This window comes from Melanotaenia boesemani, assembly GCF_017639745.1.
Source record: "Melanotaenia boesemani isolate fMelBoe1 chromosome 2 unlocalized genomic scaffold, fMelBoe1.pri SUPER_2_unloc_4, whole genome shotgun sequence".
Classification (NCBI taxonomy): Eukaryota; Metazoa; Chordata; class Actinopteri; order Atheriniformes; family Melanotaeniidae; genus Melanotaenia; species Melanotaenia boesemani.
Window position 1 is genome coordinate 242,821 of NW_024580585.1, and position 67,190 is coordinate 310,010.

General features: G+C 42.0%; 1 protein-coding gene and 5 long non-coding RNA genes across 7 annotated transcripts; 1 reads left to right on the plus strand and 5 right to left on the minus strand.

The window, feature by feature from the left end:
• The first annotated feature begins 12,729 nt into the window (after nucleotides 1-12,729).
• On the plus strand, nucleotides 12,730-19,489 carry LOC121636081. 2 transcript variants are annotated; one of them, XR_006009621.1, is made up of 6 exons: nucleotides 12,730-12,833; nucleotides 13,988-14,181; nucleotides 14,937-15,099; nucleotides 15,581-15,869; nucleotides 17,726-17,769; nucleotides 19,198-19,489. It is a non-coding gene; the product is annotated as an uncharacterized LOC121636081 (long non-coding RNA). The 2 variants fall into 2 exon arrangements; XR_006009622.1 differs by lacking the exon at nucleotides 12,730-12,833 and having other exon boundaries at nucleotides 13,503-14,181; nucleotides 17,726-17,784.
• LOC121636086 lies at nucleotides 14,360-22,927 on the minus strand. The gene is made up of 4 exons (XR_006009627.1): nucleotides 22,468-22,927; nucleotides 17,400-17,407; nucleotides 16,590-16,591; nucleotides 14,360-14,371 (listed from the first exon to the last, which is right to left on the minus strand). It is a non-coding gene; the product is annotated as an uncharacterized LOC121636086 (long non-coding RNA).
• Nucleotides 22,928-24,454: 1,527 nt separating this feature from the next.
• LOC121636076 lies at nucleotides 24,455-25,111 on the minus strand. The gene is made up of 2 exons (XM_041979402.1): nucleotides 24,860-25,111; nucleotides 24,455-24,820 (listed from the first exon to the last, which is right to left on the minus strand). The coding sequence occupies exons 1-2, from the start codon at nucleotides 25,109-25,111 to the stop codon at nucleotides 24,455-24,457; spliced, it is 618 nt and encodes a 205-aa protein (XP_041835336.1).
• Nucleotides 25,112-27,217: 2,106 nt separating this feature from the next.
• LOC121636083 lies at nucleotides 27,218-29,073 on the minus strand. The gene is made up of 6 exons (XR_006009624.1): nucleotides 28,913-29,073; nucleotides 28,291-28,408; nucleotides 28,080-28,171; nucleotides 27,685-27,798; nucleotides 27,474-27,575; nucleotides 27,218-27,393 (listed from the first exon to the last, which is right to left on the minus strand). It is a non-coding gene; the product is annotated as an uncharacterized LOC121636083 (long non-coding RNA).
• Nucleotides 29,074-47,019: 17,946 nt separating this feature from the next.
• Nucleotides 47,020-48,092, minus strand: LOC121636077. Its single transcript, XR_006009616.1, has 3 exons — nucleotides 48,056-48,092; nucleotides 47,236-47,374; nucleotides 47,020-47,095 (listed from the first exon to the last, which is right to left on the minus strand). It is a non-coding gene; the product is annotated as an uncharacterized LOC121636077 (long non-coding RNA).
• Nucleotides 48,093-57,098: 9,006 nt separating this feature from the next.
• LOC121636080 lies at nucleotides 57,099-57,684 on the minus strand. Its single transcript, XR_006009620.1, has 3 exons — nucleotides 57,667-57,684; nucleotides 57,325-57,413; nucleotides 57,099-57,202 (listed from the first exon to the last, which is right to left on the minus strand). It is a non-coding gene; the product is annotated as an uncharacterized LOC121636080 (long non-coding RNA).
• Nucleotides 57,685-67,190: the final 9,506 nt, after the last annotated feature.

The window sequence follows — 67,190 nt, forward strand, 5'->3', positions numbered from 1 at the left end:
TCTCAGCATTTTAACTGCGCTGTGATAAATAAAACCATTTTTGATGCATTGATTCTCATCAGATTCGATGGAGATGAGCTGCGTCTGGCCTGGAAAACAGGCAGCAGCTGCTGATGGAGGCAGGAATCCTAAATAACTGTCAGAGGTAATTCCATCCTCTTTAATCTCATTCTGATCCAATAACATGCTGCTGTTAGTAGATGCTGCTCTGCTGGTATTTTATTGCTAACTTAAATCCTGTTCTGGGTCTGTTCATGACGTGACATGAATTCTTTAAGAGGATGTAACTGCAGACAAGATGTCCAACCATGGGGGACAAGTTTAAAGAGGACATTGTCCTGGTTGACAGGAAATATTACAAGCTGAGTGGACGTTAGTCCCAGTTTCAGAAAATATTTCCGCTTATATTATTGTGTAAGTAAATGCATTGGAAGCATTTTAATAATAATAATAATATTAATAAGAAAAGGTTTTATTTAAAAGTGCCTTTCAAAACACCCAAGGACACTGTACAAAAGAACATTAAAATTGTTTTAAAAAAACACAAGTACAAAACAAACATTAAAACTTTAAAAACAATAAGTACAAGCAAAACGGAATGGAATATACACGTATGTTAATGTAAAAAAAACTCTTAGCTCTTGACAATTTAATCATAATGTGAAATACTGGATTGTTCAGTTCCAGATAGCAGTGAATAAAGGTTTTGTGGTTTTGTAGCTCCATTGTGAAGCTGTAATGTATGGAGAGCTGTTTAATTTAGAATTAAATCTATAAATACTGAAAACAAATATTTCATTCATTAAACAAACGTGCCAATTAAATGCATTCAGAATAAATTAATAATAAAAAAAAAGTTAGTTGTAAATCGTGAAAATGTTTATGGGATAGTAAAAAAAAAGAGAAAAAAAATCAAAGAATCAGGAAATTTTAAAGTATTGATATTATGCATAGCATGGCAAAAAAGTACATTTTTCAGTGGTATTTTTATTTATTGATAGAAATAGAATAGAATAGAAATACTTTATTAATCCCTTCAGAGAGCCATCAGGGAAATTTGGGATACTTCTATATATGTTTTTATGTATTTACATGTTTAATTATCAATGAAAAGACGGATGAATGTGAAGTCGGAGCAGCTCAGCTGGTAAGAGGACAGATTCTCATTGCTGAAGATGTGATCAAAGCTCTGAATTCAGTTCCTGAGTTAAAGAGTCGAACCTGCTCAGAAACCCTGAGGAAGCTGTGACTGGGTAGCTCAGGATGATGTTCAGCTGCAGCTGGAAGCAGAAGCTAAAGCCAAAGATATTTCAGCTTTTATTTATTGTTTGTACGTTTAATACTTTTCCTTAAAATTGTTGATGAAAAGACGCATCATTCTGGCTTTTAGTGCTGTTAATATAAACACTAAGGACACATTTAAGTCTGTTTCTGCTTTATTGATCCATCAGAAATAAAGCAAAGATAAATATGACAACACTGCCCCCCTGTGTTCATGATGTGGAACTGCACTTTGAAATACTTGCAGTGGTTAAACTGGATAATAAACTCATTTCTGCTCCTGCATTTCACGCAGCATCATTAAAGTTGAAGCCAAGTTAGACTGATTAAATATATAAAAGTCCACTGGGTCACAAAAATGAAAAATGTAACAAAAAAAGTTAGAAGGTCAATGAAAATAGAACACATTTAGGAAAAAGCCCCCAAAAAAGAAAATAAATAAATAACAATAATGAAAAGAAATGGCATCTATAACTCACAAGTGGAAGGAATTCTCATGGAAACTTTTTTTTTTATCTCTCCCCATATTAAGAGAAAATACCTCAATTCATATTCTTTCATATACGCCTCAATCTGTCCATCTGATGGCTTTGGACTCATGTTGGAGTGTGTGCATTTTCATTTAGATCTACTAAACGTGAGTCCCGTTCCTGGTTTTAAATGCTGCTATGTTGCTTGGCCCCTGTGCCGTGGTTTGATCCCTGGCTCCTCCACCATGGTGAACCATTTCTCCCTGAAGACCACATCAGTCCGTACTTAACGAGACCAACTTCGGAGTAAACGACCAATATCCGAGAGAGATTCTGGACCGACGGAGAGTCCTGTTTCCCATCAGGAGGAAATCGATCGCCGATGGCGCTCGCGCTGTCATCGCGGTGGATAAACTGTTTATTAATGGACAACTGTACCGCGACCCGGACATCACTCCGTGGCTCTTCTGATCCCAGGTGCTGTAAGTCAATCTCTCCAAATGATCACTCTTAACTCGCCATTATAGATCACTGACAGTAGAACACACTGCTCGTCTCACCACAGCCTCTACACCTAGATGGATGTATTTTTTTCTGTTTCACCACTCTTCTCACTTTTCACTTTTCACTATCTTTCTATTTCACGTCTTCACTGTTAATTGTAATCCAGCTCGTAATATCAGCAGCGCACGCAACACTGTCAGGACGCACAGCCGCACCATACATGATACATATAAACACTCGCGTTTTATGTATGAGAGAACACGCATTAAGGTAGACTACATATACGGACATTTAACATACGGACAAACGCGCGCAATCAGGCTGCATGCAAACACGCGCGAACACGCAAGAGGGGCGCACAAAGACACACGCGTCAGTAACACGCATGAAGCATTAAACCGTTCACAATAACCATGTTAAAAATCGTCTGTTGGAATGTACATGGAGCCGGTTCCAGGGAGAAGAGGTTGAAGATCTTTAATAAATTACAGGAGCTGCAGGCTGACATTGTCTTACTACAAGAGACTCATTTAACAAACTCAACCATAGATCTTCTTAAAACAGCTCAGTTTCCTCATGTTTACTCAGCCTGTTATAATTCTAGGCAGAGAGGAGTAGCTACTCTTATTAATAAGAGACTAAATTTTGACATAGATAGCACAGTAGTGGATCCGGAAGGCAGATTTCTGATAACTTTATTATCTATTTGTAATATCAAATTATGTATTACCAATGTGTACGGCCCCAATGCAGATGATCCCTCCTTTTTCCACTCCCTGTTTGCTACACTCCAGAATTATTCAGATAACAGAATAGTGCTAGCTGGTGATTTTAATGTAGTCTTGACTGAACAAGATCGCTGCAGCACATCAGGTAGTCATCGAGTCTGGCAGTCGTCAGAAACTATCAAACAGTACATGAAGGATTTTGGTCTTTGCGATGCTTGGCGCTCTCACCATCCTAAACTAAGAGAATACACCTTCTTCTCTTCAGTTCACCACTCCTTCTCTAGAATAGATTATATTTTAAATAGTAATTCACTAATGGGCGACATTTCAGAGACTCAGATACATCCAATCAGCATTAGCGATCACGCACCAGTTTCATTCAGTCTGAGAAACAAAAATAATAAACCGATTGGTAAAAGCTGGAGATTTAACACCTCTTTATTGAAAGATCCTGAGTTTATTGATTATTTTAAAATAGAATGGTCAATTTATATAGAAATAAATGACATGCCTGAAACTTCAGCGTGTCTCCTTTGGGAAGCAGGAAAAGCAGTAATGTGAGGGAAAATAATTTCCTTCTCCTCACATAAGAAGAAGAAGGAAACAGCAAGAGTTTTAGAATTAGAACTCAGGATTAAATCATTGGAGGAGGCTTACCGCATTTCCCCCGAAGAGCACACAATGAATAATATAAGGAAAACTAAATTGCAGCTTAAAGAAATTATAGATAAAAAAACACAGTTTTTAGTGCAAAGACTTCGCTTGGAGAACTTTGAACATAGTAACAAATCTGGAAAGTTTTTAGCAAATCAACTAAAAACAAACAAGGAGAAAACAACAATCTCCTCTGTTAAAGTTTAAGACGGAAACATCAGCCATGACCCAGACAAGATAAATGACACGTTTAGAAGCTTCTATAAAACATTATATGAATCACAGATTAATCCAACAGATGAACATATTGAACCATTTTTAAACAACATTAATCTACCAAAACTAAAAAATGAAAATAAAATAACTTTAGATGCACCTATTACTGTAGATGAACTCCACGAAGCTCTCCAACATATGCCCAACAATAAAGCCCCGGGTCCAGATGGTTACTCAGCAGAATTTTACAAGGAATTCTGGACAACGCTAGCTCCTACATTTTATAATATGTTGTTAGAAATACAGGAAAAACAAAAAACACCGCAAAATATGAACTTAGCTAATATAACACTATTGCTAAAACCAGGCAAAGACCCCACACTTCCATCCAGTTACCGTCCCATATCTTTAATAAATGTAGACCTGAAAATAATTAGTAAAGCTCTTGCCAGAAGGATAGAAAAAATAACCCCTCTTATAATACATCCGGACCAGACAGGTTTTATAAAAGGTCGACATTCATCTACTAACACGCGTAGACTAATTAACCTCATAGATTACTCTACTTTACATAATCTAGAATCCACAATCATTTCTCTAGATGCAGAAAAAGCCTTCGACAGGGTAAACTGGAAGTTTCTATTTGCAACACTAGACAAATTTGGGTTTGGACCTGCTTTCATAGAGTGGATTAAAATATTATATAATAACCCAAATGCATGTGTGAAAACCAACGATCAAACTTCTCCAAGCTTCCGCTTACAGAGAGGCACCAGACAGGGCTGTCCACTCTCCCCCTCACTTTTTGCCATTTTCATAGAGCCGTTAGCAGCTGCTATTAGACAAAATATAGAAATTAAAGGAATCCAGGGCAAAAATATAGAACATAAAATAAGTCTTTATGCAGATGATGTATTACTCTTCCTTCAGAACTCACAAACATCACTCTCTGAGACAATCACAGTTATTAATAAGTTCTCATCAATATCTGATTATTCTATTAACTGGTCTAAGACTACAGCCATGTCCATCACCTGTGACCTACAAAACATCCCTAATATCAAAATACAGACAGGAAACATTAGATATTTAGGTATAAATATTTCCCCCAGATTATCAGATTTAACAAAATTAAACTATGTTCAGCTACTAAAAACAATAGAAGATGATCTCTTACGGTGGAGGCGCTTACCCATCTCACTAATGGGGAGAGTTGCCACCATTAAGATGATGATTCTACCTAAAGTTAATTATTTATTTTCAGTGATACCCACTAAACCCTCCACCAGTTGGTTTAAATCTCTGGACTCTTTCATATCCAAGTTTCTTTGGAAAAACAAGCCGTCACGTATCAGTCTTAAAACCTTACAGCAGACTAAAGATAGAGGAGGACTGGATCTACCAAACTTTAATCACTACTTTATAGCTAACAGGCTGCAGTACATCTCAAAGTGGCTCAAACCCAGTTATCTGGATGAGCCGTGGCTAGATGGGGAGCAGGCTTTGTGTGAGGACTTAGTCATCTCTGACCTGCCGTTCATCAGCTCAACCATTAAACCATATAAGTGCTTTAAAAGCCTTAACATCCGTTTTTCCTTAATGGCTTGGTGGGAATTCTGTAAGATAACCAGATCTTCCCTCTTTCCATGTAGACTTACACCCATTTGGAACAACCCTGACATCCTGCAGAACAAAAAGATGATAAACTTCACTCAATGGAAGACTAAAGGAATACAACAGTTAGGACAGATAATAGAAAATGGAAACTTTGTATCTTTCAACACAATTGTCTCACAGTATGGAATCAACAGCAATAAATTCTTAGAGTACCACCAACTAAAATCAATTATATGTAAGACGTATACCCCTGTACAGTTAGACTTGCAGCTTCCTGTCAGAATAGCAGAATTCTTGAATCTTAATACTCCAAAATTATTATCAAAAATATATAGATTACTTGCAAAGCTAGAAGACAGGATATCTCCCAACTTCAAAATGGGAAGATGATTTATCTAATAACTTTGATCAGAAAAGATGGTCACAAATATGTTTAAACACGTTTAAAATGACTCAGAATTCAAATATACAACTAATACAATTCAAAATTCTCCATAGAACTCATTATACAGGACACAGGATGTTCAGGATGGGCCTTTCACCATCAGATATCTGCCCACACTGCTCTGAGAACACTTCTGATAGCTACATCCATGCGCTGTGGTCCTGCACACCTGTCCAAAGGTTCTGGATTAAGGTGTGTGAAGATCTCTCAAAATGGTTTAAAACCAGTTTTTCTGCAAACCCCACACTTTGCCTACTGGGCGACCTGGGTGACACTAACATAGGAATACACTCCATAAACTTGGTCCTCGCAGTCTTATGCATCGCAAAGAAAACTATTCTTGTGAACTGGAAAGATAAGAATAATTTGTCTATCAGGCAGTTTAGAAATCTCCTGTTAGATCACATCAGCATTGAGACAATGTCTGCCTCCTCCAGGAACCAATCAGATGACTTTCATTCCCTCTGGTCCCCTGTGACTGGCTACATCACCTAATGTAGGTGGAGGATTGCGGCTTCGCTGGGATGGGGGTGGATATGGGTGGGGGGTCCCTGGTGGCTTCGGGTCTCCCGTTGTCTCCTGGGTGGGGATCTCGGCTGCTCCGCTGCTGGGTCGGCTGGGGGTTCCGGTCTGGGCGGGCGGCATTGGGTGGGCCCCGGGGTGGGGCTGCCTCGTGGCGGTGGGGGGTGGCTGCCGGGGTGCCTGGGTCGGTGTCCGTCGGCCCCTGGCCGGGTGGCCGGTCGGGCCCGGGGTGGGCCGGGTGGGGGCCCCGGGCTCTGGGGTGTCGGGTCTCCCCCCTCTCCTGGGGGTGGGGGGTCTGCCGCTGCTGGGGGGGGCTGGGCCCTTCCGGATGTGCCGTGCCGGGGGTTGGTCCGTGCCCTGGTGCTTGGTCGCAGCCCCGGAACCTGGGTGGGGGTGTGTTTGTATATAGGTGTGTGTGTGTGTGTGTGTGTGTCCGTAGGTATCCTGGTGTGTGGGTGGGTGTAGAGGGATGTGTGTGCTGTATGTGTGTGTGGGTGTGTATGAAGGTCTAGGTGTGTGCGTGTATGTGTGTGTGAGTGGTGTGCGGGTGTGTGTGTGGAGGTCTATGTGGGATGTGTGTGTGGGTGTGTGTGAAGGTGTGTATATATGAGTGTGTGCACGTGGAGGTCGAGGTGTGTGTGGAGGAGTGAAGGAGTGGGTGGAGGCGTGAGTATGTATGGAGGTGCTTGTGTGTATATGCGGGTATGTATGTGTGTATGGAGGGGTATGAGAGTGTGTGTGTATGTGGGCACCGGTGTGTGTGTTTATAGGTATGTGCGTGAAGTGTGTGTGTGGAGGTATGTGCACGTATTGAGGTGTTGGTGTATAGAGGTGTGTGAGAGGGTGTGTGAGTAGCTGGGGAAAAAAAAAAAAAAAAAAAAAAGAGTGTGTGTGCGTTTGCAGGGGGTTAGGACGTGTCCTCTGGGGGGCGCCCTGGCCGGGTGTTGGGGGCGTGGGCCTGGGGTTCCCTTCCTTTGCCTCGCCCCCCTCCCACTCAGAAAGAGGAAAGTGGCCCCTTGGGCTGGTGGCTGGCCCCTGGGGGGGTTCGTGGCGTGCCTGGGTTGGGGTGCCTGCTCCGGGCCTGTGACGCCCTTCGGGGCCGGCGGGGGACGGGGGCGCCCTAAGCCACTGGCGGGTCGTCTTCCAGGGGGGAGGCTTACTCCCCACTGGACATACATCTCCTGACCCCTCCCCTCCCCCACTCTTCACTACATACACAGGTAGGGCTGTGGGAGGTGTGCTTGTTGCGCTGGGCGGGGCAGGGGGGTCATCATAGTGGCCCCGTTGCTTCGCCGAGCGGCAGCATGCCTCCCAGCTTTTAATTCCACTTAGTCACTGAGCACAAATAACATTTGCAACATACAAACACGTTTTGGGGGGTGGAACATGCGAGGTCAGGTGGGTGGGACTGCTCAGGTGGCCCCGCCCCCTCCTCAATGCAGTTACTGCCCCCCAATTTGATGGTGGTGGGGGGATGGTGTTTGTGTGTGTGTGTGTGTTGGGGGGGGGGGGGGGGTGGTGTGTGGGTGGGAGAGTGGTGTGGGTGTGGGGGGATGGGTGGTGGAGGGATGGTGTGTGGGAGGGTGGGGTGTGTGGAGGTGGATGCGTGGTGTGTGGGAGGGGAGGTGGTGTGGGTGTGGGAGGATGAATGGTGGAGGGATGATGTATGTGTGGGAGGATGGGGTATGTGTGGGAGAATGTATGGTGCAGGGATGGGGGAGTGTGTGGGAGGATGGATGGTGGAAGGATGGTGTGTGTGCGGGAGGATGGATGGTGTATGGGAGGGAGGATGGTGTGTGTGTGGGGGAGTGGTGTATGTTTGGGAGAGTGGGTGATGGAGGGGTGGTGTGTGTGTGTGGGAGGATGGGGTACGTGAAGGTGGATGTTTGGTGTAGGAGAGGGAGGACGGTGTATGTGTAGGAGAATGATGTATGTGTGGGAGGATGGGTAGTGGAAGGATGGTGTGTGTGTGTGTGTGTGGGAGGTGTGAAGGTGGATGAATGGTGTATGAGAGGGAGGATGGTGTATGTGTGGGAGGATGAGTGGTGGAGGGATGATGTGTGTGTGGGAGGATGGGGTAGGTGTGGGAGAGTGTATGGTGGAAGGATGGTGAGTGTGTGGGAGGAAGGATGGTGTGTGTGTGGAAGGATGGATGGTGGAAGGATGGTGTGTGTGTGTGGGAGGACAGAGTATGTGAGGGTTGAATGGTGTATGCGTGGGAGGATGAATGGAGGAGTGGAAGGAGAGTGTGTGTGTTTGTGTGTGTGTGTGTTGGTCTGGGGGGGGGCAGGACTGGTTCTCGGGGTGTGCGGCTGGGCGCTGGGGTGTGTGGCTGGCCTCTGGTGGTGGCCGTCTGGGCGGGCCGGGTTCCCCCGGGTGGCGTGCTGGCCCTTGGCCTGTGGGGGAGGGGGGTGTCCCTGCGCTCCTGGGCCCGGGCCCTCTGCCCCGTCTGTCCCGGGCGGCCGGTGCCCGGGGGGGTCGGGGACTGCTGGCCTCGGCCCGCCGGGGCCGGTGCCCTGTGTCCGCGGGGCGGCTCCTGCTGGGGTCTCCTGCTGCTGCCTTCCTGGGCGGGCGAGTGGTCGTCTCTGTGGACCGGTCGGGATCTGTTGCCTGCGGGGGGGCTGGTGGCCTGGGTCTCGGGACCGCTGGCCTGACTCTGGCCTCTGTTCAAGTGAGGTGGCATCTGCATGATCACTCTGCATGGTCACTCCTTCCTGAACGTCTCCACACAGTCTTTGCGTCGCCGTGTGGCCGAGTTCTCCAACACATCCACACAGGTTTCTCTGCGCGTGTTCTTGAATACAGCAGTTTCACTTATATCTATTATCATATTTTGTTTCTTTTTTTAATTATTTCTGTTCTTATTATTATTATTACTCTTACTCTTATTATTATTATTGTTACTATTATCAACTAGTTGTGTAATGACCTACTGGCTAGGATGATCTTAGCTATATATGTTGTAAGTAGTATGGATTACATGGTCTTCTGTATGATGTTTCAAGTCCCCACCCGCACTCCCCACACCCTTTTTGTCCCTCTCTCTCCCCTCCCTCTTCTCTCTACTTTCTTTTCTCTCTCTCTCTCTGTCCCCTCCGGTCGAGTCCAGCATTAAGAGTCTGATTTAATAAAGTTTTTCATGTCATCAAGAGGGACTTTATACATGTAGTATAAATCCCTGCTTGATAGAGTAAAATTGCCCAGCACCAGACGGCAGCCAGACAATCATTCTGTTTGCAACGATGCTGGACAAGACAGGTTTAAAAAAAAAAAAAAAAAAAAAAAAAAACGAGTCCGTTTGTTGCTCCTGCATCGTTGCCGTTTTAGAAGAATGTTGGAGCAGAAGCATTTTAATGAGGATTTAGCAGAAAAGGCCGTTTTATTCCCAGTGGGGTCCTGCATGACTGCTGAGCTGCAATTGTTCCTCGTCTCCTCCACCAGTTTGAAGCTTCTATTCAAGGAGATTTCCCATTAGTCTGCATTTCATCCATCTGCCCTGTGTAGCTGCAATTTGTAGACATGATGGATTTGGAGCAGATTGACATTTTTTCCTGATCTTTAATTGGAAACCTGTTTTTTAAATGAAACCAGTTTATATCAGTTTAATGTGGATCTGATAGAAATGTTCCAGAACTTGTAAAAATGTCACATATTTTAATCCCAGAGGGAAATTTATGTTGGTTTTTAACGTGAACAATATTAATGGGTTGGAAGATATTAAAGCTTGTTTATTTAACAAAACTTTATTGTCCTCCGTTTTGGGGAACGACACATGTCAAAGTCCACAGACGTGGACTTGAAGCCACTTCAGCACGGACCCTCAGCCTCTGTAAATGGTTCCTAATCAACCAGCTGATTTTCCCAGAAGCCCAGACAGTTTTTATTTCCATGTTTAAACAATGAGAAGTTGTTTTATCGATGCCTTTTTGCTGTAATACAAGTTATTGGCACTACAATGAAAAAGCAGTTGTTCTAAAACTGGGCTCATCAGGACCAGGTGGAATTTATAATCTAAGTTCTTAACAAATAAAAAAGTGCTCCTGTATGACTAAAACTGGAGCTGTGTCTTTGTGTGAATCCACGTTCTGTTTGTCTTGTCTGGACCTCCATGTTCAGCCTTTGTTTGTTGGGGTGTTTGTTTTTTTCTTTTGTGTCTCTGGTTCTGGGAACTCCACATTCTGTCTGAATCCTGAAGCTTCTCCTGCTGGATTCCTTCTCTTTCCTGGAGTTTAATTGGCTCCTTCCTCTATTTTCTAACGATCCTTTAACATTTATTTTATTTAAATTTTATTTCTAATTAGAATAATTCAGCATGTCGAGCTAAAATGAGTGAAACCTGCTTTATGAAAATCTGAGCTTCTTTAAAAAAATGCTGATAGAAGATTTTTTGTTTTACTGTTTTTTGGCTCATCTTGGAAATGTATCATTTCTTTGTAACCTTGACAACAGGAAGCAGAGCCAGTCAGCACTTACCCTGTGAGCTTTTAGAAACCTGCAGGCTTTAAAAGAACAAATGTTCAGCTTTCATGTTTAGAGTGTGAACTCTCTTTATGTGTGATGGAAAGAAACTCTGGGTCGGCCTGATCCATCACATCTACCTGTAACGTCCAGCTGCAGCAGACCCAGAAAGAGTGCTGACACCAAGACCACCAAGAGACCAGGACCACTAGAAGAAGGACCTGTCTGGACAGAACCTGGAGAACATCAGAGAACAGGTTTATTGTGAACAATAGACGTCATCCTTGACTCTCTTGGTGCTGTCCAGGTCAGGTGTTTCTGGTGGCCTCAGGTGCAGCGTTGACTGCACTACAGTAGCTACTTCCACACGGTCTACATGTGGACTGTCTTCTTCTATGGTGCTTTTAAGAGCTTACTTATCCCAAACGCTGCTCCTGCCCCTATCAAACAAAGCCGCTACTGCAGTTTTAAAGCTGAGAGGGTTCTCACTTCACACAGTTTGTCCGTTCAGAGACACCGTAGTAAAAATGGTGGCACAAATGTGGCAGCTGCATGTCTGTGGACGTACGCCACGTAGATATAAACGTCTCATTGTAAAAGAATAAAACATGTTATTTTAGTAAAGTGTTTAGATGCCAATAGAAGCAGTTTCTGATGATATGTGACATTTTCTGTCAGTGACCTTTGTTTATGTTCCACGCTGCACCTTTAAGCTCAGTTTTGAAGCTTCCTTTAAAGAACTCTGACATGTTTTTATATTTCAGGTTGCCTCACTTTAGTCCAGCCACGGTCATGTTTTTCCCAGCATGCATCATTCTGACCAGTAAACAGGGATTATTGCTTATATCCAGGTAGAAGTATGTTTTCAGACGGCCTGTACATGTTTTACTGTTCCCTGTGAAGAAACGCTGAGTGAAAAGTTGATGCTGAAATCAGTGGATCCATTCAGCTCAAAGACGTCATAAAAACTTGTATTTAGACTCAGTTTCAGCTCAGATGAATTAGTTATTAAACTGCATGTTTCTATGTGCAGTTAAAATGTTTCCAGTAAATTCCTGCATGGTGCAAGTTGTCAGTGATGTTTCCAGCTTTGATCCGTCATTATGAGCACGTTCCAGCCTGATGCAAAGCTGCCGTCTCCCTTTCACACTCGCTGCTTTAACACATTTATTACATGTTTATTACAACTGATGAGAGAACGCTGAAAAACCAACAAGACACATTTAACCAGCTTTTATTTTCATTTAGCTTGTGATAAAAATGTGAAGTATTAAATTTTTCTTAAACTCTGGTTTTTGGAGGCCATGTTGAAACAAAGTGTGAACGGGTTAAACATCAGTATTCTGCTTTACAGTCATGGTGGCCTGGAGCTTCCAGCTGCAGTCGGTAAAAACAGTTAAAAAGCAAACATGCCCACATTAAAACATCCAATCTGGAAGCAGCAAACCTACCATGCAGGTTTCTGGACTTTGGGAAGAAAGCAGAGATCCTGGGAAAAGCCCACATGGGCAAAGTGAAGAGGAAACTTCCACATAGCTGAGGTTTGACCACGGGGCCTTCTCTGGGAGACGATAGTACCTGCAGGGGATTTTATATCGGTGGGAATCTTTGACACAGTATTGAGGCCTTGAAGAAAAGTAGACTTGTATTTCCACTAAATAGACTCAGATGTGTGTGTGGGCAGCCTGAAGAAAAACCAACATATTCTCCAATTCAATACGAGCTATTAGGTCGTAAATTCATACACCAAATTACGACACATAAGAACGTTTGCTAAAGCAAAGCCCGAGCGACCCTTCGTCTTACGTCACCCATCGGTAATTTACGGAGGCGAACGCTGTGTCCTTGTTAATTCCAGGTCACTATTTACTTCGCTCAAACATGGCGCCTTGTGTCATCGTGTGGGTTTTTGGAAGCATTTTAGATGAGCAAGAAAAGGTAAGTAGTGACTAAAAAGGAATAAATTTGTGTACCATAGAATATTTTGACAATTTAATGGTGTAGTGATGTTTAACTTAGAATAGCTTAGTACAGTGTATGTAAATTTTGCTTATTTGGAGTATCAGTATATGACATTGTGCTAAAAAGTTTTTGCTAGCTAGTGCGGGTATCTTAGCACCGTAAATTTAGTGTTTATACCCTGCATATTAGACAAAATGGTTTTCCATAAAGATGGGAATTTTACATGACACTAAGACGTCATTTGGTTGCCCAAACAGGAAAGAATAAGGGGTAGACAATGTTTTAAATTCCATGAACCACGATGTTGTCATTTTGCAAATTATCACCTCAATATAACATGACAGATCGAGAAAATGTTGATCATAGAGCTGTACAGAATTAGATAAGTATTCTTATTATTTAAAGTCATATTCCCTAGTAAAATGTATGCTAATTTTGTTTATTTAATGTTTGCCAAGGCGTATTGGTATATGACATTGTGCTAAAACGTTTTTGCTAGCTAGTGCAGGGACGTTTGCACTGCAAATTTAGTTGATACCCTTTAAATTACACGAAATTGTTTTCCATAAAGACGTGTATTTTAGATGACATTAAACGGGTGTGGGGAACACAGACAAAACAGGTGTTTTTAATTTCATGGACCGTGATGTGGTCATTTTGCATATTCTCAATAACGCGATAAAAAATAAATAAATGATTAAAATAAAAATTGCCCGCAGAGCTGAACAGCATTAGGTAAGTACTTTTTGTATTTAAAAATCATGCCAAATGAAGGCATTCTGAGAGCTATAGGAAATATAACAGGTGAGCCTTGTAGGTAAACAAATATGTCTGTCCCCTGTGTAATCCACAATTGTCAGTATGTGATGAAATCTGTAGACAGCACGGTTAATATTAGATGTTACATTTCTTTATGTGATATGACCAAAAGCAGTATGGCTAAAAACAGATGATGCACATAATTTTATATTCACATTTTCAGAATGAATCCATATTTAATGTAATGGTTTCTATTATAAACATTTATTCTCCATTCGAGTCAGCGATATCTAATCAGTTGCAGTTAATACAGCTTTTCTGTATCATGGGTATATGGTAAGAAAATGTGTCACACACGTTTCCTTTTCCAGATGCCTACTCAAAAAAATGTTGGCAGTGCCAGAAGATGATTGGGGTGGCTTCTAAAACATGCCAACACTGTGGCAGCAAACAGCACCACAAAGAGAGGCTGCAAAAACAAAAAGAAAAATTTTCCAAGGAATGGAAAGAGCGTCAAAAGAAGAACAGCAGTATCAATGAAGTCTACGGTTCAACAAGTTTGCTGGTACGTTTTTCTCTACCCAATGGTTATCATAAAATAGTATCTAATAATTCCTGCAGAAGTACAGATTAATTGTTTATGATGAACAGACAAGAGAGAATTGCCTCATTGTAAAAATAGATCTTTTTTAACATCATTGATGCTGAAGTGATGCTGCATTTTTCCTAGAAAACAAACAAACAAAAACTTTATGCTATATTGATCTGAATCACTTGAACAGTGAAGAAAAACATGCTGGCCTGCTCCTCCTTTGGCTTTTTTAATTACTATTTTCAAGATTGTTTAAAAACATCTAAAAACAAAAACAATTAAAACCAAATCACAACAAAGGGAACAGTAACAACAAAGATGGACAGGGTGTAGGTAGAAGTCTACTCCCATATATTCCCATTTTTTTCACAATGTTTTGTTTTCATGTAATATCAGCAGACTGCCTCAACTACTGGTTCAATATTAAACAGGTGGAGTAAATGGCAGATAAATCAGTGATAACAAAATGAATAGTTTTTACAGTATATAAATTTAATGATACTGTGGTATTCACAATAACTAGAAACAAATCTACTTGACCAATAACAGAATTATATTTTTGCATTATTCCCACTCACAACAGTTAAGGCCTTTGCTAAATAAGTGATAGTATAAAGGTTTCTATTAGGCAAAGGTGACAAGCACATTGCAGTTCATAAACTCTTTAAAATACTAGACTTTCACAACTAAACTTTAACTTCTATTTTTTGTGTTAACTTCTTTTTCAGCTTCATAAATGGCAGCTTTTGGAGAGGCATCCCATCCTCTTCCTGGCCAGGAGAAGGGAAGGAGGATTTATGGCAGAGTGCATGTGTCCATGGTTAATTAACACCGAGGACATGAAGGATGCTCTTGATACCACGAAGAAAATTTATGAAAGTCTTCTTGACGGTAATAAGAGAAACATGCATGTCATATTTTTACCTAATCCATAATGAATCTAGGATTAACTCAGAATTAACAAGTATAACATACTTTAGGATGAAAATGCATACATGGACACCTGAGAGGTTTTAATATATTGATGATGTTTAGTCTTAATATGTAAAAATGTCTCACTGTTTTGTTGAATTTTTTTACAACAAACAAGTTTGTGCTCTAATCACATGGTATGCATTGATTTATGGTGTCTGTCCAGAGACAGACCCATGGTCAAAAGCATGACTGGATTTTAGTTTGTAGAGCTGGTTTAAAAAACTCTCTCTTAAATAAACAATGCTGCTTTTGTTCTGTTTATATTATATATGGTTGTACACTCATATATAGGTAAGAGGTGTTATGTGTGAAGACCACTTGCACATTATTTGGACACTAACTCTCCCATTTATTTACTGTTTACTTGTTTGTCAACTGAATTTCTTCTTCCTAAAAGTAACAACAGCAGTCGAAACTACAGCTGAGATGGGGGAGAGGCCAGGACCGGGTACTCTTAGCCAGGACCGAGTCCTGAGGATCCACAGCTCAATGAGGAGAGGGCTGACCAGCCCTAGAGTCCACGCCCTCCATCACTCCTCCTCTGTTGCCCTTTCATGCTTTTTCTGAGTCCTCCTCCCCAACTCCTCTCTTGTCTTCCTGTCCCAAATCTTCCTCCCTGCATGCTCCAGTGTCTGTTGGACTTACCTCACAGAAGAAAAGACGAAGGAGGACAGCAGACACAGTTGGTATGTGTGGATTTGTCCGTCTCTCATCATTTATAATAATCTTTGTTAAAGGTCATGGTGAGAGTTGAAATACAGTTTCCTCCAGTAAACAAGCATAGTGGCTTTTTGGTATAAAAATCATCTAAATAAAATTTATCTGAATCTTACTGAGGTCACTCTCTCCAGGAAATCTATTAATACATTTGGTTTTTAACAGTTAGAAGATTTAAGTGCACAGGGATGCTTTTATTAAAAGGGAACAAAAATTAAACAATTTGTTTTTAAAATTGTGTTTAAAGTTGTCCATTTAATTTTCAATGTTTTTTTAACAATGACCACCATGGCAACATTTTGATGTTTAATCAATAACACATTTATCCCTTTCAGAGTGTCCCATTCATCAAGGCTCATCCACTTTCCCCTACAAAAAAATTTTGAGGCAGAGAGTTGGTTTGAAAAAGTGTTACAAATGTTTCACGGTAAAAAACTAATTATGAAAACATATAAATATCCCAACATAATTATATCTACATGTGTTATTGTGGTCAGGACACAGAGGCAAAGTGATGCCTGCAAACTTTTAAAGTCTATATGAACTGGATGAGGTAATGGCTCGGAGCTTTCAGGCTTATTTGTGAATCTGGCAAGAAAACATGTATGAAAACCATTGCAATATTTTTTTAGCAACATATTTGCTTGTTGACCCAAGAAACAAGCTTCTGATTATAACAGTGGGGCTACTACTTGCATATATTGGCCTATAAATGCACCTTGCTGTGCATCTGCCTGTGTGTCCTTGGCTTAGTGTCCAGATGTCAAGGGGGTGGTGTATGGAGCCAAGGAGTAAGCGAATGGAGAATGATAAAGAACAGTTTATTGAATGTGCTGAAGAGATGCAGGGTTCGCTGGACGGACGGACTGGAGCGGGCAGACTGGACTTTCCGGGATGCAGGTGAAGTGCGGACAGGTTCTTGGGAGAGAGATGTCAACAGGTTAGTCTCAGTTTAACACGACAGAATCAGACAACGTACACGACTGGTTACCACGATGAGTAGTATAATCCAGCGATGACTGGATGTCTGTGTGGTGGTTATATGGAGGTGAGGTGATGATCTGATGTCCTCCAGCTGCGCCGTCCTAATCGCGGTGACAATAGGCAGTCCAAATATGGGCAACAGGAAGCACTGATTGAAGATTCGCACGGGCCGTGACACCAGATTTTACAAACAAGAATCAAATAACACTCAACAGTTGTTTTGGTGATTGCAGCATTTCTACAAAACAATTACATGATTGCAATAAAATGGGCCTCATTCACCAAATGTTCTAAAGAACAAATCGAATTCTGTAATTTTATCTTATCTTATCTTAGTCCAGACTAAACATGGAGAAGCAGCATTTAGCTGTTATGCTGTTATGCTGCAAACAAATGGAACAAACTGCCAGTGGAGATTAAACTTTCCCCAAATGTAGACATTTTTAAATCCAGGTTAAAAACTTTTCTTTTCTCATGCGCCTATGCATGAAATCTGCACGGTAACTTTTTTTAACTTATCTTGCTTTTAATCATTTTAATGTAATTTATTATTTTATTGTGATTATGTGTTGTTTTTTGTGTTGATGCCTTTTACTATTCTAAATATCTGTAATGTCTTTGTTTTATGTAAAGCACTTTGAATTGTCCTGTACATGAAATGTGCTATACAAATAAACTGCCTTGCCTTGCCTTGCCTTATTGACCATACCGGCTGATTGAAAGATAAGACGGCTCTTCTTTGGGGGGGTCTGTTTGATTGTATTTTTTGTGGTTTAGACAAATGAAGGAAAGCTAAAGAAAAGTTCCTTAATTTTATGGTTTGTCTTTATGTCTCTACTAGGGCTGTGTGGAGGTCTTGTTGCAGTGGCATCCTTGCTCTGGATGGTATGTATGTTTAATGTATGCATGAAGTTTTTACCTGTAAATATGTATTGTTGCATTTACCTGTATTGTACAAAACACTCAAAACAACTAAACAAGTTCTTATTTTATATCTAAAGTTGTATATGTAGATGCTTACATCAATAGGTCGTAGTACTGTCTTCTTTTACATAAATCCACATTCTAACATGGATATGATTACACCTGAAGAATTTCAACCCAAATTCACAATTAACTCTTACCTAAATATTGTAAATGATGCTTTACAGTGTAACTACAGAATGATAATTTATTAGATTGTTTTTACTTGAATCCAGGGATGTCCAGATCCGGCTTCCATGACTGGTGTCCTGCAGGCTTTCGATGCTTTCCTGCTTCAACACACCTTATTCTAACCAATGGCTTATTGTACAGAAGCTGATAAGCTTTTGGATCCATGTAATGTAAATCAGGTGTGTTGGAACTGGAGTAATCTAAAACCTGCAGGACACGGGCCTTCGAAGACCGACTTTGGACACGCCCTGCTTTTAATTATGATCCCGTTTATGTTTATATGTTGTTGTTGTCTACTTTTGGAAATTGGGTTTGTACTGGAAAAATAATTTTGTTGCACCTGTTGCAATGACAATAAAGTTTTCATTCTTTCATTAATGCCATATGTTCAGATTTTCATTAGTTACTTTCTACATAACTTAGCTAATTCAGGGTTGCAGGGGGCTGAAGTCTCTCCCAGCAATTAGCAGGCGAGAGGCAGGTACACCCAAGACAGGCGGCCAGTCCATCAAAAGGACAACACAGACAGACAACCACTCATGCTCACACTCACTTAAAGGGAGATTTTAGAGCAGAGGTGACCAAAGTCGGTTTTCAAGGGCCACTGTCCTGTAGGTTTTCAGTGTATAACTGCTTCAACACACCTGACTCAAATTAAATGCATCAAAAAGCTTGTGTAGTTCTGTACAGCGACTTATTAATTGAAGTCTGATGGTTTTGAAGCAGAGACACATTAAAAACCTGTAGGATTGTGGCCCTTGAAGACCGGAGCTGGACACCCTTGATTTAGAGTAACCAATTAACCTAACATGCAGATTCCATACAGAAAAAAACATTCTTCAAATCTCCTTCCAGCTAAGGCTTTAAATGTGCTTTACAAATAAACTTGACTTGACTAAGTATTTGCTAATGGCTATTCAGAACTATTTCGTTTATGGAAAAATCATTCTTTAACAAGTGCTCTGTGTGGATTTAAAAGAAATGTCCTAATATGATGGATGCTGGACTGGGTGTAGGGCTTGTGAACAACAAGAATATATGTATACCAGGATACTCCAAATATTCTTGTAAATGGTATTGTCAGGATGGTACATTATGAAAACAGTTTTAATGAAACAGTAATATTTTGGGCTGCCTGTCTTTCTCTCTGTCTTGCAGTGGAATGAAGTGGAAAAACTCTTGGGAACCAAAGGCAAATATTCAGATATAAAACCCTAAAATGACTGTTATAGTTAATTTCATTGTTCTATGTTTGGATGTTGTATTATACATGGTAATGCAACTGTTGGACCATTATTTGACATTTTCTGTTTCTGTAAATGTTCAATTGGTAAGCTGTAACAGAAGAAGTGACATTAACGAGTAATCTCTTGTAGCATTCAGCTATGAAGTATGGCTTTTACTCAGGTATTGTGAGTAAAATAATGTTAATAAAAATATTTTGTGCAGACTACATTTGCCCTGCTTTTCTTACATGCTGTGCTTTTAGATCACCTTTGTGTGCTATTACATTGATGTACATTCAAACACAATTTAATTTATTATGGATACTTTGGGAGTAAAGAATTAGTCTATCCCAACACATGCTCTGCTGACCTAAAGAAACTGCTGTTATTGTGTTAAAACTGGTATATAAGATGTAAAATTGAATTATTGTATAATTAAAAGGTATTACAGTAAATGCAAGTTATTTCATGTTAAGGAGCCAAATGATTAGTAAGTTGCCAGGTATGAGGTGCCACAAAAATCACAATAGTAGATGAATAAGCTTTTTGGTTTTTCTGCTCTTCACTTCCCTGAGCCTCAGGTTTATTTACCACAAAACTCCTGGTGTCCATCACATACAATTACTTTAACAGATGACCCATTAATCTGTTTTTTTTTTTTTTTTTTTTGTAACAGCCATATTGGCTATGTGGCTATAGTTACTCCAGGTCATCGTATTTACCATGGAGACTGTCATGTTACAAGCAGACATATATCCATACTAAATGGTTAATTTCTGTGCTGTGCAACTGTTTTGGTGCAGTTTGTCACTGCTTTGGTTAGTATGTATTACCCTCATGTTGTTTTTAATATTGATGGCGGTATCCATGTAAAAAGATCCGATTTGGTCGTTATCTCTCCATTAAATGGGCATTATCAGTGGTCATCAGCCCATTCGTAAGGGACCATAAGGCCATACTCTGCCTCCTAGCAGGTAGGTCGTTGTCATATATTCACGCCGCTGATAAGCTGGACTGAGACTCCCGATCCAGTTCGAAAGGTGTCAAGTTTCAAATTCTCGCGATTACGGTGCAATTTCTTGTCGAACAACGTAAATTTAAGGCATTTAAATCGTGACTAAATAATATATGAGTGAAACAACAAAGAAAATGATACCAAATGGACCTTTAATGAGATACCTGAAAGAAAAACTGTCTTTTAGCCATTTCAACCAGTCTTTCATTCTCTCAGGTCTGGCGAAATCGTTGTTGCCGTGGTTGCTATGGACGCTGCTAGGTGTATGGTATGTTCCAATACTTTGATGGACTCTCTGCCATCAGTTGGTTGCGTTCCATTCCAAATTACATTTTTTTTAATCATGTTTATGTATATATCCACTATAATGTTGCAGAGCATACCTAATCTCTAAATTAAAAAAGGGATTTCCTTTTTTTTCAATGTGCATTTATATCCCATAAAGCACTTTTATATATACTTTTACAGGATGTTGACTTGAAATTTAGAAACACACTAACCTACAGGGGTTGTAAAAAGTATGTTTGTATTGTATATAATTCAGCATTTCCATCTTTTAATTGGATGCAAAACGCTTCTATCAATCAATCTATTTTCTACCACTTATCCGGGGGGGAAGCTGCCTAAGTGTGAAAGCCTAAACTTCCCTCTCCCAGTCCACATTTGCCATGTCATCTGGGGGGATCCCAAGGCAGTCCCACAGGCCAGCCAGGAGATGTTGCCCCTCCAGCGTGTCTTGGGCCTTCCCCAGGGTCTCCTCCAGGTGGGACATGCCTGGAACACCTCACAAGGAGGCATCCTGACCCAAGCCACCTCATCTGGTTCCTCTCAATGTGGAGGAGCAGTGACTCTACTCTGAGCCCTTCCCAGATCACAGATCACCCAGAGTGTCCTGGTGCCAAGTGCATATGTGGACGCTCTTATGCCTGAACATAGTGTGCATTATGGACAATCCCTGATGAGCACAGAAGTCCAATAACAAAACACCACCCGGATTCAAATCAGGGGGGCCGTTCCTCCCAATCACACCCCTCCAGGTGTTACATATACATTTTGCCAACGTGAGCATTGAAATCCCCCAGCACCGCAAGGGAGTCCTTGGAAGGATTGCTCTCCAACACCCCATCCAAGGATTCCAAAAAGCCTGGATCCCTACCCTTGGCGCACACCAAGCTCCCACTGCACTATACTTTTATGGCCCCTCCTGCAAGTTGTGAGCCCACAGAAGGAGGGGGACCATGTCCCCCGTTCAGTCTGAGCACAAAGGCGAAGGCCCGGGCCACCAGGCGTTCGCCTTTGTGCCCCACTTCCGGGACTGCAATCATCTTCTTTATTCACCATTGGGGTCTATTTTAGACCCCTATAACATAAGCAAAACATTTAAAAAACACAGTTCCCTGTAGCAGTGCCATGCATCTGAGAACAAATCAGTGTCATTATTGTAATTCTTTAGATTTTCAGAAGCTAGAAAATAGGGTTACAAAAACATATATTACATTAATAAAATAAATAATAAAGCTGAACTGGTGATTACACTACTACTAGATAATATATGTTGATAGAAAGTAAAGATGTTTATTTATTTATGCTTATTTATTTTCCATATTTTATATATTTTTATATTTTTTTTTTTATTTTCTACAATTGTAGATTATAGGATCATACTACATATTTCAAACATATTGTACAGCCAAACTGTCAATTACTTATAAACTAGGTGAGGATGTGGTGTGTAAAAGTAAATATGTGGGTGTAATTAAGATTTTCTAACCACAGTATTCACAGTTTTCATAAATAACAGCTTTTGCCCAAGTTCTATCTGAAATAGAGAGCAGCCAATTGGAAAAGACAAAACGAAGAACCTACAGACACCTGACCGAGTGCATCGGAAGTCACTTTTGTTATCCTTTAGTACCTAATCACAGACAACACAGCAAAAAGTGTGTCCTTTTATGTCACAATAGCCATCTAACAATATGTCTTTCTTTATGAGGGTATTATTAATCTTATATAGGCAACTGTGTGTAAAGAAAACAGTCAAATGGCAGATGTAGCATTTATTAAGCGACTTAATTTATAAGCAGGCTCCATAGACAGGCCAAATTTGAACACATGTCCTTACACACAGCACTTAATATGTGATGGGAAAAACAGAATTAACAATCATATAACAAAATACTTTATGACGACACTGTTGTAGTACCAAATATTTCACATACATGTTACTGTAGCATGACATTAATCCAAAACATTTAACAAGGAACACGTGACTATTTACACATTTTATTACAGTAAAGTTGGAACACGTAAGTATTTTAATAAAAAGTGGTCTAAATATTCTTCCACCAGAGTTTAAATTTTGCTTCATGGTAGCTTGCAGTGTGTGACTGTGTAACACATTAAGCACATGCACACAGCCAGTCTATATGTCTTCCTCCGAAAGATCTGAACTGCTGTCATCCTGTTGCCTTTCCTCTTCATCATCATCTTTGTCTTCCTCCAACACGAATAAAGATGAGTCCACATCAAAACAAGCGTAGGTGCTAGCAGCAGAGCTCAGTTTCTCCAGAAGAAGGTGTCGCTTCTGCAGAAGACAGCAGCGCAGTCCCCCGTGTCCTTCTTCTGTCATACCTGTAGATGAAGCTAAAGTAAAACATAAAAAAAGTTTAAGTAGAAAAAGACAAAAATGAAGTTGAGACATACATTTTTGTGAAAATACCACCACTGGACTGATAAATGATTGTTTATATAACTGGACAATTATTTACTGTGGTTCTTGATGTCCCCTTCAGTTTTGTGAAGGTGGTTGTCCAGTTTGTCGAAAACTCTTCTTAGATACTGATAATGCTGAGTCATCTCCTTCACAGTGATTAATTTCTTCTCTTCCACACGTCTGACGAGCATGACCTGGTCAAACAGTCTCCTCTTCAAACGGAAGCTAGCAACCAAATAAAGAGAACAGAAATAAAAACAAACATTAAATATGCTACAACATTAGAGTTGCTGGTGTTATCTGGCCAAAGAAAAGATTCGCTGCCTGGATTTAACTAAGCAAATAGGTAGGAGCCTCCTATTGAATAATTACTGCATGGACACTTATCTTTCAGCTGAAACAAGTCAGCTGACTACCTGAATATACTGACTGAGCAGGTTATTACATCTTCATGATGGCACGGCCATATTCCAGGATGAAAATGTCAGGATTCATGGGGCTCAGATTGTGAGAGAATGGTCCAAGGAACACAAGATTTTTCACACATGGATCAGCCACCAAAGAGCCCAGACATGAACCTTATATTGGGAATCTTTGTGATGTGCTGGAGGAGGCTTTGTCCAGTGGTTGTGTTACAATCTGTCCTGTCACTCCAGCACTCCCCTGTCCTGCCATTCCATTCACTCCTCACTTCCCTGATCCTCCACACCAGTTCCAGATCCTCATCAGCAATCTAGGTAACCTGCCACACCTGTCTTCCCTTGTTCCCCAGTCCTTTATATACCCCAACAGTTCAGTCACTCATGGTCGGACCTTAAACCACACACCTCAAGGACTCACTCCCGTTCTGTCTCCAGATTCCTCACGTCCCTGTTGGTAACTGTATGTGTATCTGCAATATCCCATCCTGTTAATAAATCTGTTAAACGTCCCCTTGTCTCCCTGGAGTCCATGTGTAACAGAAGGTCCGACCTAAAACCGACGAAATGTGCTGGAGGAAAGCCATTCAGGAGGAATTACTGCCAGACCTGGAGGTTTACCTTTCCCCTAAAGACTTCAGTGCGGTCCACACCGCATGGGACACCTATGTGGACGCACTGGCTGAGCTCCCTGGACCCCTGGTGAGGCTCCGCTCAGCGATGGACCTGGTCACCCAGTTGGAAGCCAGACCAACCCTCCTCCTTGTGTTTCCGGATCTGGCCGAACTGGTAAAGGAGGCGTGGGAGGTTTATATGGAGGCTCAACTGGAGTGTGTGGGTTTGAGAGCACCACCAGCGTCTCCCCCGGCTTCCACGCCAGCGTCTGCAGCGTCTCCCCCGGCTTCCACGCCAGCATCCCCTGTGTCGCCTCCAGCTCCCAGGCTCACGTCCCCTGTGTCGCCTCCAGCTCCCAGGCTCACGTCCCCAGTGTCGCCTCCAGCTCCCAGGCTCACGTCCCCTGTGTCACCTCCAGCTCCCAGGCTCACGTCCCCTGAGCCTGTTCCCCGGTCCTGTCTGGCTCCACAGCGTCCGACGCCCCAGCAACGGTCAGTTCCGGCTCCACAGCGTCCGACGCCACAGCCACGATCAGCCCCGGTCTTACAGACTCCCATGTCTGCTTCCCCGTCCAGTTCTGCTCCGCAGCTTCCGACGCCTGCTCCCCGGTCAGTCCCGGCTCTACAGCGTCCGACGCCACAGCAACGGTCAGTCCCGGCTCTACAGCGTCCGATGCCACAGCCACGATCAGCCCCGGTACTACAGACTCCCATGTCTGCTTCCCAGTCCTGTTCTGCTCTGCAGTCTCCGACGCCTGCTCCCCGGTCAGCCCCGGCTCTACAGTGTCCGACGCCACAGCAACGGTCAGTCCCGGCTCTACAGCGTCCTACACCACAGCCCCGGTCTGCACCAGCCCTGCAGCCTTCTCCGCCTGCTTCCCAGTCCGGTCTGGCTCTACAGTGCCAGACGCCACAGCAACGGTCAGTCCCGGCTCTTCTGCGTCTGACACCACAGCCCCGGTCTGTTCCTGTCCTGCAGCCTCCCGTGCCTGCTCCCCGGTCTTCACCGGATCTCCCACGTCATACACCGATGCCACGGATTGTTCCTGCTCGGTCTCCGACGTCTGCTCCACGGGCTGCACCATTATTACCTCCGACACCAGCGCAACGGTCCTGTCCGGCGCTCACCAGTCCGAGGTCAGCTCAAGTCTCCGAGGAGGTCGACGGATTCGACGCTCCTCTCCCGCCAGTGGGTCCAGTCTCCGAGGGGGTCTCAGGGCGAGACGCTCCTCTCCAGCCCCTGGTTCTGTCAAACCTGTCAGTTCCTGTCTCCGAGGAGGTAGATGGTTTCTGCGCTCCTCGCCCGCCAGTGGCTCCGGTCTCCGAGGGGGTCTCCAAGTGGGACGCTCCTCTCCAGCCTCTGGGTCCTTCCTGTTTCCCGCTCCTGTCTGTGCGACCTCCCGGTCGCCCGCCAGAGACTCAGCTCCTGTCTGTGCGACCGGGAGGTCGCCCACCAGAATTATCATTAACATGTCTCTGTCTTCCAGAGCTCCTGTCTGCACCCCTCTCTGCGCTCCAGCTTCAGTCTGTGTGCCTCCCAGAGCTCCAGTCAGCGCGCCTGCCAGAGATCCTGCTCCAGTCGGCGCGCCTGCCAGAGATCCTGCTCCAGTCGGCGCGCCTGCCAGAGATCCTGCTCCAGTCGGCGCGCCTGCCAGAGATCCTGCTCCAGTCGGCGCGCCTGCCAGAGATCCTGCTCCAGCCGGCGCATGCCTCAGGCCGTCCGCCTGAGCACCAGCTCCAGCCGGCGCATGCCTCAGGCCGTCCGCCTGAGCTCCAGCCTGCACAGCCCTCAGGCCGTCCGCCTGAGCGCCAGCCTGCACAGCCCTCAGGCCGTCCGCCTGAGCGCCAGCCTGCACAGCCCTCAGGCCGTCCGCCTGAGCTCCAGCCTGCACAACCCTCAGGCCGTCCGCCAGAGGCCCAGTCTGCCCGTCAGCCGCCAGGGATCCAGTCTGCTCGTCTGCCGGTGCTCTGGTCCATGCCTGCTCAGCGTCCGGTGATCCGGTCCATGCCTGCTCAGCGTCCGGTGATCCAGCTGACCTGTTCTCCGGAGCTCCGGTCCGAGCATGCCCGTCCGCCAGGGGTTAGCCCCAGGCCTACTCGTCCTCCGGGTCGTCCTCCCTCCATGACCCGGGCCCTGGTCTGCTCGTCCTCCGGGTCGTCCTCCTTCCATGACCCGGCCCTGGTCAGTCCGGCCTCCCGGTCGTCCTCCTTCCAGGTCCAGGACCTGGCCTGCTCATCCTCCGGGGCGTCCTCCAAGGATCCGATCCAGGTTTTCCCATCCTCCTGGACGCCCGCCGAAGTTTTGGGTGTTGTCTCCCCCTTGTGGTCATCCGCCAGGGCTCCAGCTCCTGTCCTCACCGCCCTCCTGTCGTCCTCCCGGGCCGTCTGGAATCCGGCCTTCTGGAGGGGGGGGTACTGTTACAATCTGTCCTGTCACTCCAGCACTCCCCTGTCCTGCCACTCCATTCACTCCTCACTTCCCTGATCCTCCACACCAGTTCCAGATCCTCATCAGCAATCTAGGTAACCTGCCACACCTGTCTTCCCTTGTTCCCCAGTCCTTTATATACCCCAACAGTTCAGTCACTCATGGTCGGACCTTAAACCACACACCTCAAGGACTCACTCCCGTTCTGTCTCCAGATTCCTCACGTCCCTGTTGGTAACTGTATGTGTATCTGCAATATCCCATCCTGTTAATAAATCTGTTAAACGTCCCCTTGTCTCCCTGGAGTCCATGTGTAACAGGTTGGACCCTCTCATCATCAATACATGGTCTTGGTGAAAAATTAATGCAACTCTGGATGAAAATTAATCTTGCAATGCAGAAAGTTATCAAGACAATTACACAGAGAATGCTGCTGGAATCAAAGCTTAAGGTGATCCCAAAAAATATTAGTTTGACCATTTGTATTGGCGGCGCCGTTTCGTTTTTGTTTTTTTGTTTTTTTTTTACTGAGAACTATGCTTTTAATTTCTCTCATAGTGAAAGACAGGGTGTGGAGACAGTGAACCACAAGGTGAAAATCTTATTTTAGTTGACATCAACAAGATAGCTTTGCAAATAATATGAAATAAATAAAATGACACATAAAAGTAAGTAGAAAATAAATTAATGGCATCAAAATCGCCCAGTCATGATGGAAATGATGTATACGCAGCCACAACTGACTGCTGTAAAAACACTCAACTTACCATCTCCTTGCACATCCCATGGCAGAATGACATCATCAGAGACTGCATGCTGCTTCTGTGTCAGTTGTTTGACCTGATGCACAAACAGTGTTGTAGTGCAGGATCCTCTCCTTTAGTTTCTTCTTGAGATTACACAGATTCCTCCGTTTGCGCAGCCTTGCTTGGTTGCTGTCTGTTAAGATAAAAAGAAAAAAATCTTAGCATAAACCGTAAACAACACCTTGAGTTGCTGACCAACACAATAGTAAATACCATTCTGTTGACAGAGATCATGCTTCCTTCTTCGGAGGGAATAAATGATCTCATCAATCTCTCTCTGGAGGTCTTCCTGGCTGCTATTAGCGTCATGTCTCTCTTATAGAGAAAAAAGAGAAATCCAGGAATAAAAAAGGCAGGCTGAAAAATGAAGCCAAACGTATGATAGGATACTTTCAAATTAATTCACAAGGGACCTTCTGCTTACCAGTGGTTGCCCAGTGTTTGGCATCCTCCACCCACTGTTGTGTGTCCTCCAGAGAGATGTTCAGGTCTTGCTTGAGTGAAGATTCGCTACTTCAATTTCTGCTCGCTTTGTAATCTATTTGGATTGTTTAAAAAAACACATATTATTGCCAATTAATTTCTAAGACTCATTCTAACAGTTTACACTTTAGTGAAATATGTTCTTTGCATGCAACCATTTCCTCTAGTTTTAAGATACTACATCAGCATTGGCAGAACAATGTAGCGTACATGTACTGTTGGAAATAAATTGTACTCAATAAATTTCATTAAACAACATTTGTCAAATCCCAGTATTGAAAATTGCACAATGTAAACATTAAATTAAAACATATTTACAAACTGCAGACTACTTACCTTCATAAACCTCTTTGCCAGTGCCTTGTGGAGAAGCTCCACCTTCCGATGGTTCCATCCCACGGCAAAGATGGTTAACATGTCTGTTCGACCTATAAAATAATTTAAAATAAATTTTAAGTTATATGTAATTATATGGATTATATACAAATATATTAGAATCTATTTTGTAATCTGATGATGTATTAAAAGCATACATTTTTCAACCTACCTGATTTGGCCATGTACTTTGTGGTCAAAGCTGCCCTGGAGAGAAAACTATTAACCTGTTCCACCTCCTCACCAATTGTATTTCCTGCACCTTCCTGGTTTCTGCCCCCCCACGTCGCCTGTTCCAAAACAAATATGTTTCTGAGCTTTACAATCATGCTCCTGACCCACGTCACTGTAGTTTATCAGAAGTATGTGTTTCTGTATTTATGTTCTTATATGTAGACACAGCTAATATTTCAAAGTCTGCTCAAGAACTACTTTAAACTCATGTTTGGACTGTATTTAGATCAATGTCATATTGGAAGTCCATCTTTCAGAATGCCAAGCGGCATGTATAAACTTGCTTTTTACCACATTAGATAACATTTCTTACACAACTATGTGGATGCTGATTACATGCACACACAACTGTGTGGTTTAAAGCAAGTGTATCTCTAGACAAGGTCTTAGTAGGACTGCATGTAATGAACTAAATGATTTTACTAACATGGACTACGGTTTACGTCCCAATGAAGAAATGTGCCTAAAAAAATGAATATGGTGCTATGTGTCATGTGTAAGAGAAGGTAGCAATGTGTTTGAAAAACAGTGTGAATCAAACATTTAACTTGCATCTGTACCTCACATTTGCCAGTGTGAGCCTTAGCATGCATTACAGAGAGAAAAGGCTTCATCTCTGTAAGAGGTTGAAGCTCAGGGAACTTTTCAGACATCTTCTGCAAATATGGTCAATACCTGTAATGAGAAAGTAACAGGTATTAGTATTGTTGTAAGATATACTAGGACCGGGGATGTCACCAGTATGACCACTGTAACCAATCAAAGGAAAAAAATGTAGTGAAATAAATGACAATATATGCTTGATGTGCAAGTATTAACACTTTAGCCATCTCACCTACAGCTACAACATCTGAAACATGAATGTAAGCGTTGAAGGATGAGGAGTGGGATGATTTGGTTTTCACCTCGTCAATCTGAACTAATTCTGATCAGACAATATGGGTGTGGTCCAACCAATGAATTCTAAGTAATCATGTATGGATGCCCATTAATGTCTCATTAATGACTACTTCTGTTTACCATCCCAATATGGTCTTTAGTTTTAAGCTAGTTCTTTTAATTTTGCATTTCATCATGGTTATGATTACTTGCAAGCGATGTCCATACAAAAGAATTTTGCATTTGTAATGTCAGCCAGCTCCTTCTGTAGGAAGAGTTAAGGCATAAATTTCACCACGGTAGTGGTTCAAGCCTTGCAGCAGGACGCCATGTCTGCACACAGCTACTTCCAGGCCCTCCTCATCCACCTTGGCCCGGGACTTCTGTGACGTTTCCCGTCCTGCAGTAAATGTTGCCAGCCCGCAGACATCATGACCAGTCCTCTGAAAGAAGATATAATGTGTTACATACATCCCTGACACAAATAAATTTTTTTAGAATAAACTGAATAGATCCTTACAATTTTCATCTGACTTCTTATCTGATCAACAAAGGCAGACACTTCTGCATCCTGTCCATCGAAAAGTGATGGTTCATCTGTCCTGTTAAAAGAATTTTTTGACAACATAATCAAACTAACCATCACTCAAAACTTTGTACTATCTCTCCAACATGTGTGTTAAGTTATATTGTTATAAAGCATAAAAGTTCAAATATATACAATATCTTTAAATTACTGGCCATGGAACGAGCTGTTCCTAAACAGGCCAATCCTATTAAAAATATAAAGATTACTTAAGGTACCAACAATATGAAAATGTTGCTGTCATTCATTTAAAATATTATGTTAACTCATAACTCATGAATCCTAACTGCAGTTACTGCTAATCATATGTAACTACAAACTGTTTGGGATCATCTTCATTCAACATTTTCAAATTGACGACACATTTTTGAGATTCCCAGAACAATTACAGTTGTTTGTTCATGGTAAGTTTCAGTATAGCTAATATATCAATTATTAAAAATAAAAAAAACTATTGGACTGACCCTTTGGACTTTCTGAAACGATAATGTTTTCTATTGCCATCCACAGATATAGCAGCATATCTGGAGTACAAGCTGGACACTTGAATGGCTCCACCAGGCACAGATCTTCTTTTTTGTAATTGCAGAAGATAAATTCTCGAAAGACTCTGTGGAATGTGTCACTGCAGATGCTGCCTTTCTGGAAACAAGAATAGTAGCATTTTGGTCAGTTTAAGACGTGGACGTTTGGAATTAAAAACATCTGAATGTCAGAGCACCTACCCGTCCTGTACTAAGGGCTCCATGTTCAAGCATTCTGATAAACGCTTGCTGTGATAAAGCTGGGCTGTCTAACTTCATATGCTGAAATGATGTGAACACATCAAATGTGAACAGCAACTGGAAGCTTGGGGTTGCAGGCCAATATTTGAGGCCAAGGAAATCACTCATCCCTGGGGTCCACACAGCAGTCAGAGGCTGTATGGACCTGAAAAAAATTACACTTTCAGTCAGTCAGTATCAGAATTAAATAAGATCTTCATTATAATATGTTAAGAAATGTTAAGAAATATGTTCTCATTTTGTTTGTTTTGACATCATGAATGATACCCCTGTATTTGATTTCTGACACGGCTAATGAGGGAATCCTCCACACGTGCAACAATCAATAAAACAGGGTGTGTCCACAGGTGCGGGCTCCCACTCTAACTCATGCGCGTGACGGAGTCCTGTGTTTTTTCATCACGTTGAACACTGCGCTATAATTAGATTCTGCTAACATAATATATCATCATAATAATAATTCACTGTTAGGCTTGACCTAAAACTTAATCTTCTTATGGGTTAAAAACAGTCACAGAAAGTGACAACATGTTTCTGGTGGACTGCTGAATCGCATGCTGGACAGAGATACTGAGTTCCTGAAGCAACGCAGCCCAGGCACTGGATAACTGCACCAGCTGTTTTGCATAAATGACAGCAATGCTCTATTACTGTCTCAGCGGCAAATTTGCTTTCCAACAGCTCTGGCACTGCAGTTCGGAACTTTTTTTCAACAGCGGACTGTCTTTTAGTCCATGTAGACATGGCAGGTGTCTCCTCCACTTGGACTGATGCAGGGACAATGACAGAGTTCACGAGATCCCTGAGTTCCTGAAGATGTTGCTCTAAAGAAAAATATTTAAAGAAATATGATAATGTAAAATACAGAGACAGCAATGTATTTTAACAAAGAAAAATGATCTCTTAGATGGCTTTGTCACTGAGTATGCATCATAATAGTAGGCAGCAAGATTGATATTCATAGTTTAATGGTAATTTTAAAGATACAAGCTTATTTAAACTATCAGAGTTTAATATGCATACCAAGATTTGGGTGCTCTGGAAGATCATCATCAGTCTGTGACACCTCAGCTTCTGAAAACTGACTAGTGTGGCCAGATTTAACTGTAAACAGATTAATGTTCTGGATTAAGAGAAATAACTGTGACTGGACATCATAAGACTATATCAGACATGTCTTACCAGATTGAGTTTTTCTCATACATTGAGGTATAATCGTCCCATCCTGTTCCCGCTTCCTCCAGGTAACATTTGAGCCCCCTGCTGTCTTGCGCTTTTTTTTCGTTGGGGGCTAAAAAACAACAACAACAGAAACAAAAAAAACAAAACAAAGATCATTAATTTACCTTTGCTTGGTACATACTTTCTTTTCAGGAACAGAAGTTCAGTTAAATAAAACAAGAGAATGATATACATAAAAAATAATAGAATAAATGAAAACTTACTACTTTTGATGACAACGCGTCTGCCAGGTCTTTCCCTGCCTCCAACCACTGTTTAAAGGACTCAGCCATCTCAAGACAACGAGTCTTGAGTAATTATAAATTGAAATTAAAGTGCTAGAAAAAAAAAAAGAAAAAACAGATGACCTTAAATTAGTTTTGAAACTGTGTCTTTTATTTTTATCTTACAACCATAAAGAAAGTTGTGTACTTCATCTAGGTACAATTTGAAATTAGCAATAAAAGGAAAATTTCTGTTTTGATTGGTAAATCTCGCCAATGGTGCACAAAGCTTGCAGAATTTATTTTATTTATTTATTTTTGGTCAGTTTTCATTGAGGGGTGATGGGTACAAAATATTAAAGCTGAATTTAAGGAGTATTGATGCATCAAATGAATTTTGATGGTGTAAGGGAAAAAACATATTTAATCATACTTTAAGTAATATTTTAACCCTTTTCTAAATTTTTTGTTAGCACTGGAAAGAATTACTAAAATGTGCTTTCAGGTATCTGTTTACACTAGTGGTCACCATTCAAAGTGCAAACAGGTGACACTCGTGTCTGGTTGAGGTATTGTTTATTGTGCGGACATATTTTGCAGTTAGATTATTTATCTTTTTCATTTTTATTTTTTTAGCTTCATACTTGTAAGCTAGCAAAGCGCCTGTTAAAGTTGCATGCCTTAGGACAGCATTCACAAATGATCCTGGCAAAGTTGTAGTTAAAACCTTACAATTAACTAGCTTGTGGACGTCCGAAATGCAACCTCTTCAATAACAACAACAGCAATAGTAATAATAATAACACAGACAAACATGCTAGTCTAACCTGTATCACGAAGTTCAGCAATGAAATTACGTCAAACCTTTTCCGGGTCAAACGAGGGCACCGTTATCTTGCGTCCCTCGGAATCATAGACATAATAAAGACATAGAAATAAATAAATCATTTATTATGTCTATGCTCGGAATGCGTTACCCAAAGGTATTTTGGCAAGAAATGACGAAGCGACCTTTAACTGGTAGGTTTTAGAAGATCCCGACATTCCAGATTCAGAGACAGGAGGCCTGGTTCCGCCTGTAGTCCATTGTTGTCTTTATTGGTTTTCTTTCTAATAGGCTATGTTTTGTTTTTAATAAGTTTGTAGTGTAAATATCACAGAGTTGTTGATAATATTGTTGATAAATTTGTTGTTAAGATGGAATTGTTTGTGAAATATTGAGGTTAAATATGAGTGGTTAATTAATCATTATCATCCAAATTTGCTTGAGTTCTTGGGGTACACAATATTTATTTATTTAAATATATTTGTTATTTTCTAGCTGTGACATACTTGTACATACTCAGAATTGGCTACTTTGGATATATACATATATAGCTGTTGTAAAATGCCTGGTAAAGATGTCACCTATTCTGAGGTGGTTGGAATTATGAGACAGCTGGAACGCACCATTACTGCCGTGCTGACAGTCATTTTTTACATGATCGGTAGGGGGCGCTTAACTTTGAAACGTCTCTATAAGCTGTAATTTAGTGCTTGAAAAATCGACCTCATTATACGTTTATAAGGGGAGGACAGGCTGTGTTATATACATGGCTGCCCTTGATATTTTTATTATTTTTATTGTAATCTTATTTTGTTTAGTCTTATATGTCAGTGCCGAACCTGACAGGGAGATAGAGGAAGAGAGAGAGAGAGAGAGAGAGAGAGAGAAAAAAAAAAAAAAAAAAAGGGAGAAAAGGACAGGATTAAAATGTGGAAATAACAGTTGTCTATGCTGCCCAGCACATATCACAAAAAAAAAAACAACATAAACTACCACAGTACTACATGATACCAAAAGAAAGATAGAATGATGATAATATAAAAAATTACAATAGTCATCAAACGTACCTGCAGATGAACGTACCAACACACAAACATCAGCTACATCTAGTGAGAAGCGGATGGAGAGACGAGCACGTTTGTGAGCATGCACGTGTTAATATGCATGTGTGGCCATCCAACAGGGAGGAAATTTGTACCCGCAAGGGGGCCGCGATCACGCCGCACCCCGAAGCGTCAGCGGGGGACGGGGGGAGCCCGAGGCCCCAAAGGCCAAGCAGATCCACAGAGTACCAAGCACGGGACAGCCAAAGCACACAGAGCAGCGGCCCACCCGGACCAGAGCAGAGGGGTCCCCAGACCGGAACCCCCGGCGCGACGGGGCAGGGGCACCGGGCAGCCCAGGGCGATGGCGAGCAGGCCCAGCGGGCGCCGGGCACTGCGGAGCGGGCCGCATGGAGGGCAGGCGCCCCACAGGCCCAAGGGCCACCCTTTCCCCCCAGCAAAGCCCCACCCAGGAACCCGACGGGGCCTGACCGCCCCAGGCAAAACCACCGTGGGCCACGCCAACCCAACACCAAGGCTAGGCACCCCAGGGACAAGAACATGTCCGCAGGTCCCCCCCCCCCCCCAAAAAAAAAAACCCTCTTTACCCCAACCCTTACCCCAACCCCCCCGCCCCCACCAGGGGCACCCCAGGGAGTCTAGGGCCTGGTGGGCCCCAGACCCGACCCTCTCCACATACACACACCCACACAACCACATACATTCTCCCCAGGGTCTCACCAGCCCCCCGATGCGGCACCGAGGGCAGCCCCCAGGGCAGATGGTGCCCAGCAGCACCCCACACAGGACTCCAGGCAGGCACCGAACCTCCACCCCCCGCAGCCCCGAGTGCATCCCGGGACACGAGGGCGTAGGAAGACCCCGGCCCCCCTGCCCCCCTGCCTGAGTTGTGTGTGCATGAGTATGGGCTATTTATAATGCAATTAAAAACTGGAAGGAGCCATGAGATGGTGATGGGTCCCACTGCTGCCAGGCAGCAGGACCCCCTCAGGACTCCCTCAGTGTGTGTGAGTGTGTGTTATGTGTGTAGTGCAGTACTGTTAAATGTGGTAGTGTCTAACATGTAAATAAAATCGGGGGGAGAGAGGTCACAAAGGGAGGGGATGGAGGAAGGGCCACCTCGGTGGCTCCTTTCCGCCCACCCACAGCCCATGTGCCTATCCCCCCGAGGCCCTAAATGTATATTGATGTCTAGGTTGTGATTAAATCTAGTGGGGCGGGCAGTCACAGGGGTCCATCGGGGGATCCAGCAATGGGGACCCCCCAGCCAAACCCACCGCCTCCACCCGCCCCACAGTGCCCTATGTGTAGTGTGTGTGATGTGGGGTGGCGGGGGAGGAGAGGGGCTCGGGGAGGGGCACAACCGGGAGGGAGATCCCCATCCCAGCCGGGCCTGAGGAGGGGCACAACTGGGAGAGAGATCCCCGTCCCAGGCAGCCAACTCCCCAGCTGGCCGCTGTAGGCGCCCCCGCCCCCCCAAGACCACCCAAGGGAAGAGGGGCAAAGGCCCGGCCCCGCCAAGAGCCCAGCGCATGAGCGCCCAGGACGCCCACCCACCCCCAGCAGCCCACGCCACCACACCAGGGGACCAGAGAGCCCCAGGCCGCACACACGCATCCTGGTCGGGTCCAAGGCACAGTGCCCCCATCCTCCCCAAAGGAGCCCCCGGCGGGAGGGGAGAGAGTGAGAAGGAGAGCAGACTCCATCCCCACTGCCCACCAGGACTCCCGCCGCCCCCCTTCCCCCTACCCCTCCCTTAGACCCAACGGACACATTGTAATCCCAAGGGTACCTGTCCGGCATCGGATCAGCCCGACCCCGATGGCATGCCCAGGGTGACCAAGCCGCCCCGAGGCCCAGGAAGGGCCCACCGAGCTGGAGGGAGGCAGCCCCCAGACCCCGGGGCACCCGCCCCCCGCCCGGCCCCCACCCCAGCAACCCGGCCGCCCAGCCCCAGGCCAGCCCCCCAACCGCCCCGGACCCCCAGTCGCCCCCCCCGGCCCGCCCCCAGTGAGCACCAGCCCCCAGGTCCCCAAGGCCCTGGAGCCAGTCAGCCACACTGTCCCCTACTCAATGGCCCCCCCGACCACCGACCCAGAGAAACGGCCAGGGCCGATGGACCCCCAAGGCCCCCCAGCCAGCCCAACCCCTGACCCCCACAGAACGACTAGACCCCAGCACCCCTTCCCACTACGTGATGTGACTAATCAGCGGGGTCCAGGAAGACTGAGAGTTAACTGATTGGTGTTTAATGGATGCCGATACAGACTCTAGACTGATGTGATCCAACAGGAGATTTCTGTACTGGTTAATATTTAGATTGTTTTTAGACTTCCAGTTCACTAGAATAGTTTTCTTTGCGATACATAAGGCCGTGAGGACCATATGTGCTTTGTTAGTGTCTATATTAATGTCACTTAGGTCACCCAGTAAACAAAGTTTTGGACATGCAGGAATGTTACATCTAACCCATGTTGATAAATCCACAGACCTTATTCCAGAACTTCTGGACAGGTGCACAAAGCCATAAACTTTTAGCCAAAAAATTAACATAATTAGGCAAAATATTAATTCTACATGTGGCGTCAGGGGGTCATGCAAGGGTTAGACAACGCCACCCCGGGGCTTCCACCCGAGGAAATGAACCCCGGTGGTAATTCTTACAACCAAGTACCCAGGTTCAAAATGCACAAGGCAGAGACAGCACTTCCAATAAACCAATGAATTTATTAAACAAAGCAATATCCATTAAAATAACCAATAAGGCTAAAAGGGTAAATCAGGGCTGAGACCCACTTGGTTGGGAAGGGTCCAAAACAAACGAAAAGGGGGATCCAAGGGACACCACAAGTGAGGGTGAACAAACCACACCAACTCAAATCCACACAACACATAGGGGGAAACCACCACTAGGGACACCGATCCACCACCAAGAGGCTCAGCACCTGATAAAAAGAAAGAAAAACAGGATTATAAACACTCTGGATAAGACAAACAAATACAAACTTGATAAAAGAACATAAAGAGAATGACGTCTATTCTAAAACCGGCACGCGCACACCAGCACTAATAGCAGTCAATATGAATGGCTCCTTCTCGCTAAACAGCTGACGGCATCCGCGCACACAGAGCAGCAGTTAGTCCTGGAAAAAAAAAAAAAAAAAAAAAAAAGCAAAACTTAGCCAACACGTCCTGATGAAGATCCTCTTCAGTGACCGTGCCCGAGCAAAGAGCAGCAACACCAGCACAGCAAAGCAAAGCAAAACAAAGCTGAACAAAACAAAGCTAAGCAAAGCAGCAGCGGTCCCAGCAGACGTGATCCAGCGCTGCACGGTCACTCCACAGCTTGAATCAGACGATCTCGTATCACGGAGCTTTCACCGATCCGCCTTTATCCTCTGCAGCTTGGGGTCAGGCAGCAGGTTAACACACCGCTGTGTATAACCTACAGTTCTGGGGCTGTGCGTGAGGCGAAGGAATCCCCAACTAGTTATGCCGCCTGCAGCATCAGCCTAACGGATCTGGGAGCTCAATGAAGAGTGCACCCTGCAGCAATACCCGGTGAGTCTCTGCAACAATAACCAGAGTGAGCAGCACTGGAGGGACAAACAACCAATTTGCAGCAGCGGCTCTAGCCTACCTGCACCATCCAAGAGGCGGAAATTTCGGATGCCAGGAACTGACGTAAACCCAGCCACCTGGAAGCGAGAGGCAGCCTGCATGCCCTGCTTGCCTTTTATATCATCGACCCGCTCCGTAATTGGCAGACCAACACCTACGGCAATCAATGAAACACGTAACACCCGTGTGTCCTGCCACACACCGTCACACAAGAAAACTAGTCTGTGTCTAAAACCCGGAAATAATTCTGATGTTATGTCGCAATTTAAAACGGTTGATCTAAAAATCCTACAAGAAACAGTTTGGTATTTGAAATCAACAACATGCACTCTGGACATGATACCATCCGACTTTTTAAAAACAGTTTTTACCTCAGTAGAAAGTGATCTCCTACTGATAGTTAACAGCTCACTGGCATCAGGCATTTTTCCCAAGTCACTAAAGATAGCTGCTATTAAACATCCTAAAGAAAAGGACTCTAGACGCCTCTATAATGAACAACTATAGACTGTCTCTAACCTCTCTTTTATTTCCAAGATTATTGAGAAAGTTGTATTTCACTTTTTAAATGAAAGTGGAAATTTTGATAAATTTCAGTCCGGCTTCCGATCTCATCACAGCCCTGAAACAGCTCTGGTCAAAGTGTTAAATGACATTAGGTTGAATACTGATTCTGGTCAAGTATCAGTCCTGGTTCTGTTGGATCTCAGTGCTGCGTTTGATACTGTAGATCACAGAATCCTGTTGCACAGGCTGGAAAACTGGGTTGGGCTCTTAAAATCACTGACCAAGTTCGTAACCTTGGAGTGTTGATAGACTCAGACCTGACTTTCAGCAGCCACATCAAAGCTTCACTAAGAAGCTTTTTACCAGCTCAGAAACATTAACAGAATTAAAAGTTTAGTCTCCCAGACAGACCAAGAAAAACTTATCCATCCATTCATCTCCAGTAGGCTGGATTACTGTAATGGTCTTTTAACAGGACTTCCTAAAAAGAGCAATAAACATCTGCAGCTCATCCAGAACGCTGCTGCTAGAGTTTTAACCAGGACTAAGAGATCTGAACACATCACACCAGTTTTGAAATCTTTACACTGGCTTCCAGTCAGTCACAGAATAGATTTTAAAACCCTTCTGATTGTTTACAAATCCCAGAATGGTTTAGGCCCAGAATACATCTGTGATATGTTCAGAGAATATAAACCTAGCAGAGCTCTTAGATCCAAAGACTCTGGTCAACTAGTCCAGACCAGAGTCCAGACTAAACATGGAGAAGCAGCATTTAGCTGTTATGCTGCAAACAAGTGGAACAAACTGCCAGTGGAGATTAAACTTTCACCAAATGTAGACATTTTTAAATCCAGGTTAAAAACATTTCTTTTCTTATGCGCCTATGCATGAAATCTGCACGGTAACTTTTTTAACTTATCTTGCTTTTAATCATTTTAATGTTATTTATTATTTTATTGTGATTATGTGTTGATGCATTTTACTATTCTAAATATCTGTAATGTCTTTGTTTTGTGTAAAGATCTTTGAATTGTCCTGTACATGAAATGTGCTATACAAATAAACTGCCTTGCCTTGCCTTAATACACACACACACACACACACACACATACCTACTTAGGCCACTTTTGGGGTCATATGACAGAACTCCCTACTTTTGGGGACACCACTTTCTGAATGGTTTAGAGAGAAGCTGCCACCATTTTCAGATGTGCAAGGATGCCCTCATTACCAAAATCACTTGATATTTTGGATTAAAGCAAGTTTTTTCCCCATCTGACTTTTAACCTGACCTTTGGGGACAAATCTCCTTTAGGAAAACTTTGGGGACGTGGGCTAAACACAGATTCTGACAGAAGTAATCTTTGGGGTCTTTTGCAAGCCAGGGTGTTTGAGCTATTTATATATTATTAGAATTTGGTATTGTTTAGTTAGTATTTGGATTAGATTATTCTGAATTGATTTATTTGAATTATATATATGCAATTTCCTCCTGGGATGCAAGTTCCCATGGGGATCAATAAAGTATTATTCTATTCTATTCTATACGATTACATTACATTAGAGCATTGGTAATGGACCAGAATACACCTGGATAGGCTGTTTTTTAACCACAGAAGGAGAGGCACAGATTAATTTCTTTTGTTTGTTAACATTTTTTGTTAGAACTTAACACTAAATGGACATTACGTTTTCTTTGACATGAGCACACGCAGAGAAGGACATTTGTTGCAGCCTCACTGATCTTTAATTAATTTTCATTTCATATTGAAGCTGAGGACAACATTGAGCTTCCAGAACTTCCAGAACTGTTTCTACCAACATATTTCTTTCTTCTTATGTTTAGTACATAAAAAATGACTTGGTTAGTCAAATCTATAAAAATGAGGCAATGAAAAATAAAAATTAATAATAAAACCTACCGAACCTACCACAACTTCCAAACTGAACATTGTCTAGCTTACCTTACCTTAACATGGTAGATAGAAGACATGTAGTATTATTTAAGTGCTTGTCTGCTTCTTCAGTGCAGTGATTCTATTTCTCACATAGTTTTTACATCTGTCCATGTTCGTCCCTTCAGTGTCTCTGGTTCATTTTGTAGGCATAGCATGCAGTCGCGCTTGGCAGGAACTGTGAATGTTCTGATGAATTTCATCAGATGTTTCTCCACAGAACAAACTTCTCCTGCTTCCCATTTGCGTCTGCCAACGTTTTCTGCTGGTTCTGTGAAGAGAAAGAATAAATTCAGTTCTCTTTCATAATATTCCGCTTGATGTCTCACTATGGGATGCAAGCCTCTCTGCAGCCCTCAGAAGCATTAATCTCATTACGCCAACCCTGATTGGCTGATGAACGTGTGAACGTATCCGCCCGCATCACGTAGTGCCATCTGCCTTAAATAGCTCATGCGGACGGACCAACTCATTCAAAAACCTTTTCTCACTCGGAGCATATCTTGCGTCCATGGCTAGTTAGCTCAACTGCTCACAGGCTGATCCTTTGGCTTCGGTCGCCGAGCGCTACCTAGCTTGGACTCTTGGCTCTTTGGTCACACCATACCATAGTGCTTCCTTGCCCCTCCACGGTTCGGGTCGCACTATCCTTGTCGCTCCCACCAACGGCGTCTCGAGCACCGAGTGTTAGCACACCAGCTAATTTCTCGGCCCTCCCCACGGTTAGCACACCAGCTAGCTGCCTCTGCTCCCTGCCTGCACACCAGCTCGCGAGGAATGGAGGCTAAAACCCCACACAGACCGAGAGGGCTCGGAGACTCTGGGGGCTCGTCCCTGTTGCTGCGGGAACAAGATATCGAGCAGAGACCCACACCAGGTCTGCTCGAGTTGCCTGCGGCGTACAGCATGCCCGACTGGCCATCAATGTTCCCAGCTCGTGTCAACACTGCTTGGTGTTCGCCACCAAGAGTCTCCGCAGGCGGCTAGCCCGCCAGGTTAGCCTGTCTGTGCAGGACCCATATCTTCCCTCCGCCGGTGCTGAGGTCGAAGAGGAGGAGGAGGGAGAAGGGAGCTGCCGCGGTGGTGGTAACCGCAGGCTGGCCCAGCTGGGGCTCCCAGCTCAACGTAGCCGCGGATTCCCCGCCGGAGGAAGACGTCCTGGACTTGGACTATGGGGAAGACGAAGACGTCGCCTCAAACCTCCTCATTTACGAGGATGAAGAGGAGGACGACGTCTTCATCACTCCTACCCATGCTGGCACAACATGCGGCCGTCCGTATCTTCTCGGGATGAAGATGAGAGTGGCACACCAGCTTCTCCCCTCCCCAGCTCGGACATGAGCTCGAACGTGTGTAAACGTGCGGCCCGCCCGACCGGCCGTCACATGGCCCGCGGTTGTAGCTGAGACCACCAGATCCCGCTACGAAGGGAAGAGATTGCCCTTGGCCAAAAATGCAATGAAGCAACTTCTCCCCGTCTTCCAGAGCTGCTGGGATGAAGTGGCACGTTCATGGAAGGACCGTCCTTACAGCAGCAGGAGCCGATTCCCGGGGCCTCGTCCCTCGATTGTGAGGCGATGGAGAGCCTGAGCTTGCTCCGTATGCCTCCGATGGAGCCACTTGTTGCAGCCCACCTCCACCCACGGGCTGTCTGCAGTGTCCTCCAGGAGTCCCAGCCTGCGGTCTAAATCTGACCGTTTTCAGTCGGCCCTGACTGAGAAGGCTTATAAGGCAGCAGCGCTTTCGGCCCGGGGCGCTTAATGTCCTCGTCCCTGCTCACTGCTTACCAAGCCGAATTGTGCGAGGATTTTGGACAAACACAGGACCCAGCAACGTGGGAGGAGATTCCGGTCATCACTGACCCATGTCTCCGCGTCCAACGCTGTGTGGTTCAGGCCACGGGCAGAGCGTTGGGAACTATGGTGCCGCAGGAACGGGCGCGGTGGGCTGAACCTTTGCCAACCTGTCGGATAGGGAGAAGGATGACATGCTGGACATGCCCATTGTCCCGGAGGGGATTTTTGGCTCTGCATTGGCTTCGATGCAACGGCGTTGTGAAGCCAAGAAGAAGGAGGATGAAAGCTCTCCAGCTCTGCCTCCCTCGGAAACCTCCTACTCCCTCTCCGCCTGTGCAGCGCAAAACCTTCACGCCGGCTGTTTTTCAGGTTTCACATTTCAAAATACCCAAACAGCCAAGGCCCCAGCCCGCCCAGCCTCCTCCACCCGGTCGGGGCCGGCTGGGTCTAAGAAGCCCTCGGCCTCTGTTGCAGCCCCGCCGGCTCCGCCCGCGCAAGCTGCTAACTTCCAGGCCAGGAAGAAGAAACGGGCGGCCTGACAGCCCAGCATCTCGCCAGTGCAGCTAGATGTTCCTTGTTCTCTAGCTCCACCTGTTTGGCTTCCAAGCGTGCTCCCGGGGATATCTCTCGCCCCCGTCTCCCAGCTGCCACTGACCGTGCCAGAGCATGGGGGAGAGGAACGGACATTTGTCAGCAGAGGTTTTGGCGGTTGCCCTTCTCAAATGTCCACAAGCATGCACACACACATTAAGTTTGAAAAAAATTAAAATGTGTCCCCCGCTGCAGCATCCAGGCCAAAGGCCGAGGGCGCAGCTAATAAAAAAAGCCAAAATCATGAACAGCGCGGTGGCGGTGCCTGCCGTTTCCCGGTGGAGGGCGGTTGCCCCTCCCGGGACAGCGGCAGCGGTGCACCCGTCACTGAGCTGTCATCTCGGACATGGATGCACGGCGCAGTCCCGGAACCATTTTGCTGTTTCAGCGAGGGAGGGCGCTACCGCATCATGGATCACATGCTATGGTGGATGGGCTGCAGGGTGTGCCTCCTCCCTCCCTCAGGTGGGAGAGGTGGGCCGCACACGCAGACCCACCCTAGGTGTTAAGGATGATTTCGAGGAGATACAGGTTGCAGTTCGCCACCGTTCCCTCTCGTTTCGCTCTGTTTTATTTTCTGCGCAGCATGGATGCTCCCCTGGGCATTCCCTCCCCTGGCGTTGATACCCCCCACTCTGGCCAAAGTGAGGGAGTATGGCCACACACTGATATTGGCCTGCCATGCATTTATGGCGGAGATATATCAGTTGCTGCGTGCTCAGCCTTGGCAACTCCCGCTACGCAGGGACCTGTTACTTCAGGGGAGGGGGACTGTCTTCCACCCACACCCAGAACGCCTGGCACTGTGGGCTTGGCCCTGAGTGGCTCAGGCTGTCAGCTGTGAGACTCCCACAGCGGGTGATTTCCACTATACAGAGTGCTCGAGCCCCTCCACTAGATCTCTGTATGGTTCTAAGTGGGGGGGTCTTCGTGGAGTGTTGCAATAGACACGGCCACGTTCCTCTTCAGTGCCCGGTGGGGTGATTTTGTCATTCTTGCAGGACCTGATTGACAGGAAGAAAGCCTTCTCCACAGTAAAAGTGTATTTGGCAGCTATTGCTGCCTGTCACGTGGGGTTTGAGAAGCACACGGCGAATCAGCACCCATTGGTCTGCCGCTTTATGAAGGGCGCATGCAAGCTCCTTCCTGTGTCCAGACCGCTGGTACCACCGTGGGATCTGGCTGTGGTTCTGGAGGGGCTTAAGGGCCCTCCCTCTGAGCCACTGGAGGGGGCAGATTTAAAACATGTCTCCCTCAAGAGGGTGTTGTTGCTAGCTCTGGCGTCAGCTAAGCGGGTCAGCAACATCCATGCGCTTTCGGTGCACTGGACATGCGCCCAGTTGTTCCCTGGGCGGTGTGAGAATGATTTTGAGGCCCAACCCGGCTTTTGTGCCTAAGGTGGTGGGCTCATGTTCTCCTATTGATCTTGTGGCTTTCCCTGCCTTGTCAGGGGAATCGCGGTCACATGCCTTGTGTCCAGTGCACGCCGTGCGCACTTACATAGATAGAACTGGGGGTTTCAGGACCGCGGGTTTATATCTTCACCAAAAATACAACAACATCTGATGCACAACTCAACACAGACGATCACTATTTGGGCAAGAGAAAGCACACTGAAGTATACAGCTCTCATATAGGCCACTGATCAAGTGGTTATTTAGGTGACTATGCGGATTAGGGACCAGATTTGTGGACAATGATACTGTTCATCCTCATACACTAGTGCAGAATCAGTTGAACTGCGTTTGTCTGTCTTGCTGCAAAGTAACATACCATACTGACGTTGGAAGACGAGTGTTCCACATGTTCGGGCAGGAACCAGCGACTGATGACTGGTGTCTGAGTGGTCACCTGGTGATGGGGTGGCCACAAGAAGAGGTGGAAAACTGCAGTTGGACAAAGGGAGAAACACCATGAGTGTTGTTGTGCTGGAAATTAATGATGGTGACATGTTGTTCTGAGATGAAACCCTGCTGAGACTCTGTTATCTACGTCTTACCTACAATTGGGGACACTTGACACACTTACACTTTCTAACTGAACCAAATTGGGGACACTCATGTATTTTTATGTCTTCGCCAAAAATACAACAACATCTGATGCAACAGCTCAACACAGACGATCACTATTTGGGCAAAGAGAAGCACACTGAAGTATACAGCTCTCATATAGCCACTGATCAAGTGGTTATTTAGGTGACTATGTGGATTAGGACCAGATTTGTGGACAATGATACTGTTCATCCTCATACACTAGTGCAGAATCAGTTGAACTGCGTTTGTCTGTCTTGCTGCAAAGTAACATACCATATTGACGTTGGAAGAAGAGTGTTCCACATGTTCGGCAGGAACCAGCGACTGATGACTGGTGTCTGAGTGGTCACCTGGTGATGGGGGTGGCCACAGAAGAGGTGGAAAACTGCAGCTGACAAAGGGAGAAACACCATGAGTGTTTGTTGTGCAGGAAATTAATGATGGTGACATGTTGTTCTGAGATGAAACCTGCTGAGACTCTGTTATCTACGTCTTACCTACAATTGGGGACACTTGACACACTTACACTTTCTAACTGAACCAAATTGGGGACACTCATGTATTTTTATGTCTTCACCAAAAATACAACATCTGATTCAACAACTCAACACAGACGATCACTATTTGGGCAAGAGAAGCACACTGAAGTATACAGCTCTCATATAGCCACTGATCAAGTGGTTATTTAGGTGACTATGTGGATTAGGACCAGATTTGTGGACAATGATACTGTTCATCCTCATACACTAGTGCAAAATCAGTTGAACTGCGTTTGTCTGTCTTGCTGCAAAGTAACATACCATATTGACGTTGGAAGAAGAGTGTTCCACATGTTCGGCAGGAACCAGCGACTGATGACTGGTGTCTGAGTGGTCACCTGGTGATGGGGTGGCCACAGAAGAGGTGGAAAACTGCAGCTGGACAAAGGGAGAAACACCATGAGTGTTGTTGTGCAGGAAATTAATGATGGTGACATGTTGTTCTGAGATGAAACCTGCTGAGACTCTGTTATCTACGTCTTACCTACAATTGGGGACACTTGACACACTTACACTTTCTAACTGAACCAAATCGGGGACACTCATGTATTTTTATGTCTTCGCCAAAAATACAACAACATCTGATGCAACAGCTCAACACAGACGATCACTATTTGGGCAAGAGAAGCACACTGAAGTATACAGCTCTCATATAGCCACTGATCAAGTGGTTATTTAGGTGACTATGTGGATTAGGACCAGATTTGTGGACAATGATACTGTTCATACCTCATACACTAGTGCAAAATCAGTTGAACTGCGTTTGTCTGTCTTGCTGCAAAGTAACATACCATATTGGACGTGGAAGACGAGTGTTCCACATGTTCGGCAGGAAACCAGCGACTGATGACTGGTGTCTGAGTGGTCACCTGGTGATGGGGTGGCCACAAGAAGAGGTGGAAAACTGCAGCTGGGACAAAGGGGAGAACACCATGAGTGGTGTTGTGTGCAGGAAATTAATGATGGTGACATGTTGTTCTGAGATGAAACCTGCTGAGACTCTGTTATCTACGTCTTACCTACAATTGGGGACACTTGACACACTTACACTTTCTAACTGAACCAAATTGGGGGACACTGTTCTAATAAAGCAAAATCTACAGTCCGAAAAAAAAATTATTTAAGCCCCATTATTCAGTTTTGCACAATAGGTTGTTGGATGTCCAGTGAATAATGTTTGTGTAAGATGCATGCATATTTTAAGTACCCAACATCAGAAGAATAAAAGAGATCATTTACAGACATCTGTTGCATTTCTTTGTACATTTTAAATTAGAAGATGGGTAACCACTTGTCATACCTGTTTGCGCCAAGGCCAATCTGATTCTCCATAATTGCAGGTAATCTCTTCCCCTGGCAGAATGTCTCTGATTGCAAAGAGACAAAGGTGCGGCATGCCATCCACTTGAATTTGTCGCATTTTACAATTTGGGGTTTTGTGCTCATCATTCACCAGACTTCCAAGTGACTGGTCCTCCAGAGATGCATCAATACTATTTAGAAATAAATGGATTAATGCACAACAAAAACATTTCCTATTTAATTGAATAGTGTCATTCTACGTAAAGTATGAAAAATTCTAACAAATCAAAATACAAACACAAAGTCTTAACGGATATAGTTTTCTGAGCTCACCACAGTAATTACTAGAGCAAGTTTTTACTCTTATTAAAACTGTACAATAAAAACACTAAACACGAACAAGACAATGCATCATAAGCATACAGAAAACAGAGTCATAGTGACAGTGACTGATATAATCAAATTAAAATGATTAATTAATTGGTTGTGATATCTTAAAATACTTAATGTATTAACTATCAAACTGTAAAAAATAGGGAATATGTACTACTGGACCAAGAGTTGATAGTAGCAGATACTCAATATTATATTACTTAGAGACAACCCTAATTGGGACTTGGACTGGAAAATTGAATATTCAGCCTTACTTACCACCAAGATTTCCCTTTCCATTGAAAATCAAAGAAATATGTTGCTTCAGTTTCACTGTATGTTTCGATGACAGGAGGATTGTCTGGAGAATGTAGTTTCCCTCTGTACTCTAGCACAAAATCTCCTTTGCTGAAAGGTTTTGAAGCAAAGATGCCTCGCCCTTTATGAGAAAATGAAAACAAGTAGGCTAATGCTATCCTTGTATCAACCAGGCCAGTAGTAGATCTCTTACACTGAAGCTCATATTTAAGCACAATTAATACATGTAGGGAAAATAATACAAGGGAAATAAAGACTGACCTTTGTAAGAGTTCACATACACCTGTCTAAGACCCGCCTTGTCAGCTTTCAGTCTTATGTGTTTTTCTGCATCATTCTGCGGTTTCATCCGCACCCTCCTGGAAGGATTATCTTTACAAAGTCCATCAGCCATCATTATCTGTTAAGAAAATGTTCAGAAACAGTTTTATGTGGGCCACTGACCACCCAATAAAAGTGTTAATTCAACAGTAAATAACAAAACTCCATCTACTTTTATTAATGGGCCTCATCAAAATCAGAACCACAAACAAACTAACTATTCACATTCACCTGGGTAACATACAATATATAGTTGTCACAATTTGTTCAGGAGTAGGATCTAAACGTTCAAATGTTTAAACATGCTTAACAAATCCATAAAATACCCCCATAATGCTCATTTCGAGTAATCAAAGTCTCTTACAGCGTCTACATGCCAACATTTAAAGTAATGGGTTCATACATGCTAAAGAGGCTACATCTGCACAGCCCACATGCAGGAACACATGCTTCCCAGGCAATGAGAACCCTCCCAACTCGCCGACATTTTCTTACCGGCAGCAACACTTACAGAGTAGACCAGTTCCGCGGGAAAACCGCGGACCTGGCAATCATGAGGGTGCTACACATTTAAAGTTCAGCTAACTCTAGCTAGCAAAACAGATGGCTAGTTAAGCTATCCAGATGAGCAACATGAGGAATAATTATTGTTTTTGGCCGGTAAATATTATGAATAACTCGCTAATTTTAATTTGACTACGTTATACAAAGGCGCTACAGGTCTACAGTCACTTCAGTCAAACATAACTTAGTTAATTACCTGTCATTGTCGTGTTGACTCCGACTGCACGAAGGAAGCCACGAGAGGCTCTGCTGCGTACCATTTGGATCAAACCAAGTATGGACGACAGGGAGGGGTGATTCCGAGATATGTTATAGCTATCGATAGATAGATCGATAGATAGATCGATCGATCGATAGATAGATAGACAGAGAGAGAGAGAGAGTATGTAGTAGTAGAAGAAGAAGATAAAGCGAGTTGTTGTTGTCCAGACTGCTGCAGTAGTTAAACCATGAGAAGCTAGGCTTGCATACCATTTGGATCAAACCAAGTAGTAACCAAGACATGATCGCCTTTAAGAGGAAAATGCAGATAAAACACTATGCTGTACTATATTATGTATAGTAGTATAGTAGAAAATATAATTATTAGTGCTGGGCACGTTAACACGTTAATCGCGCGTTAAGGCAACGCTTAATTAACGCCGTTAAGTTTTTAATCGTGCGTTAATTTTATTTATTTATTTATTTATTTATTTTTTTTTTTCTGGCCGCTGGCTTTGATGACAGAAACACAGCATCCATGTCTCTCTTCCCTGCTGCAGCGGTGCGTCTGACGTGATCAGGAGCGGGTTTATTAAAATAAAGATGTTTTCTGTCTGGAAGAAGAAGAAGAAAAAAAGAACCGACGTTTCTCTTTGTCAAAATACATGCAGATGGACAGAACATCGTAATTTTTGGACGGAAAACTTTTTTTTATTATTATTTAAAATAATGCTGGTTTTAAATTTATGCAAGACAGCAAAGCTAAGACATGCTTTTCTGACTTTTACAAACGTGCAGCATAAATCGGGTCTTCTTCTGCCTCTGGTTCGGTGAATCTTGGTCGTAGCGAGATGAAACTTCCAGCTGTGGAATCTGCGAGATGTGAGCTTTCAGTAGAGGAGCCGTTTGTTCGTGTTCATGGGGAAACATCATCTGTGTTTATGTATTTTTCAGACTTTATGTAGCTGCTCTTTGAATTATTTGTTGTCTTAACTGTGTTTGTTGGTGATAGAAATGGTTTTACTGAGCTGGTAGCTGAGATTCTGGACTTTCTGTGGATATCACACATGTTTATATTTACATCTACAGACCTGACGTTACACCCGGAAAACGAGATGTTAACCCTTAACTCCCCGGTAGCGGAGCTGCAGGTGCAGTCAAGCTAAAAATGAAAGTTTAGAGAATTTATATCCAGAAATCTAGATAATGAAACACAATGATCACAATAACTGCAATCAATGCACCTTCATGAAGGTGCATGGATGGAAGTTATTGTGCAATATTGTGAATAGTTCTCTTCTCACCATCTAGAAGCTGTGAGATTCTCATCCTGCTTTCTGTCTGTTCACCTGATGCTGATATTCATCACATATTGTTCCTTCTGTGTTTAGAAGGAAGCAGCTTCACAGCTTTAAATTCATCCTGCTGACTTTTTACCTTTTAGTTAGTAATCCTGAACATTTCATCCTTCTTTCTCATAATATGTGATTTTATAAATATTTATGAGAAATATTTTAACTGTTGCTGTTTAAAGAGAAAACTGCTGCTAAACCTGTTTATGTGTTTAGTGCAGGGGTCTGCAGCCTTTCCAATCCAAAGAGACATTTTTCCCTCAGCCAGCTAAATAAAACTCCTTTAGAGACGCAGATGTTACCAGACCTTTCAAAAAGGCAACTTAATATATATTTTTAATGAAGAGCCACCATAGGATATTTGTTATTTTTGAAGAACCACATTTTTATTTCCATTTTTAAGGTTTTAAAATAAAGAAAAACATAAAACCTTTATTTAAAAAAAAGAGGATAGACAGACTTTTTGCCAAGGAATGTAGATATTTGTGGAAAATGATGTAAAAGAAAGGAAAAAAAGTCCATGGTTTCCAACCTAATGACAAGAAAGAAAGATTTAAAAAAATATTTTAGCCACGTACTTAGAAGCATTGTGGAAGGTCCAGAGAGACACTTACAGCTCCAGAGTTGCAGGTTGTAGACCCCTGATGTTGTGTTTGTAAACCAAAGCTTACTGCATTTTCTTTATATAGCTGTAGGCCTTTTTTTAAAGGAAAGAGACATTTTGCACGTAACAATGCGATTAATCACGATTAAAAATTTTAATCGTTGCCCAGCACTAATAATTATGTTAATGTTTAATTGTATGATTTTGAATATGGATCTGGAAATTGGCTCATAACAGGCAGGCTGGAGTCTGCCTCTCTCAAGTGCACATCTGGAAGTAAGGGACAATACTGTTATGTGATATCTTTTGTAATGTATGTGACTAAAGGAAGGGATGGCTTTGAGAGTACCATAGGGGCCACTGCTGGGGGTGCCATTTCTGTCAGCATGGGAATCAAACCTACAAGCTTAAAGTCAAAACAGAGCTTATCATATAGACCTTAGCTCAAATGAACTTGGAATGAGAAGTGATGAGCTTTTGTGATGACTTATGTAGGGATGTAACAATATCAAATCCTCATATCACAAGACCTCAGTAGTCCCCAGTATGATATGTACTGTGGTATTGCATATCATCTGCTACCACAAATGTAAGCTGGACTAAAAGCTCCTTTCCCAGCCCACAAACAGGAGAGAACAGATGAAAGAGAGTCCCATCTGGACTATGCACATGGTATGATGCTCTTAACCTGTTTACGTTTACTTATCACATCTACTTCATCTGTTGTATCCCTCATGCACAGCTGTCATGGTCTGGGAATCATGGTTATGGCCTTAATGTCCTGGGGCCCGTTTCATGAAGCAGGTTATGTGGAAACCCTGTGTAAGCCTGAAATGAGTTAAACCCTGAGTTATCCTTTTCAATAAGGGCGGTAAGTTAACCCCGAGATAGGGGTAAGTTAAGGAGTAAGCTGAGCCTATTTTATAAAGTGAGGTTACTCATACTCGGAGTCTGTTACCGCGGTAACTTAGTCTGTGAACATAACCTGGTCGGGAGAAGGTTTTATTGAGAAACCCCGAGTTTGTCTGTGACTCATCCCCTTTCCAGAGCAGACACGCTGCTTCACTTCCTCATTCATTCTGTGGGGGCCCCACAGGCATGTTGGGCATATTGAGATGAGTGGTGGACTGTGGACTGTGAGCATTTAGCATTCACTTCCCCCTCTTTGTTCTAAAAATGTGTTTTTGTTAAATTGTTCATCTTCTGGGTATGTTAAATTTGATTATATTTACTTAGATCTAGTAGACAATGTGTATACTCAAAGTAATAGCAGTAGTTTTCTGGGAGGTAAATTAAAATAGTGAGCAATTTCACACAGGCACCTTGGGCAGCTTAGGGGTCCTTGAGGCTGAAAAACGGGGGAGTGTCATTCAGTAAGCCCAGTAGTCTGCAGTGTGCAGCCACATGTTCATGTGCTTGTGTTTCTGTGTTGCAGGTAAGCTAAAGCAATGGGAAAACAGGAAAAGGGTAGAATTACAGGTGTTTCATAGGTTTGCTAAAAGTGTCAGACTTAAAAGAACACATTTATGACGTTTATGTGAAAGTTTGCAAGTTAAAATGCTGAATGTTGAACTTGACAGTGCTTTACCCGGCTAGTAGCTCACCAGAAAAACTGGGTTGTAATCACTGTGGCCTGCCAGAGTACTATGGTTGTGTGAGTGTATATAATATTGTTGTGTGAATGTGATGATTAGGTTAAAATGTGGATGTGTATTCAGTAAGCCCCAGTAGTCTGCAGTGTGCAGCCACATGTTCATGTGCCTGTGTTTCTGTGTTGCAGAAATAAAAGAATAAGGATGTTTTTCACACGCACGCTTGGGAGTAAATTTCTTTGTCCAAGTGCGCAACAATTCTATCAGTTCTTATCAGACATGTTTCGGACTCACTGTCTGATTTAATAATGATCAGCTGTCTGTTCTTTTATCGAGGATCAGACAACAGGAGGCTGAATCACTTCACAGGGACATTTATGTCGCGGACGGTTTGAGACAGACCAGATTTTTAAATTGAGATTATGATGACTCTTCATTATATTACACCATACGGTCTATGTATAAGAGCAGTCAAATAAATGAACTACAAATTATTCACACTGCATTTGTTCTTTATTTCTTACAGGAACAAAAAAAAAAAAAACATTTTATTCCATTCGTTTTTCATATTGATCCAATAATAGATAGGATCCATTTTATAACCACACACTATAATAAAGGATGTGAGGGCATTTATTGGTGATATTCAGCTACTTTAGTATGTCAAATGTTATTAAAATGAAGTACTACCATAATGTTATTTTTAATTATATATTTCGTTTTATATATATCTGTATGAAAATACATTTTAAGTTCAATGTTTTACCAGTTTTCACGTGTACGTAGCCTAGTATTATTCAGAGTAATTAAATAATAAAGCTCTGCTCTGTGTGGAACAGAAATGTGCTCCCACCTCCTACTCCTCACCTTTCTGTCCTCATCCTGCAGCTGTTTGACTTTTTTGTATCTCAGCTGTAAACCTGTAGTTCAAACTCACTATTTGACGGCATTTTAAGAGAAAAGTAGGTGGAGCCTCTTTGTTTCAGCGTCTGTTGCCATGGTGATTCATGGAATCGGGGCTCGATTGATGATGGCTTGAGTGAACATACTCAGAGTCGACAGAACTAAAGCTAATCAGCTGTGTTCAAACAGGAAACTCAGAGTTTTTAATCTCAGGGTTTTTCAACTCAGAGTTAACATACATACTCAGAGTTTGTTGAACCTCCTTCATGAAATGGACCCCTGGACACTTGTCTTTTTTTTCCTTTTGCCAATTAGCTCTGTGCCTGCCCACCTCTCTGTGGTATCGTTCAAAGAAGCAGCCGTGACTTACTTTACTCATTTTATTCAGGTAAAAGTAAAAGCAGGGAGGACGCTGCGTGTAGCACACCAGACTTGACTGATTCAAGCAACTGATGTCAGTCTTCAGACAGCTGATTGGTCAAACTGTGTACTCTTGGCTGATTGGAACAAAAACCTGCAGCCACACCGGCCCTTTGTGGTATAGGTTGCCCATGCCAGGTGTAGCAAAACATCAGGTGGTAACTTCTTCTCTCTCTGTACCTTTCCTCTATACACTTGCTCTCTCTATTTTTTACTCATAGCTAGTCTTCCAGCCTATACTGATAAACAATAAAGCTTTCTATTCTATTCTATTCCAACAGATAAGTTATATTCCACAAGGAAAAGTGACACACTTTTATCAGATTGTTTATAGGGAAATCGGGGACATAATGACGTAGTTCCATACACATCCACTAGGGGCAGAATTATACACAGATTGAGGGGGGGGGTGGGGGGCAGCTCACACACTCACACACTAAAACTGAAAAAAGTCATTTTGGGGGACTGCAGCCATTTTTAGACAGAAATGCATGTTAGAGCCTGTAGAACATGATTATAATGAAAACCAAATGGGGACGGTGAATTTTGTCCCCAATTGAAAAGCCGTCCCCAGTCTACTGGTGTGTATTCTGGAAAATGTCCCCAATTTTGGGGTAAGTACACCCACACACACACACACACACACACACACACACACACACACACACACATAATGTTTCCCATGAATTATGTATTTTTTTACCGTGAGTTTATTGTGGATTTGTTGTTTTACTATTTCAGGGAAAAAAACTAACATTTTTATCACAATTTCGAATGTGAATCTGTTCAATTATTGTTCAGAATGTTTTCATCTTTTGTATAAAACTTTACCAATGTTATTTTCACAATCATTCAGAGTCACTGTGTTCATATTGTTGGTGCAGTTTTATTTGGAATTCTAGTGTTTTGAAATGGCGAGTTTGTCAGATTGTGTTTTATGTAGAGAACCTGTTTAGTGTTTATAAAAATGTGTCATTTTGAATTGTGTTGTTGTGTTATTGTTATTCATTGTTCACATGTGTTCAGTAAATGTTCAATGAAATGTTCAAATGTTCAATAAAAACATATTAAAATATCCATTCAGTTCTGTTCACTCATCAGTAGGTGGCAATATTGAGTCAAATGTTGGTAATTGTGTCACTCAACTGTAGAAGAGAATCAACTGATGTTTCAAGCTGTTTGCAAACACTGCAGCTGCAACATTACAATGTTTGACAAAATGAACAATGTTATAAATGCATAAATTTTTAATTTAAACATATGCCATAAATGATAAAGATTTCTTTTGAGACATGAGATGCAGAATTGGAGAACTGCTGGTGTGAAACGGTAGGTTGAAGTGCAGTTTAGTCCGTTATTTACCTGATAATAGCAGTTATCTTTTATAATAGATTTAAGCCAAATGTATTAAGCAACAGGATGACAGCACAGAATAGTTAATAATAAACTGCAACCTGTAAGTTGATGATAACATGTTGATGAGATTCTGCAGCTGATGCAACGTCATAATCAGTGACAAAACCTCCTTTATCCATTTTACATCAGCAAGAAACCTTCTAACTCCATGTAAGCTTGATTTGGGTAAAATATTAATAAAGTAATGACACAATCAAATATATGACGATAATGTAAAACACAATACCAAGTCTGATGGTATTATGTCCAATTATTACAAAAACCAGACAGTTTTAATCATTTCTTGAAAAATAACAGTTTTGGACACAGGTGGTTTGCGCCCGACAGCAGCGATATGACGATTCTAAGAAACAGCATGTTTGATGACACAAATATTGAGATATTTGTCAGGAAGAAGACATTTTTATTGTTCCATAGTTTTGTGAAGAGATGAAGTGAATGAAGTAAAACCTACAGTCATGAATTCCATGTTGCTTTGTAGTGATGGAAGAGAGAGTAGTTTATTTAAAGAATGGGTTTATATTTAATCTGGTGAAGAATAGAATGGATTCTTTTTTATTTATGTTGCACTATATGAGAGATAAATTGAAATATTGTCCATGTTTTTGATTGACTGATTAATTTTTATTTCGAACAAAAATAACACAAATTATTCAGAGTAAATAAAAAAGTAATAGTTGCTATAGAGTCTGAAAAGGAGCAGGATGAAGTTTAAAAACTTATTTATTCCTGCCCCCCTTTTATAATCATAATTTTATTTTAATTTTTTTTTGGAAAAAATAGATAGAGAATAAATATAAACATGTATATGGGGGTATTTTCTTTAATCAAGAGCATACTTGTTTGCTTTGACAGCAATCAATGACTGTTCATTCATTACAAGAGTTCTCTGCAACCCTTAAATATACAACTCCACATATACTCCACAAACAATGTCCAAACAATCTGATTTGTGTTCACCAACCATCACATACTGTTGCCTTTTAGTGAAATAGCTCTGAATCCATTTCAGCACAACCCCTCGTATCCCATACCGCTCCAATTTATTAATGAAAATACCATGGACAAAATAACCCTGCTGCTAATAGTTTCTGATCTATACAGTTAGTAATTTCCTCTATTAGAATGGATTATTTTTTATTTATTTCCCACTATATGAGAAATAAACTGAAATATTGTCCATACTTTTGATTGATTTTTTTTTTCGAACAAAAAAATAACACAAATTTATCAGAGTCAATAAAAAAGTAACAGTTGCTATAGAGTCTGAAAAGGAGCAGGATGAAGTTTGTTCTGCTCCAACTCAGAAGTTTCCCCTCTATTTTCTGTCATCTCCTCCACCACCACCCGGGCATATGACCGGGGTTTTATGATCAGCCCAGTAACAATTATATAATTTATTCTACACTGGACGAAAAGTACCAAGATACGGAGCGATCTGATACCGCTATCTGTCCGTAACTGTCGCAAATACGGACAAGATACGGGGAAATCCCCGCCGCATCCCTCACCGATCCTATTTTTAGATCCCTCCGGATCCGGACCACTAAAGATCCAAAAACCCCGGATTTTCACCCGCGAGGTATCCACAAGATGCGTGTTCATGTGATCCCTCGCGGATCCAATTTTAGATCGCCTTGGATACTGACCGCATCATTGGCGGATCATGTTCACAGATCACGGGAAATACGTCGAACATCCGTGACAGATGCCTGCGGGATATTCGAGGATTTTTCATTTATGCAATATGTCTGATTTAATGGTTCTCTTCATTAATTATATGGTTTGGCATGTAAAAGTACTAACCTAGTTCTTATCTTTTAAGATCTTAGCAGGCATTAAAATCACCCAGTCAGTTTCAAACATCACAATCAAAGTTATAATGTGACAGTCTTTAATCTTGGTTTGTGTACCATCATCATGTTGTACAAATCATTTGACCAAATTACACATTACTATTTCAGCAAGCATTTATAAAATGACATTGTCAGATTAAACTGTATAAAAAATATCAGCATTATTAACTGAACAGTGGGAACAGAACAGAATGAAGCAGTCTAATAAATCAGGTGCATCTACAAAACTGCATAGCTGAATGAAAACATGTCAGACATGAAAAACAGACCAATGTTTTTCTTTTTTTCTTAATTAAAGCACACAGTTTTATTTCAAATAAATGGATCTGATTCCTCTCAGCGGCTGCCTCTGGCTATATACACCACTGGGCACTCTCCGGTGCACCATCCTGGAGGACATCTTTTGTAGGTCAACGAGGTGGTGCTGACACCTTTCTAACATATCCGTGAGTCTTGTTGCCCTCCATTCAGGTGGATATGCTTTCCACACGTCTTTGTCTTCAGTGTCCGTCTCCTCGTCGCTCATCATGCATGCAGGCGCCCGTTCCAGGTATCTGTACTCCTCATTGGTTAAGATGAGCGAGCAGCAGATCGGCGTGAATTGAAAAGCTTTAACAGAAAACATTAGATATTACTCTCAATGGAGAATGACATTTATAGGTCAATGAGAACACTTTAAATGTATACATTAAAAAGAACATAATAAAACATTTTACTGCCTCTGCACTGCCAGAGAGTTCATCTTTATGCACAGTTCATACAACACATTTCAGCTGTTGTATCCAGAGATAAAACTGCTGACTACAACAATGTAATGTGATACAAAAGCAAATCACAAATCCGATGCATTCTAAAGGATCTTAAAAATAAACAAATCTATAAGTGATTCAACTCTGTCTATGTCTTCGGTTGTTGAGAGCTTTGGCCCTCCGATCCTCTTCCACTTTGTCTTCTGACAACTTAGATTCCCTCCTGATGTTCTCAAAGTATCTGTTGCTCCTACAAACACAAAAAGTGACACATTAATATGTGAAAGATCTTTTCAACGAATTGTCTTTCTTTGGAGAGATAAGCATTATTTTTAGAAGTAACCTTAAACAAGTTTTAGAGTCATAACTTACTTCTGATCAAAGAGGTGTCACATTCCTCTTCATCTGCAATTGTCCACAACATTGAATTTGTGCCACCGGAGTTGTGCTCAGACGTGAATCTGCAGATTACATCATAGAAAACACAACAAAGCAACATGAAACATGACAAATACTAAATCTACTCTGAAAATTCGTTAGTGGCTATGTAAAATCAAAGTGCCATTATTTTTTTTATCTGAGTCAATTTAAGATGGACTAAAGCATCATTAGTCTGTGATCTGATGAATATGTAACCACTCAAGGTGATGCTGCATAGAAAATACATGTCTTGTAATCAACTTACAGACTACTAAATGGTATTAGATGTCTTACCTCTCATTTCCTCTGTATTTGTGCCCATCCTCCAAACTCCTGTGGATCCTTTTTACCTCACGCTAAAACAGCCAATATCACAAACAGATAAAATTTAGATCATGTGAGAAAAATATTTTGACAAACTTTTGAAACACCTCATTACAGCGGCTTGTACAGCTGTTTTTTGTTTGTGCCTGTGTTTGCAGACATATTTTGACTAAGGCAGTGGCTCCATAAAGTTTAACATACAGCCTTATCATTTTTTCTAAAATAGGGACAATGTGTGGATATTTATCACAGTGGTTCTGAATGTTGAAAGCCTCCAGGTGGTGGTGGTGGATCCCAGGTTGTAACAGTAGTAACAGTGTATGAAGATGCACATTAGATCTGTTTTACTCAAATCTATGAAAACAACAATAAAGGCTTAGTGAATAACTTACAGATGGGTTGTAGGAATCTGCTGCAGAGTTGCTGATGTTACTGCTCCTGCAGCCAATCTGTTCTCCACAGCTTCAGTCAGTTCAACCAGTTTCTCCATCACCTTGCCAACTTTCAGGTGTGCACTGCACAGTGCCCTGAAACATTTGTGTGTTTTCCTACATGTCAGTTTTTGATTGTAAACATTGGAACATCATTGCAGAAATCAAAGCATATGAATCCCATCTTTCTAAGTCACTGAAGGGAACAATGAAGGGAACAAGGATTGTTTCTATTGATTTTTTTTTTTTTTGCATATTAATATACATTTATAATGTAATTATGAATGACTTTAGCAAAGCTAATTTCCATCTTTAGTCCCTTATTGTTTAAACCACTTCAGAAAAACATTTTCTTTGCATGAACATTAATTTCACTCCTGTCAACAAAAGACAAAAAAGGACAAGATGGTGTTGATCAAACAATTAAGAGAACTTGGGAAAGCACGTCATCCCATGTGGTGTATTGTGGGACATAGCCGTCATACTTGCATTCGTACTGTAATAATTCTGTACTACCTGTAAGCTATATATTTACACACACACACTTAGATACATACTGCTCATTGCACAACATACAGAAAACATTTTACCAAGTAACAGTTTTCTCTACTAAGCATAGTTGTACTGAGCTGCTTAAATTAGTGTTTTTGATGTGTACATATCCAACCACCTCAGGGTGTACAGTCATTCTGGTCTCCTCGCGATCCTCATCATGCTTACAGTTCTAGAAACTTTCTGTAAAAAGAGGAAGAAGATCAATAAATAAATCTACACCTCATTACAGGGGTTAATAATTCTAAAATAAGTTGTTTCTGTGTGGTTGTGGACACATTTTATCTAAGGGAACTTCAGACTGATAACTCACCAGTAACATGTAATATTTTACCATATATATTCCCCATGAGCAACAACAACAACAAAAGGTTTAGTAAACAGCTTACAGATTGGCTGTAGGAAAGTGCTGTGAAGTGTGTGGTTCCACAGCTCCTCTGTTACTGCTACCACCACCAGTTGACCTCCAGGTCTCCAGCGCTTCAGTCACATCCAGTTTCGCCATCATCTTGTCCATGTCTTGGTGTACACTGCACAATGCCCTGAAACATGTTCAGATATGTTGTGCAACATTTTAGGTATTGATTGTGAAAATTAGAACAAAGCCCTTACAGAAACCAAAGCATGTAAATCCTATTTCTCCACTGACCTGCAGCCTTAGCATGGGATCGGGAACATTTGTTTCTACATTTGATTTTGAGTTTATTTTTCTTAAAAAGGCACAGCGTATATTAATATACATTTATAATGTAAATATGCAGGATTTGAACAAAGCTTAATTCCATCATTAGTCTCTTCTAGTTACAAACGCAGGTCTCAGTCTGTGATCGTGTTAGTTTTTGTTGTTTGGTGTTTTAAAATGACGATGGTTATCAAAATACTGAGTAAAATCTACATTCTGTGCCATTTTTATCTACATTATAATAAAAAATATGGATGTTTTGATGTACAACAAATTAGGCTTTACTACTTTATATAGGGACACCTTTTAAACCAGAGAATTATAATATAAATATCTATTGTGTTACACAGGAAAAAAAAAAACGAACAAAGAAAAAAAAAAAAAAAAAAAGAACCCACCCGAATTTACTTTACTTTTGACAGTAATTTTGTCCACCCATTATGTTTTTAACTTACTTTAATCCCAATAAGCACTCGATTGTCTGTCAGTGGTTATTGAACAATTAAGAAACAGTTTTAACTGATTCAACCATAAAATAAATATTAAAACACACACACAAAAATTGTACAACGTTTTATATTTAATCCTGTTTAAATGAAACAACCGTTCACTTGAATTCATTTAATGAGGAGCTTACTTGCCAGGACCAAGATGGCATCACGTGGACGTGTCGCAACAATGGCCGATGGGCCTTACGTCTATGAATGAACCCATAAAAGCTAGCGAAACATCTTAGTTTCAAATAAAGTTACTGCAGTTTCACAGACATGGGTATAACAGTAAGTTTGTCTGCAAAGCTAAACTTAAGTAACTCACTATCTATAACAACTGAAACAATTTAAAGGCCTAAAAAAGTGAGTATCAACTTACTTCTGCTCTGCTACTAGCTCCAGCTGGGCGCCAAATATGAGAATTAAATTATTAATCGTCCATTGGCATCGACACTTATCTCCGTGTCCTCTGAGTCTGGGTGAAGAGGAGTCGTTTGCTTTGTCCGAAGAATACTTTTACAACTTATTGACGTGAACTGTAATTGAAAACACGACAATAAAGAGAAGCGCAGCGCAGAACTACATTGGCGCTGATCGATGACGTCATACGATGTGCATCAGTTGAGCAGGATCCCACAGGAGAGTGAGCAGCGACCTGCTGTTAGCAGTTGCTCAGGGAAATTTCACATTCATAAAAGGAAAAGGGCTGACGGCAAGCCGAACTTCACAGTGTTCCTACAAGATCTTTTTCAACACAGCTCCAACCTCAGTGGTCTTGAGAACTCAAAAGCCTTAAAAACTAAGTTTACTTTGGAAAAATTCTTATTTCATTGAGATGACTCTTTCCTCACTTTACTTTAACTGATGGTTAAATGTATATGCATATACACACCTGGATTTTTCATATATGTTTATGTATGTCTCCTAGATTTAATTTACTTACTGGTCTCATTGAATATCACTTAATACTTGATCCCCTTGCTATACAGATTATGTTCTGTATATTTTATTTTCAATTGTTTAAGCAGGAGATTATTATCTTCTAACAAACAAAGCTGATTACTTGGTTGTTGACTGGATACTTATTTTTATTCAGCATCTCAGCGAATAAACTGTTTCAGAATAAGAATGTGTCTTTATTGCCAAACAAGTTTGCACAAAAAATTAATTTGTTTTGGGGTGATGGTGTAAAAACAATGAATTATAAAAAAAATAAATAAACAGAACATAAACAACACTATGGGTTACACGCAGAGAACAAACTTCCCAGCTAGGACTAATAACTTAACATACCTCCACTGAAAAGAATCTTTGGCCGTTGTGATACCAAGACTAAGGTTAAGTTTTCAAGAATTAGGGAGGAAACTAAGCATTGTTGTTCCACTGTCATCACAGAGATGCATTTAAGGTCAAGGATATGTTTAGTCTAAAACAGTATTAATCACTTAAAGATTACATTTTTTTTTGGCATTTTTTAAATGATTTTGGAATAAGATTTCTTTTTCTCCAAAAATATGTAACAAACCATATTTTCAATTTTTCTTAACTAACATACGTTCTATACCTAATGCCCGACGACGTATCCAGGCGGAGGCGTTCGCGTTGAAGGGAATTATCCCACTTATACCATGGTCACATACAAAATAAATTAAATAATAATATTAAATAAATTATTAATGTGTTATTGTTGTTTTTTACCGTTAAAATCGTAAGTTTTTCACAAGAAGCAGATGAGTGGACTATTTAATATCGCTTGTTGTGACGCGTTGCCAAGACAACCGGCTCTGACACGGAACCTTCAGCTTGGTCGGCCGCAGTTGCGTGACACAAACATAACATTTCAGAGGGCAGGTGCAGCTCTTACAGCTTGTGTGTGTCCAGAGGATGATGCAACAACCTGTTTCAAACAGTCAAAGTCCAAAGATAGTTTCCTACATCGTTACATAAGCCTGCAGGCTGCTTTCATAGCGACGCCCCGTCACAGACGTGATCTGGCGTGTCTCGGCTCTAACACAGAACCTGCAGCCTGGTCGGCAGCAGCTTTTGTATTAGACCTGATCAGTGGAGAGAAGGGAGATGATTGCTTAACTATGTTACGTGACACAAACATTTCAGAGAGCGGGTGCAGCTCTTACAGTTTGTGTGTGTCCAGAGGATGATGCATCATTTTGTTTATAATATATATATATATACATATATATAATATTTTGTTTATAATAGGATCTGTTACACACCAATCTTCCCGTATATACCCGGAAACAGTCCGGATGTGCCGCGGATACGGAGACTTGTATTCTCTTGGATCTCTCCAGATCTTAGGTGTTTTTATCCAGTGCTGTGGTCCCTCATCAAATGTGAGATCTACAGGGAGGGAAAACAGTACACCTCTCTGAACAGTGTCTGGGAGGCTGTGGTTGCTGCTGCACGCAATGTTGATCGTGAACGGATCAAGACAACGACAGAATCTATGGATGGCAGGCCTTTGAGTGTCCACGCAAAGAAAGGTGGTTATATTGCTCACTGATTTCTTTTTGTTTTGTTTTTGAATGCCAGAAATGTATATTTGTAAATTTTGAGTTGTTATATTGGTTTCCCTGGTGAAAATAAATAAGTGAAATGGGTATATATTTGGTTTTTGTTAAGTTGCCTAATAATTATGCACAGTAATAGTCACCTGCACACAGATATATCCTCCTAAGATACTAAAACTAAAAAAGTGCCACTCCAACTTCCAAAAATATTCAGCTTTGATATTTATGAGTCTTTTGTGTTCATTGTGAACATAGTTGTTGTTCAATAATAAAATTAATCCTCAAAAATACAACTTGCCTAATAATTCTGCACACCCTGTAAAAACACTCAATAAAATCTTTCGCACATTCACACGCACACACATATACACACACACGCCAAGCCCAATAGCCCCTGCCCATCCAGCTAAAAATGATTTAATGAATAAATAAATGAATAAATCAGTAAATAAGAAGTAGTACAGTTGAATAAAATGAAAATAAAATAAATAACATAAAAAAATAACTATATAAAGAAAGGGAAATAAAGCTTACCTCTGATGTTGAAGGCACCGTCCGCTCCGCCCTTCTCTCACACTCCAACAGCCACCTGGCCCAGGATCCATCTGCAGCTAAAAGCCAACATTTGGGAATAAAATGGCTAAAATCCCATAACTTTAAAAATAAATGTCAACACCTGTAAGTTTATGAGTTATCTTGATGTTTGCAAAATCATTCTACAACTTTTTCCATCAATTTAACTTGATCCCAAGTAACACTTTGGCTTTTTTCATAATCTTGTATCCAAATCTTATATAATCTTGAATCTATAGTTAATGTTTGTTTAAAGACTTGTTATACTGCCCACATGAGGCTTGACCTTGTTAAAGCACATTTGATGAGACACTACATATTCAGTCCATTGATTATGCCTTCAAGCCAATTACACAAATTCCTCCTTGCTGTTTTAGAGCAATAATTAATGTTTAAACTCGTATTCCTCTACTAGGAAAGGATGCATAGAAAGTGCTGGTAGTGTGAGTTACTGCAGCCTCTGCTGCATGCATGCTCCTGTAAAAATAGCATAATTAAAATAATCTGGTATTTGTATACATAAGAATTTTTGTTTTAGTTAAATGAGTAAAAATATTTCCCATGATGGATTTATTTAAAATTATGCTATGCTGCTATGTCTTGACCTGATGTGCTGGCTCTCGTGTGCTGAACCGTGTGCTTGTGGAACAGTTGGCTGGTCAACCTTATATAGGTCTGTGCCCTCCTCACCCCTCTGAGTCCATCTGCAACATTGTTCAGATCGTGCTTGGGTCTTTTGTCTTAAGGTTGAACCAACTTTCAACACATTTACATGGCATTCAAAGTCAGTGAACATGTAAATTATTAGATATGTTAATATGCACATGTTAGCACTTCTAAGCACATCTAAATAGAGCACTGTTTTAACATGTTTGCCAAAATAAAGAAAGATAACTATAAGGCGCCATTAATCTCAGCTCCAGTGATCAACAATATACCCTGGCTAATGTCAGTTGTCCCTAGGTTGGAAAATGTATTGCTAGTAGGGATGGGAAGATTAACCGATATGAATCGATACGCGGCCGTGCGCGTGCACGATGCGAGTGCATCGGTAGAGCAGCAGAGGATGAATGAAACTTTTGAAGCAAATCTAGATGCATCGGTTTTTGCGAGATGCATCGGTTTTTCTGAGATACGGCTTATTCTTTTAATACAGAATGTGTTTATTTATTAACAAGTGTTGTCAACCTGTTTTAGCGCATAATTTAAACGACCTACATAAAGTAGGCCTAAGCAACGGACTTGCGGATGTTTACACTACAACTCATGGGGGCTGCGCGGATGAAGCCAGTGATGCGCCCACAGGTAGTTGTCAGAAAGCGCGAATTAGCAAAACAAACATGTCGGACGCCAAGATCATTTATCCTCCACTTAGTTTCAAGTCCAAAGTTTGGGAACACTATGGATTTTACAAGAAAGAAGGACGACTTGACAAGACAGCTGCAATTTGTAAAATGTGCCGCGCATCTGTAAAATACACGGGCAGTACGACTAATCTGATATCTCACTTGAAGCGGCGCCACGGTGTTGTTGTGGAAGCGTCTGCCAGTGTCCCTGCATCCCCTTCCTCCAGCTCGGATCCCCCTGTAGCTACGAGCTCCAGAAGCGGTGAGAAAAGTATTGAAAATTTTTTCCATGCCCCGCTTGCCACCAGTTCCGCGCGCTCTATGGCAATAACTGATGCTATTGCATTGTTCATCTGCAAAGATATTCAACCTTATAGTGTCACGGAGAACGAAGGTTTTACTGCAAATACATATATATTTTAGTATATATTGCACTCATACATTGTTTTTCTTGGAAATACTTAAATATGTGCCATGTGTTTTAAAATGGCCTAAGTAGTATGTGCCATGTGTTTTAAAATGGCCTAAGTATGTGCCATGTGTTTTAAAATGGCCTAAGTAGTATGTGCCATGTGTTTTAAAATGGCCTAAGTAGTATGTGCCATGTGTTTTAAAATGGCCTAAGTAGTATGTGCCATGTGTTTTAAAATGGCCTAAGTATGTGCCATGTGTTTTAAAATGGCCTTACTGTAAACCAACACTCAAGCTCTGAGAGAAAAAACAGTTTGTAAAAATGTCTTGGCTTTACTTGGTTAATAAAAAATCAAACTAATTCATTGGCACTGCATCCTCTTTCACATTACTACATGAAATTGATCTATTTAAATAGTACTGAATTATTGCATCATATCGTGATATGGGTGTAAATCGTATCATACCGCATCGCAAAATGCCACACATGTATCGTTAATATATCGCATCGGATACTTAGTATCGAGATGCGTATTGGATCGGCATTATACCTTAGATGCCCAACCCTAATTGCTAGTACTTTAGAACATAATAAGCCTTTGTACTTTTCCATGTTATTTTATCTCTATTCATTAACCATGTTTGTAAACTTCTTTGTCTAAAAAGTAGCCTTTTGAGGCAGGTGTGAAATGGCTGGAAATGAGAAGAAGAATGCTGGTCATAATAAAAACAACAAGGATGAGGGGAAGATTCTGTAGGGAAAACACATTTGAGGAATAAGTGTGGAATATTAGTTTAGAAAATAGCAGTTTAAGTGAAAAGGCCAGCAAGTGAAAGATGGAAAGGGGGGTGGCATTAGTAGAGGGGAGAAAGGGGTGGAAGGGGGGGGCTAGAGTGGCGTTAATATTCTGGTATGTAGCTTCTTCTCTGACCAGATTTTCACTGCATCATTTTGATTGAATTGGTCATTTTTAATTTGATTTAATATTACATGCTTGTCAGTGTTACATGCATTCAGCAGGGCACTGCAGGGAATTGGGTGTTTTTTTTTCGTCTTTTAGACGCTCCTATCTTAAGTACCCTGTCACCGGCATATTAACCTCAGACTACAGACGACTAACGTTTCTCTACTACAGAAAAACTAATGGATATGAATTGTGGGGGAAGGGGCTTAATATCCAAAATATATAAATGCTTGGTAGGTGAATGTACAGAAACATCTGCAGAGCGACTGGAGGCGTGGAAACGTGACCTGAATGAGGACACTTCAATGGAAGAATGGGAGGAGGCATGTACTAAGTCACAATTAAGAACTACTAATACCCGTCTGAAATTACTGCAGTATAACTGGCTCATGTGAAAGTATATTACCCCTGACAAACTTAATAGATATAATAGAGCCATACCCGACACCTGCACTAAGTGTGGGAAAGAAAAAGGTACTTTTTTCCATTGTATTTGGCAGTGCACAGAAAAACAGAAATTCAGGCAAGAGGTGAAATAAAACATTCAAAATATCTTACACATTCAACTACCTTTAATCCCTTGGCTATTTATTTTGGGCTTATATCCAGATAATTTGAAGGTGAAAAAGAATCAACGGATATTTGTAGATTTAAGTATATTATTGACCAAAAGAGTAATAGCCCGAACATGGAACGATGACAAAAGACCAACAGTGGACAGATGGATATCTGCGTGATCAACAACACTTCCTCTGGAGAAAATTACTTACACAATAAAACATCGGCAACACAATTTTCATCAGATCTGGGACCCATTTATTAACTATGTAATAGGAACAGACTTGGCAGGTATGTTGGAGGAGACTGAGATGTATCAACAGTGGCCCTCTGCAGTGCTCAATGTATGAAAACATTTTTTTTCTTTTTAAATATGTACTATGTATTTTTAATTGACTAAGATGGAGTGTAACCCTTTAACCTGATCCCTAATCAAGAACTGTAACATAGGATGGGGTAAAGATCTGGTTGTTCAACATGTATGTATAGTACATGTAATTGTGTTTATTTTCTTGTATTACAAATCAATAAAAAAATAATGTGGCAAAAAAATGCTGTTTGTTTCCTCGAATGCACTATTTTATTATCTTATATTTATCACAGCCTTCATTATGTCCTAATTAAGCACTTTGTGTTACCTTTGGAAGGAAAAGTGCTTCATAATTAAAATTAATTTGATTGAAATAGTCATTTTTAATTTGATTTAATATTACATGCTTGTCAGTGTTACATGCATTCAGCAGAGCACTGCAGGGAATTGAACCCTATCTCATTTCTGAGAGTACCATTACCAGTGCCTTTTGCTTTCATTTATTTATTTTTGGGGGTTGGATTGGGGTTGTATTTTGTTTTGTTTTGTTTGTTTATTTATTTATATTTTGGGGGGCTTGGGGGTTTTTATCTTGTTTTGTTTTGGTTTTATTTTTTTGTTTTGTTATTTATTTATTTATTTAT

Coding starts and splice junctions, on each gene's coding strand:
- LOC121636076 (XM_041979402.1), bottom strand. CDS start 25,111: ATGGTGCAGCCCGTGGAGCAGACGTCGGAGACCGAGCAGGAACAATCC. Junction 24,821..24,859: donor TGGTGCAGACCGGGGCTGTG/GTGTAGGACGCT, acceptor ACCGTTGCTGTG/GCGTCGGACACTGTAGAGCC.